The sequence below is a fragment of the Urocampus carinirostris genome, chromosome 13 (genome assembly GCF_059441175.1).
Source record: "Urocampus carinirostris isolate Australia breed hairy pipefish chromosome 13, RoL_Ucar_1.0, whole genome shotgun sequence".
Taxonomy (NCBI): domain Eukaryota; kingdom Metazoa; phylum Chordata; class Actinopteri; order Syngnathiformes; family Syngnathidae; genus Urocampus; species Urocampus carinirostris.
In genome coordinates, this window is record NC_142361.1 from 26,560,393 (window position 1) to 26,632,481 (window position 72,089).

At 38.8% G+C, this 72,089-nt stretch overlaps 1 protein-coding gene across 1 annotated transcript; it reads right to left on the reverse strand.

Moving 5' to 3' along the window:
- Window positions 1-13,596: 13,596 nt before the first annotated feature.
- mlip (muscular LMNA-interacting protein) lies at window positions 13,597-52,952 on the reverse strand. The gene is made up of 12 exons (XM_088352011.1): window positions 52,931-52,952; window positions 50,774-51,003; window positions 31,574-31,678; window positions 30,039-31,409; window positions 26,387-26,458; window positions 26,114-26,185; window positions 25,942-26,025; window positions 23,420-23,455; window positions 19,665-19,703; window positions 19,531-19,593; window positions 19,329-19,460; window positions 13,597-14,709 (listed from the first exon to the last, which is right to left on the reverse strand). The coding sequence occupies exons 1-12, from the start codon at window positions 52,950-52,952 to the stop codon at window positions 14,584-14,586; spliced, it is 2,352 nt and encodes a 783-aa protein (XP_088208137.1). The 3' UTR covers window positions 13,597-14,583.
- Window positions 52,953-72,089: the final 19,137 nt, after the last annotated feature.

A 72,089-nucleotide genomic window follows, 5' to 3' on the forward strand; every position in this document is an offset into this window, starting at 1 on the left:
AAAATCTTAGAAATGGAAAGATTTGAAAACGCTTTGTATGGACATCAAACTGAGCAAAGTAGCGACAGTAGTTCAAAAATAAATAATCTCATTTCTAATGTTGTCGGGTCCTGTTGATTGAGTCTCCATGCAAAAAAAATGCCTGCAAGTGATAAGATTGAACATCGAGTTAATGAAGTGCAAACCATCGTAATTTAAGAAGTCTAGTGCTAAAGGGAACTTTTTTAAATGAAATTTGTCATTTCAAAGTGATGCAAAATCAATACATTTAATGCCGTTTATCTCTTGGGTTTAATGGAGACACATCGATAACAACAAAGTCATCGAGAATGTTTGGATAGGAAGGGACATGAATATTCAACTTGAAAATCAGAGCATTAACGCTTTTGACACTTTCTCTTAAGTACTGTGGGCAACGTTTGCCACGCTCCTCTAATGGATCCTAATCCCTTGATCTTAGAACTATACTGGTTTTGTATACACTCAGCATGTTCAATTAAGAAGCAAAAACATTCAGTAGTGTAAATATATTTCCGAGCTAGCTGGAAGCCATAGGAAAGCCTTTTGAACTGGAATAATAGCTCCCCATCTTTTTGTCCCGGTCAGACGCGACCCCAAAGAACTCTGAATGAACTTGAAGACACCGGTGCAGATTCATGAGAGCCGTTATCTACAAATTGCAAAAGTATGAAAAGGTGGTGAACCTGCCTACGAGTGGACAGCCGGAGGAAATGAATAACTCCTCGGAGCACAGTAATAACTCATCCAGGAGGTGAAAACTCAACCCGGGTCATGGGCTCAACAACTTCTGACCTCCCTTGGCTAGGTAAAAACTTGGGAAGAGTATTGCCTGAATTTAAAAGATATGTTTTCTGAATAGAACTATCTTTATTCTCATTGTTAACAACATAGCATAGATTGTTCATAACACGATTTAACGTAGCGCTCCACAATAAACATTTGATAAAAGACCCAAAAGAAAAGCTAAGATAAGCAATATTTGCAAGGTAGTGCTTGTAGGTCCACCTAAGTTGTTAGTACACCAAAAAGATACTGCAATGAAAAATTGGCTTTGTTTGAATTGTTCGTGTCTCAGGCTGTTTTCCCCCAAAGATGGTCTGATCCCTCGAGTGTTGTTCAGTGATTTTTTTTCCCGACTGCCCAGTCCTCATATCAAAATAATTTTATCGAGTATTGCAATCATGCTTTGCGCTTTGTATTTCAATGCAACGCAGGTTGAAAAATATTTCATTAAAATTGTAAAAGAAAAGAAAAAAAAATTAAAACTTTGCTGTCTGTATACTGGACGAAGGATCCCGGTTCGGCCGCTGAAGAGTGGCATTGGGCCGCCTAAAATGAACTGCACTGTGCGGCCGCGATTCAATATCCCTTGTCAACTGTTGCTACGGTTTAGGACCGAGAGAGCAAATTTGCAGCTGCTCTTTGTATGTCATCGTTTGATGTAACTGTAAGTAATTAATTTGGGTTCTTTCCGCCTAAAATGAACTGCACCCCGGTTGCCTGTTGCTGAGAGCCTAGTGGCTCTTTTTTTTAACCCAATCCATTACAAATGAACTGCACTCATGAGGTGTGATCCATACTCTCCAATCCTATATTGCTGCAAGCAGGACTGGTAATAGGAGTTTTTGTCAAGAGGTGTGCCATTACAGCCTGGCTAAAATGAAATGCAAAGGTTGTGACCGCAAACCATTATCCCTGAAAATGGGGGCTGAGAAATCACATTTCGGTAATGTGTGCCGTCTCTTCTATCCGAACATGTTGCCTAAAATGAATAGCACCCATTCGACCCTGGCATCCGTTATCTCTGGTCGACTATTGCAAAGAGCAGGTGAAGAGAAAGCAAATTTGTGTCACCTGTGGCGTTTTTTTTTTTCTCGTCTTTTCTGCTTTAAATGAACAGCACCAATGGGGATGTGATCCATTTTCCCAGGTCGCTATAAAATGGGGATTACAGTACAGGCTTTAGACACTCCAGATTGAAGTCATCGTATGAAGCTCCGTTGCTGTGGAGAACATGCTGTATTTGTGTATTCGTGTATGTGTGCTTGCTTTATTTCTCGCTGTACTGAAGCATTACTGCAAAAACAACATAGCATGAGTCAAACATGGAAAGCAGTGGATGTATGATGGCCTGGGGTTGCTTTGTTATTCAAGATCTGGACTCGCTTTGATTGAAACAAGCAAGAAATCCACTGTTTACCAGACAATTCAGAGAAAGATTATATGTCTATCATCGTCCAGCTGAAGCCCTTTTTCGATTCCCATCATGACAACGATTGAAAACACGTCAGAGAGTCTTCCCGTAAACGAATAGTTGATCAAATTCCAGGCTGGAATCTTAATTGAAAAACCTGTCTATATTAAATTGCCACTGCTGTAAAAGCCATCAGTCCCGCTGAAATTAAGCAGTTCCACATTAAAGAGTCAAATATTGTCACAAAGTTCCGGAAAACTCATTGCCATTAATCAGAAATGATTAATAAAGAAGCAATCACTTTTCACAAATGATCTAGTTGGGGAATTTTGAGAACTCTTAAAAATTAATTACAGTTACATCAAACGATGACATATAAACAGCAACGACAAATGACAGTGTTGAAGCTCTTGAAACTGTCATTAATGAGAAAGCTGCTTTTGAAAGAAAGAAAACAACAACAACCAACCAACCCCTTGCTGGAATTATGGGTTTATTGCTGTGGTGATTGATGTGCACACAACTCGCTTAGTCTAATAACATGGTTGCTAACAGTCTGGTGAAGCCATGGCGCTTTGGAAATGGCGTTAAAATCCCATCACAAATTGAAAAAAACAACTCCAAAGAATGAAGGGATGACATGTTGAAGCCGAAGGCTTAGAGGATACCAGACGCTTCTTCCATCATTCATTAAAACTCATTAGCATGTGTTACATTATTAAAACAATTATTTGTTTGTCAATTGAAATCATAATATACATGTTAAACTTATGGCCCGTCTACCCAAATGTCTAATAAACAGGTCAAAAGAATGATTTGACCAAAAACAACATTTCCCATGATCCCTGTTCATTATGATATCCTTTAAGTGATGGCTCATGGCCACCATACACTAGTATTTCATATTGCAGTGTGAAAATTAGACATAAATGATTTGTATATAAATTATAATTAGATAAGATTTTGTTATTTTGTCTTTCAGTGATACCTCTACATACAAGAATGATTTGTTCCCAGATCATGCTCATTTCTATATTTGTTCATACCACAAGCAAATTTTCACAATACCAGATAACTGAAAACCGATTAATTCATACCCAGCCTCCAAAATGTGTCCTAATTGGACTGAAATAGCCACTTAACACATCTTCCTGATGACTAAAAACAGATTAAAATATTAATTGAATGTAAAAATACACTAATATGATGAATAAAATGATAATAAAATGACTGCAGGGATAATGTCTGGAAATTCCCGTAACTTGCATTTTCTGTCTTATGTCTTGCAAGATTTTTGCTCAAAAGACAGCTCGTATCTCGAGTTTCTCGTAGCGTGTGTAGCTCGTATGTAGAGGTGTCACTGTATTTCATTTATATCCTACTGTATATGTGCAGTGACGTTTTTTCCAAAATGTAATGTTCGTGACTTAAATAATGAACACATTCAGTGTTACATTACATAAAGGAGTAAATAAATTTATTTTACGTACCACTTACATTGAGTTGCATTCATAAGTTACATCAGGCCGTTTGAGGACAGCCATTACGCTGATGTGGCCCTCAGTAAAAAGGAGTTTGACACCCCAGTGTTTAAGGTTCTTTTTTTCCCATTTCTCCTCCTTACTCTCTAGCAACAATACAGCCCATGAAACGTGGGACCAAAGAGCATTTTCTCATGTAAAATGTACCAAATGGGGATAGTAATACAACCAAACGAGCAAGCCACAAGAGACTGATGAGACTCAGTCAAAGCCTGCATCCAGACCTTCCATTTTCCTTTTTATTTCTTCCCCTCATCCTTATCTTCTTACTCTTTATCAACAATACGGTCCATAAAATGTGGGACAGATGAGTTTTTTTACATGTTAATTTCTGAATAGCAGGCTACAAGAACTCGATGATACCCAGTGAGAGCCCACCCCTAGGCCTTCTACGTTTCCTTTCTCTTTCTTCACTTCATCCTTTTTCTCTTTACTCTCGAGCTACAAAATAGTCTACAAAACCTGGTTCAAATACGCTTTTTCACATGTAGATTTATAAAATGCGATCATGATACAACCGAATGAGTAAGCCACAAGAGCCTGATGAGTTCCAGCTAGAGTCTGTTCCCAGTCCCCCACCTCCATCTTGCACTTTCCTATAGCTCAGCTGGCAATGACTTCGGCTGTTCTTCCTGTCCATAATTGGATTTCCTTGAAAAGTGTTACATTTTTCAAGAATTTTACTTATGTTCAAACACATTTTTCAATTTCTAATATGTTTTCTTCCAGTGTGACTCACCTGCTCAGTATTCGACAACAACTTGTTGGGTACAAAACCGCGATAGACGAATTCATCTATTCACAATCTTCTCGGCTGGGGAAAATGAATATTCGAATTGTATCGTCATCATCATTTTCTCGTAAATGATGACGGAACTCTTCAACATTTACTTCGATTCCTTCGAGTTTGAGGTCGTCGTTCGAGGTGCTTGACTCTACAGATAGGGAAATGATACTCTTGACTTGTGTGGAAGTGAAGGAGCTTGAAGAAGCTGACAGAGGTATGAGCAACGTGGATGAAGGGGGAGCACAGTCTTCTCGTGTGTGAAGAAATGAAACGTTTTACTGACTGGAATATTTTCAGAGGAGTTTACGCTCAAAACAAGTGCACATAAACTAAAAAATATATATATGATAAAATATATATATTATATTATCTAGGTTTTTTGTTGCTGCCAAATGTTTTGTTGCTACTTTTTATTACACTATGTTTACAATGCACTATTTATCATTGCACTATTATTGAAACATAGGCCAGTTTCTAAGCACTACGTTGTAAATATTTTCTCGATTATTTATTTCGTGTTTATTCAATTCCATTAAAAGTATTACTTGTATTCATTCACACAAACATCGATCAGGTAGTGACTGTCTAGGTGGCAGTATAAAACAGATTACACTATATTGGCGTCATGGCGACTGGGTGGTTAGCGTGGAAGTCCTGGGCTCGATTCCAGCTACCGCAGCCCCCCCGTGCGGAGTTTGCATGTTCTCTCATGAGTTTGCTCCTATATTTTCTCCCAAACTCCAAAAGACAACCAGTTTGTTTGTCCAGTCCAATTTGTGCCTAGTGTGCCCTGCGACTGGCTGGCAAACAGTTCAGAGTGTCCCGTGCCGCTGCCCCTGCCCGCTGCCCGGAGTCAACTTGGATGAGCTCCAGCATCCCCACAACACTAGTGAAGATAAGCCGCGCAGAAAATGGATAAATAACTCCATGCACTCCACTTTATTACATAGAGATGTAATGTAATCACATTAAAATTGTCAATATCCAGATGGTGTCAGCAGGCAGCTGGATTGGCCCAAACACCTGCTTTTCATTACCCATAGCTGACTGTAATCAAGAAACTGGTATTTAAGTACTGTGTCAACAGCAGAGGCTCTCTGGTCATTGACTGTTATGTTTAGTTTAATTTCCATATTGGTTTCCACGTCCATCGCAGGTTTGGCCCTGTTTTCGTCTTCTGGTTCATCTCATCTCATCAGCTGCACCGCTTATCCTCAGTAGGGTCGCGGGGATGCTGGAGCCCATCCCAGCAATCATCGGGCAGTGGGCAGGGAACACCCTGGACTGGTTGCCAGCCAATCGCAGGGCACACGGGGACAGACCACTCACTCGCTCAGTCACACCTAGGGACAATTTGGACAATTCACCTTTTTGGAATGTGGGAGGAAACCGGAGTGCCCGGAGGAAACCCACGCAAGCACGGGGAGAACATACAAACTCCGCACAGTAAGACCGGGAGCTGGATTTGAACCCACTCAGGAGGTTCCCACGACCTCAGAACTGTGCCGCACACGCGCTAACCACTGCGTCGCCGTGCTGCCCTGTCTTCTGGTTCATATGGTTTGGAAATTGTTCTTTGACAACTTGTTTTTTCGTTACTTTTTTTTTTTCTCAATTGAATACTTTTCTGTTTTTGAGCACCCAAGCCTTTGTTTCTGTTTCCCTGCGTTTGGATCAATTCGTCAAAACGTGACAGGAATGTTAAGATGGTATCAAATACTTTTAAAAAGACTCACAATAATGTATATGTGCGAATCTGGTACACCATTTACTCTCTAGAGGGCGTCAACCTGGGGGAGAGTGGCTGTGGTGCGCTTACCTGTGCTCAATTAATCCCCCACACCCCCGCACTTCATTATCCAGCTCCTTATATTGAATCGGTCTGACAGCAGATGTTGTCAGATTGTTTTTCGCCCTTGTGTTTGGAGCTGTCCCCTTGGATTTCCAGCCTTACCTTGGACTGTTGGACCGTGAGAGTTTTAGAGAGATATTGACTTTGCTATAAGTTTTCCGACTGCTTTTTTTTTTTTTGTGGTTTTCCCTCTCGTTCCGGGAGCACCATTTGTATTTTTTGTTGCTTTATAGACCCCTGTGCTTAGAGGACCATATCAGAAAATTTGAATTTTGTGATAAAGCTCTTTTCTGTAACACAATTTAAAAAGTCACATGTTCTGGATTCATCATAAATCAACAGAAATGTGGCATGTCTATTATTATGTTAATTAGTGTCATGCAGTTGGGGTTAGGCACGGGAGGCTGTGCCTCACCTGTCACCATGACAATATGAAATTAAAACACATTAATTATTATTATTTATACAATTCATAGGCTAACGTATCATTGTGTTTAGGAGATTCATAGTGAGGCACACACCTCTTTTGCCTCTTGATGGCGATAGACAAGGGATTCCGACTTGGCGCACACCTTAGCCCAAAACAATAGAATTAGGCATAGTATTAGCAAGCGAACAGCAAGGCAAGCCATCCTGTAATGTTTTTATTGTTGAATAGTCTTTTTTCATAATGGAGGTTCACCTATTTATTGATGTTTTCATTAGAAATGAGCAGTGCATAGACTGCATTTATAAGTTGAGGTAAGACAATAAAACCCTGCTTAAAACTTTTCTAAAACTTCTTTTACTATGTCTTAGTCTATATACTGTATTTTTTGCTTGTTCTGCCAATCAAATGATGAATACAATTTAGGATCATTTATTTGTTATTATTACAGTGCCTTATCAGACTTGGACCTCACCACACTATTGCCGATAACCTGCGAAGAAGAAACATTTATTCATATGAGTAACACATAGTTTATACAACTGTAACAAAATAACTAGCTACAGATAAAAACACAGAATTGCAAATGAATGAATACTTTTTATTGTAATAGTACAAAAGTACAACAAAATTGGAGGGATTCTACTTTCAGTGTAAAAAAGTGATTTAGAGAGCGGCCGGCTACTAGCATCGGGGAACTTCGGGTTGGGCCGAGTCTCTGTGGTGATATACACACGTCACGAATGTAGTGGTTGCCCACAAGTTGTAGTTCCAGGTCATCCGTTTTATGGGCAATCGATCTGGCGTCGGTTTGGAACAGGCTCAGCAGGGGTAACTTGTGAGCGTTTTTATGTAGCCTAGCCGCAGTAGGCCGGACCTGCAGCACCGCTATTGCTTGGTCTACTCGTAATCCCAGGGGCCAAGAAGAAATCCGCAGGTTCTGGAGCGTTCTGCATCCGGACCCGGTTCTGTGGAAGGCTCTTCCCCCTGAGATTTGATCTGCAACCTCATTGGAACTGTTTAAATGTCCGCTTAAAACACACTTCTATTCTCTAATTTATGAATAACCTATATTTCCTGTTGACAATATCTGTGTGTTATTTGTTATTGCAACACCCATTGTAGCCTGGTTATCCTGGAAGGGGGATTACCTCATGTGCGGTCCGTTCTCAAGGTTTCTTCATTTTCCTCATGTTGAGGTTTTTGAGTTTTTCCTTGCCCTCATGTAGGTTTGAGATCAGGGGATAGTGTCATATTAGTCTGTGGTTTGCAATAATCTGTGGTCCGTGCAGCCCTTTGAGACTCCTTGTGAATAAGGGCTATACAAATAAACATGATTTGATTTGATTATAGCAAACTCAAATATCCCCTCTCAAAATATTAGAATATCGTTAAAAAGTACACTGGTAGGCTGTAAGTGAAAATACTGTCAATAACTTTTTAAAGAAATATTTCCACATTCAGATCTCAAACATTTCCCCAAATTGATAAAAGTCCAAATCTGAAATGATGACATGACAAAAACAAATTGACAATTCAAAGAAGACAGACCACGAATCAGATTTGAGTCTTTCCTCGAGCTAGATTTTCTTAGAAACTAACAAATTTGGTGAACAAAGGCCAGAAGTAATTTCGAAAGCCAGACGCTGTAGGACGGAAAATAATTTGTGTTACGACATGAGCAATGTTCCTTTTTGTCTCTATCTCAGAAAAAAGGACATTTCCTTTTCCCATTGAAATAAATAAGACGGATGTCGAATTGGCCACGAGGTTTATCGTCATGACCGGGGCGTGGGGAACTGCATTCTTTGATTGCAAACACCAACAGCTTTTTCTTAGCTTTTGCTTTATAGAGGTTTTCTTTCTGGTGAAGTAAAGCCTCTTTCAATTTTCACTTATATAAGAGCTGAGGAAAAGTATAAATATGGTTTCTTTTGTGTGCTTGCCAGTGCCAGAAATACAACGAGGTCGGATCTTACACATTTGCGATTGGGTTGCCTCACCCTTTAACAATAGTAAATACAATTTGATTTGATAAAAATAGTTTTCTTGGTATGCTGCACAGGTTTGTATGTCGCAATGTGTTGGTCTGAGATATATCAGATAAAACACACATACTAGGGAAACCTGAAGTGATTTTCAAAATATAAATGGACTGTTCAATGGTTCATGAATCATTTTCATTACAGATTTTTACAACATCCCGAAGTCAGTTGGGTCAAATGTAACCCAGTGTAGAGTGATCCATTACTTGGGTTATGGAATAAGAAATCCTCTCACGACAGACCACCACCCACCCTTTCCCCCATTTTTTTAATTTTAACTGACTAGTTATGATCATTGGTGGGGACAAAACGACGCTCACTCGATATTACCCCTTTCGGCACATTTTTGCTGAAAAAAACATTTTTCAGTGTGATTGGACTCAATGTCTGTAAGTGACAGCTTAGTTTGGCTTCGTGCAGTCTGCTGCCAACATTCTTAACATAGCAGACATACCGGTCTTTGCTCTTATCCCTCCGTGGTCGCAGTGAAGTGTTAAGTACGCTTCGTCAAACTTCCTCATCTTAGTTTTTGAGACTTTTGTGTGGCTCCGTACCCTGTCTCTCTTCGCCTGTCTCCGCATCCGTGTTCATTTTTTTTTGTTCAAGCGGTCACTTGAGAGCCTGCTACCCTTGATGTCTAACCTTCATATTCAATACTCTGTGCTCAATGCACTACGCGGGGACTAAATGTAAACTACACACTTAGCCACTGAGCTTGCTAGGCGCAATTGCACTTTATTCTGGAAAATTTAGGAATAAATTCAAGTTCCCTAAAGTCAAACGCGGCAGTACCCCCTTGACAGACTACTGCAATCAGTAAACTAATTTGCCTCTAGGTGTTGCTTGTGCTCCAACAAAAAAAAATATTTTTTTGAAGGATGCTAAAAATTCCAAAACTGATTAAAAAAAAAATTACGTTATTACTTTGAGTTCTGATATGAATTACTAATCCCAAGAAAATGAATTCAATGAACCAGACCGATTGAAATAGAACACAATTCATTACCACAGAGAACTAATGATAGAAAAAAAGGGGGAAGCGCCGGAAATTATGGAAGTTTTCGACCACTGAAAGTCTGGAAGTTACCAGCACAAAAAGGAAGTTTTCCCGCTACAACGCTAGTCGATTTGGGAAGAGTTAAATCTAAAGCAGTCATCTTACTTGCCTTGTAAAGAGATTTGGTCTTGTGCTTCGGATGGTCGCAACGTATGGCCCACGCGCTGAACTCAAGGCCGCTGTGCAGGCCTGCACAGCCGCGCCGCGCGACCGACGTGCGATGAATCAGGCAGGTAAGGAAAAATAGAGCGAGCTATCGATCAGCTCCTCTTTTTAAATGGACCACGGATGCTTGACCAGATCATGCCTCTTTGGGCGTGGTCTCACATATCTGAGACCACCAGGATCGCATGATGGTGTTTGAAGTTGTTAAATGTTTTAGAAAGGCAAAGGAGTGAGAAATTTGCATAATGTTCTGTTCTTGAGAATATCCCTCCAATCAACATAATTACGTACAGTCAGAACATTATTTCATCAATGCATTGCCTTGGATGTTTTGATTTTATTCAAAACTTCATGTTATCAGATTTCATAATGGTACATAGTGATACATTGTACATTGGTACGTCTGGAACCTGTCCAAAAGGGACGCAGTCGATCCATCCATTCCAAAGTGAGTTATTTGAAACAAAGAATGTGGAAGTCATTTTTGTGCTGGGTTTATTTGCTCTATAACAGTAATATCATTAGTTACATTAAAAACACTGCCACAAGTTACTAGTGAGAATTCATACTTTATTGTCTGCCATATTGTGGTTTCTCAGTTTTCATGACAGAATAATGCCACAGTATTTCTTTATGCACAATAAATATCTCATAATTTATTGTAAAAAAAAAATCTGAATTTAAAAGTATCCTCTGAGAAAAAAAACAAAAAATAGATAAAAATAGGTACAAAAATAGAATGGTAATTACCTTTCCAAGTAAAATCTTGTTCAATGAGAAAATATATTTTTCATATTGGAAAATGTTGCTTATTTTATTTTTAAATTGAATAGCTTTTTTTGCTGATTGAATTACTTTTCTTTTCCCCAAAACATAATTACATACAGTAAAAAACGGCTAAAACTGCGACTTTGGAAATAAATTTGATTTTAATCAATTTTATTTATTAATCATTTATTTAGTTATTTTATGCTTATTTATATATTAACCATTTTTTACAGTGCCACTGTCAATTCTTGGAACTTTTTTTAACCTAAAACTTATATCACACAATTAATTCTTTTTTTTTTCTTTAATTCTTTTGAGCTTCTTTTTCTTTTAGTTTACTTTATTCATTTACTTATTTATTCATGTTTTGCTCATTTAAATATCTATTCTTTTTTGCAGTCCACACTCTCAATTCTTGAACTTTTTCTAACCTCAATTGTTATGATTCAAAGAATTTATTCATTCTTTTTTATTGTGCTTTGTTATATATATATATATATATATATATATATATATATATATATATATATATATATATATATATATATATATATATATATATATATATATATATATATATATATATATATATATATATATATATGTTATATATATGATTATTGTCGTGCAGTGCCGCTGTAAGTTCCTCCATTTCTTTTTAGCTTCTTTTGTCTAAGGTTTACTGCATTCATGTTTTCATTTGTGTTACTTTACTCATTTGTTTATTGCATGCAGTGAAACTATCAATTTTGTAACATTTTTTAGCTCCTGTTGTCTTTTTTTTGTTTACGTCATTCATTCATTCATTTACTCGCTCGCTCACTCAATTACTCGCTTACTCAGTCACTCGCTTGCTCGTTCATCCAGGCCCTCACTCTCTTATCCATTCATTCCCACGTTTGTGCGTCCACTCAAACGTTCAATTAATTTAATTCAAACACTGCAGTCTATTTTTTTTTGCAGTGCCACTGTTAATGCTTAAGCCTTTTAAACCTATTTTTCTCTTTATGTCACATTACTGTGGTTTGTTTCCTTTTCTTTTGTATTAATTGTTCAGTTCTATTTTTTACTATTATTATCGTACTCTTTTATTCTGTGCACAGTTACCTTGGGTGACCTGAAAAGCGCTTCCAAATAAAATGATTATTATTATCATCATTATGACATGTTCATCATAATATTAGTCATTTATTAATTAACTAATTGAGACATTTATTTATTTTAACCTTTGTGTTGTTGGACTGCAGTGTCACTGTCGACTTTGAACTTTTTTGAGCTTCTGGTGTCTTTATAGCTTACTTCACAATACAAACTATACTGTATATTTTTGTTTTAATTGGTACAAACATCATTAAAATAATCAAGGATATGAAACTTGTTTTAGCCTGGTGGCCACATGGCAGAAATATTCTTATGGGGGCCGGACTAGTAAATGAATGGAATAAAAAGTGTGCCTCAGATGGAGGGCTGGGTGCCTTTTGGAGGGTCACAATTATAGCATGATTCAAGGATGAAAGATTTGATTATTGAGGGTTTTTCTCTTCAATATTTTGTTTACCTTCTCGAAGATTGAATCTCTTGTAGTGTTTATTAACTGCATTTATTTGTTTAAAAAACATTCATTTCCACTATTATGAAAATGTTTACCCGAATATAGGAACTTCACTATTAGATTTTAAATTGTTTAGTGAGAGCAGTGAAAGCTTCTTCAAACTCGTGAAGACACCCAAGTGATATATTTTTTTTTTGTTTCACTTTGTATTTTTTGTATAGCTTCAAACAGCGTGTCTGCAGGGTTGGGTGGGGTTACTTTAACTGGATTACTTTCAATTACTTTTGGATTACTCCAATACCAAATATGCTAATAAAAGACAAAAAAAACTAGATATGAATAAAATTACAAAATTTTGTGCAGGCTTGGGGAGTAATGGAATACATGCAACTGCAAAAATGATGTTGGCAAGCTGTTTGGATTTATTTTCATTTTGTTTCTGTCGCATTTTATGTTTGTTTTGCCGGAGATCAAATAGATCAAAGCCAGGAGAGAAAGCTTACCACGTGTTGTGAGTCATAATTATATTCATATTGAGTTTCTTTTGTATTTTATTAGCATATTTGGTATTGGAGTAATCCAAAAGTAATTGAAAGTAATCCAGTTGAAGTAACCCTCCCCAACCATGCGTGTCTGTGACTTTTATTTTAGGTAAAATAACACTGGGTTGGGTTTGAAAGGTTGACCTCAGCCTCAGCCCGTTTCTTTTATCGTAAACTCTCACTGTACTAGAAATAACAACCAGGAGACTGCATATTCTCTTGTCACTATTTACTGGATGCCAGGAAGATGGAATACACAGACGAAGAGCCTTTTTCAGCATGAAGCAGAAGAATTCTGTCTTATCTAAGATTGTGCCTTATCCTATACTATCTTGGCCGCCCACCCATGCAAGGAGGTGTGACACGGACTCTTGTGACTATGTGAAACTCAATGGTCTTAAATGGTTCAAACTGGATAACGTGTGCAAGAGTGCTTTTAGATAGGTAGAGTCTGAAAGCACGGAAGGTTACAGCCACCTAACGGGTCAGCTGAAGGATGCTATCTGATATCCGAATGGCCAAATCTAACAGGTTTCATCAATGTTCTTTGTTCGATTAGTGCGAGTGTCGCCTGGCTTTGTCGACATCCATTGGACATATCGAAAACTGAAGGACGTTGTTGCTCATTTTTCTCTTGTGCTTGCGTGGCGGGCCACATTTCCCCTGTGGGCCATGAGTTTGACATATATGCTGTAAAGCAGGGGTGTCAAACTCATTTTGACTCGGGGGCCACACGATAGAACAAACATTTTGTCGGGGGCCGGACTAGTAGATTAAAGAGAAAGAAAAAGAGAGATAAGAAATAAGAGAAAGAGGGAGGGAAAAGGAGAGAGGGCGGGACAAAGAATAAAAGAGAGGGGGAGAGCGTGAGAAACAAAAGAGATAAAAAGAGAAGTTGTGAAAGAGAGCGGAAGAAAGAAATCCAAAGAGAGATAGAAAGACAGAAGGAGAGAAAAGAGAAAAGAAAGCGTGAAGGGTAGCGAGAGAGAAAGAGAAAAGAGAGAAAAGGAAGAAAGGAAGTTAGAGCAAAAGAAGTTAAAAAGACACAGAGTCAGAAAGATACAAAGAGCAACAAAGCAAGAGAAAAAGAGAGACACAGAGAGTGAAAGAGACAGAGAGTGGGAGAAAAGGGGTGGGAGGGAGGTAGAGGGAGAGAGGAAGAGAGAGAGAGAGAGTACAAGTACAGTGTCTTTGTGCGAGGCACCTGGCTTTGGCAACATCAAGTTGACATATTTCAACCTGCAGCTTGTCTTTCTCTTGCGCTTCTCTGAGTGTTGTCTCGCAGGCCGGATTCAATCCCTTAGCGGGTCTGATCTGGCCCGCGGGCCGCCTGTTTGACACCTGTGCTGTAAAGCATCGAAAAATGGGTACGGTTGCTTTAGCATGAATCCATTTGAGACTCATTTCTTGTGTTGCCCTTTCCCACTGCAAAGAAATGTGCAGAAAACTCTTTTATGTATCATTCTTATAAAGAGCAGACTACAAGGACATACCTCTAATTAGAGTCAGGGCCCATCTTTTATAAATCTATTCAAATTCATGTCATGAATCTTTCATTGTTGAAACCTAAATGTGAGTTTCACACGCTTGGACACAGAGCGGGGAGTCTTTGTCCAGAAGAGTGATCGTTTCTTAGGGCTCGTTGATGTGCAATTCATACGAGGCGATCGGACGTCTTCTTTCAGATGTCCTTTCTCCTTTCGGCGTTTGACTTTTTCCCTCCATGAAACGATTTCCCAACATGTCTTCAAGGGTCGCCTGAAAATGGGGAAAAGGACACAAACGCTGTGCAATTAGGGGCTGGGGGCTAAATTGACTGCAGGGAGGCTGAACCTCTTATCAGATTCCGCTTCCTGGATTCTTTAAATGAAGTCGGTTTTCATTTGGACTTGACATTTAAAGTGCTCTCTTCTGCTGTTAAATGGATTGAAATGACTTCCTTCACCAAAACATTGCTGATTATTGTCTTTCGGGAGAAAAATCGATTCTAGGTCATTATTTTGCAGGATAAGCCAAAAATGACCACACCAAAGTAACATTTATGCACTTTTTTTAAAGACCTTGGAATTATTTTTTGGGGTCTTTATAATGCGGTCTGTTCTCCAGTGTCTGCTTTCACAGACTTCTGAGCTCATCACAGAGCAGGTTCATTGAAACTGAGACTGTCATTTAGGTCAACATTGAATCATTCAGAAGTCACCAGGGAACTTCTGTAGTCAGTTGGCTCAGCTGAGAGAACATGGTCAGTATTTTGCAACATCTGCTTTTCTTTTTTCGGGTTGAAAATATAATATAAAATCTTGGAATTATTTGGTTTTACTTCACAGCATGGTTGGTATTTGTCCTTACCATTATTGGTGTATTATTGTGTTGAAATTGGAATTTACTGTACAGTGGTACCTCTACTTAGAAATGTCTCTACATACAAAGGTTTCAGGTTACAAAGTACCTGAACAGGAGAATGGTTACAAAGCCAAAAATACAGTACTGTATGCATTGTTATTTGCTGCTCCCAGGGTTCTTCCTGGTGCGTATACGTAAACACTGTATGGTAGCGCTACAAAGAGCTATCATTCACAATGGAACCCACGAAAGACCTGCAGGACAAGGAGAAAAGAAAAGGAAGAGACTTTTTCTGCTCATCGAAACAAAGCAGAGGATAATAAAAAAAATACGAGAACACACACTGCCTTGCAAGAGTCGTTCAGAGATGACAAGGAGGAGGATGCAGCCATCATTCCATCAGCCTAAAAGACATTTTGGCAAATTTCTATGAAGTCTCAGAAATTGTGGAAAGGAAACACCCAGAAAAAATGTTAAAAGGTTGGGACATCACATCAACGTCTGCCTCCTGCTTTTCCAACAGATTGTCAAAAGCTAGCTAAATCAAACGTCATTGGAACAGTTTTTCAAAAAAACGCAAGGCAAAAGGGTAAATGAATATTTGTATTATTTAAAATCTGATTTTAATGTTTGTTTGTTTCATGTTCTGATGCTCTTTTATTAAAAACAGAAATCCTACTTTTGCAGGGCTTGGAACAGATTAGCGCATTTACATTCAAAAGGTGTCTCTACCTACAAATGTTTCACATTTAAAGCTACTCCCAGAACAAATTAAATTCTTACAGGTACCACTGTATTTGTTTTGGAAACACACCTTTGTGAAGAATGGTGCTGTCTAATAGTTTGAATTTAAATATGAATAGAGATGAACATTGAAAAGCTTCAGCTTCAGTCTATACTGTTTGGGCACATGTATTATATTATTGTATTGTACATCTGTTTTTTATGATAATATTTCAATGTTTCTAATTGGGAATTCATGGATGTAGTTTGTGTGTGTGGGATGCCTAAATGAAGCAACAAACAGTTAAATCAATTTTTAACATAGATGAAACAATTTGTCTCCTAGAAGTCAAGCTTTTTGAAGATTTTAATTTTTCCATTTGACTGCTAGGAAGCAATTCATTTTGCATTGATTATTTTTCGTAGAATTTTTAAGATCCGCCATCCGGGGGTCCAATTTGCTACTAGACGTCATGCTGGCAATGAATGCCTTGTCCTTTTGAAATGTGAAAAAAGGCACTAATGCCCAAATAAATAAGAAACGCTCTCCTTGACTTTGAGGCGTGCTGGAAAAAAGAGGCAATAGAAAATAACATTGATGGGTCCTTCTTTAGAAAAGATCTGGTTGAACGTTAATACGTGTCTGTCAAAAAATTCAGCAGAACCGAGGATACAACACTAATCCGCTCTGAGGTGGGGATCGCAAAGTGAGAGTGTTGTATAGCAGGGGCAAGAAACCAATGGTTATTAGCTAATGCATTCCCAACCCCTGATATCCCAGATAAAAGCATTAAGATAACAAAATAGTATGTAATAAGTACTACTAATGTGTAATATGCGTGCATATGATTAAATAACATTATTATGTTCTGAAGTCAAAATGAAATAGTTTTAATGTTTGTTGTGACATGACTTGAGCTGGTACATTGGAGAAGCGGGTGGATGCAATGGGGGAGGGGTTGGGGGGTAAAATTAAAACTGATTTTAAAACTTCCACTTGCAAAGATTGTCATGCCCTGATTTTTTTGCTTAAACAGGCTCCAAGTTGTTAATAATAGTTTAATTCATTGATTGGTTACGGCCATGCAACTTAGCTTAGGTAGCGATTAGTGTGCCTTCTTTGTATTTCTTTATAATTGCAAGCTTTTTACTAATAGTTAGCATGTTTTTGCTTTTCTCTTTAGCCTCTCTGCAAGCCTTGGGATCCATAGCTAATTAATATAGTTCAAATTATACAGTTTTGTGTTGGCGAGTCGCAAAGTCTTTACAAAACACAAGGCATTTTAAACAGAATGAGGAGAAAGGCATGGTGGGAAGTCATTCAGCTAACTGCATATTTGTATTTTTATGATTCAACAGATAGCAGACAGACATTTCGGAGATGGAACTTTTCATACGCTGCAAAGTTTAAATCCTGGATATTTTTGGGCATGCTAAATAATGGGTAGTTGATATTAGGTTAGTGGGGTTGAAAATTATCTTATTCCACGCCGTAAATTAAAACACATGTGGGGAGGATATATCCCGGGGGTCTACTGTATTGCTATTCTAGAGATGTAAAGATCAATTAGACAGCAAAAATCCATTACAATCACATTAATTACCAATGGGAGCATAATACATTTGTAGATGGCCTTCACACACATGTGTGTGCTATCTTATTAAAATCTCTTCTGGGATTTGGACTCCGTAATCATTATCTGACACCAAATGATAAAAAACTCGTTTTATTGGAGCGCTCAATACTCAGTAGGACGAACGTTTTGCCATGGAAACAAAAATCATATCGGAAGTCTTCGTGTGTCACTCGACTGCAAGTAGGTCAGTTGATTAAATTCCGAACAGCAAAATTTTCTGTCCTAAAATTGAAACGGTGGCAGTTGTAATTAGTTTTCATGGACTGGCGATAAGCGTATATAATGTTCCTTTTGCTCAAAGGCGGCTTCTACGACCTTGAACGGAGCAAAAAGCTATCATTAAAAATGGAAGATGATTCAGGCTACAGCAGGGGTTTGGAACCTTTTTGACCCAAAGAGACATAAAAGCAAAAATCTTTTGATTTCTTTTGAAGGGGGAGAGCCACACCATATATAAAAAGTTCAACAAAATTGCCAAACCCACTCTCCAGGCAAACGTTATTCTTTAGTACATCTTATTTTACGGTGTAACGTTAGATGATTTGATCAAATCTATGAAATTTTAATAATGCCAGAGCCAGTGTCCCATATCAAGATAAATATATCCCTTAAAATGTGTCTTCCTGCTGCAGTTACTTGAGAGTTTTGAGGCTCATTTTTGTCCCTAAACAATGCTTTAAAAAAAGGTGCAAGCAAAGTTCTTTTGTAAAAATGTCACCAAATACTGCAAACAAAGATACTGACGTATTTACTTTCAGTGCAGACGGTGCTGGACAAAGGAGAAAGGGGCACATTCTCAGTTATGTAATGAAACATTAAGTTACAGTTCAGCCTGGTGTTGTTTCTGTCAAAATTTAAATGTTAGTTATTTAAATTGCAATTGACAGGTCAGTTCTTGGTGTTGGATTTTATTAAATAAATATCCCCCCAAATGTGACTTATACTCCAGAGCGAACTATATGTTTTTTCTTCTTATCATTGATAATTAAATATTTTAGTGTTTTAGCGGATTCATTTTTATTCTGCTTGCTTACAAAAGAAAATGTTTTTTTCTTTTTTACTACAGTACACCTGCAAAATGGGATTGCTTCAGGGACCAGGGTTATTTTTACTTTTCTGTTCATTATTTTGGCTGCTGTGCACTGATAATATTATTGGCGCTATTGGCCAATTATGTGTCCGTTCTTTGATAACCACACCCTTTAGAGCTGATTGCATTTTTGAAACCTTAGAAATTTAATGTAACGCAAGGGTTTAAGAGAGGACCCTGAGAACAGGTTGTATATTTGCAGCTTGACAATCTGCTCCTGTTCTTTTTGCATGCTCAAACTTTTGTTGATGTCTTCTCTCCTTATTTTGGGTGTCTACTAAAATATAAACGTACCTATTGTGTATTTTGTAGCTGGTGCGACTCCGGAGCGACATATAGTCCAGAAAATACAGAAATATTTTATATAACTGTAAAATAAATATGTAATAATAGTCAATATAATTAAAATCAAAGCAAGCTTTTTTTCTATGGAGCCTTTAGAATACATTTGGAAGTTTCCGTACTAGATAAATCACCTGCTTGGATAACTATCAGGCGTCGGCTAAAGTATGGATGAATGGATTATACACATGTCGCTTTTGTCAATAGAAGAAACAAATAAAAGTCAATGTCAGTGGTTCAACCTTGCATGAACTGGAGTTGCCTCTTAAACAGCTTGGTGCAAACGTTCCTCCGGTGTGATAATGGCGGTAGTCTTCTTCTTTTTCCCACAATCTTGAATTGGTCATCATCGGGCGGATGACCCCGGACTTATACTGCACAATTGAGCACAGGAAAATTATTCATAATGTTATTTCAAAAGACCGTGCAATCGATACCTATTACCTTTTCTGTGTCCTTCAGCCTTCTTTCGACGCTTGCAGATGGATAAAGGCTGCTGACAAACGCCTGGAGACATATTTTGAGCGATTTATACGCAGATATACTAGAGATAAGGATATGAATTGATTTTTACTCACATATTTAGTTTCACGCCCCAAGGATTTTGTTGATTTTTTCTGGAAATATAACCAAGACAGGAAAAAAATGGAATGGAAATGAAAGAATTGACTAAGCATTGACTATGTTTATCTGCAGGCAAGAGTTTGACTGGGATCAGATGTCAGATTTATGGAGAAATCTGTATAAACGGTTAACATGGCTGGAGACATACATGGCGTTTGTGTTGTAGTTGTATCCCGATTTCAAGAGCGAAGCGGGAGCGATGTCATTAGACGAACAGATTTAGTTTATTCATTTAACTCTTCACATTAAATTAAGGATGATTTCTTCATGTCACTCACCAGATCAGCATTGATCAATTGATATAGATGGACATTTTCTGTTTTTCTTCCTGTTCATTCAGATTTAAGGTTACAATAGGTTTAAAAACAACAGCTTTACGGTACAACTGAGAAAGCAGGGGATTAAAAAGGGCTTATCTTCACCAGAGCTTATCTTGGTTCCATCCGCTTGACTGTCTAGACATTTCTCAATAATATATTGAGGAAACTGAATGATGATAACATAGTGTTAAATCAATAAAATAATCAAATCATATCACCATTGTTAGAGAAATTACTCGTATCCGATTCACCCTACACGCACACTAGACATATTTATGAGGAAAGATAAGGGACGTGTTGCTTAAGATGAAATCAGATATTTTTTCATAGATTTCCTTTTCATCACACCATCTGATTCAACATAATTACACAACTGTGCTTTTTAGCTATTGCTTTCAAAATGGGTTCCATTGCTGCATCCTTTGTGTTTTCAAAGGGGTGCTCGTATGTGAATTGCCAAAAGCAAAGACTAACGCTATATACGGATGGATAAGACTCTGGAAACTACACCTGTGGTATTTGCAACGTGGGGGCAGAAACATGCCCCGGGGAAATAAATTAATACACAATTGGCTCCGCCCGCGTGGTGCCAGTCGCGGCTCATTAACAGATTGGCTTTCTGTCTTTTTAAACTCAGTGCGCTCTCTCTTACTTTGTCAGCCCGTCAACAAACCTCTGCCCTGCAAAACGTGGGTTCTGACTCGGTCCCTTTCCTGTTGATATTTCCAGTCCGGTATTGTTCCCGGGGTTTTTTTTGTCCTGTTTAATATCGGTTTCCAGTTTCGTTCCCGTCTATTTTTTGCCCTGTTTACTATTCTCTCCAGTTTTCGTTCCCGTCTTGTTGGTCCTGTCTATTTTCGATATCCTGTTTCATTATCTATCCTGTCTGTCTGTCCCGTCATGTCCGGTATCGACCCCATCTGTCAGATATCAACTCGGGATATTGGAATCGATCTCGTCGGTCTCTGGCTTCCTGTCTTTCTACACCAGACCACTGTCTAACATGCATGACTCCCTGTTTCCCGTAAAATATAAGGCTTGTGTGAGAACGTCACATGTTTGGGTCCGTATCCTGTTCTGGTTCCTGACACCTACACTGACTATGAATTAGAAATGCGCTAATAATAAATCATTTGCAAACAGAACAACAAAACTCTTTTTAGCGAGTTAGCGTTTATTATTCGTCTGTGTATTAAATGTCTCACAGTGCTTTGCGGTAAAAATATCCCAGATGAGAGAAACTGTATGAGCGCACAGGCAATCGGATTACAGTACGGAAATGCGTATATATACAAAAGTAATGAGTGGACTAACGCAACCATTGCAATCAGGATATTAAAAGTTTGACTTGGACCTTGGTCTGATTATGGTGAGGGTTATTTCAAAAGGCAGTTTTGCAAAAGACCAAGGACGAAAACGAAATCCAGAATTTTCTTGCAAATAGTATGCGACAAGTTTCACGGGATAGGCGTTTATTTGATCCTGGAATGGTGATGGATGCATGCATTGAGTTTAAGCGCGCGGGCATAAAGCATAGACTACAAAAAGCTTTCTCAACCTTTTGATCCATAATGAACAGATGGCTTCAATCAAACTCCGAGTGATTACACAGTCGGTATTCCCTTTGATCGCATTATTGCGTTAGGAAACGTTCCTTCAGACCGACCGCCTTTCCAATTTTTCAAAGTATTTGATCAGTTTATATGTTTTTGCTCAGAATATTCAAATTTGCTACGTGCGTAAACATTTAAAGAGAAAAAGTCTTTTTTGTTGTTGTGGTTAGTGACACGAAAAAGGGGGAAAAGGCTTCCTCAGCCTGATCCTGATTTCCGAAGGTTTTTAGCTGTCGAGGAACGGACGATGGCGGCGCGGCGGATGAGTGGTTAGCGCGTCCGCGGCAAAGTTCTGAGGTCATGGTATCGAATCCTCCTGTGCCTAGTTTGCATGTTCTCCCCGTGCTTGTGTGGGTTTCCTCCAGGCACTACAGTTTCCTCCCACATTCCAAAAAACAGGTTAATTGGCCGGTCCAAATTATCCATAGGTGTGAATGAACGAGTGAGTTGTCTGTCTCTGTGTGCCCTGCGATTGGCTGGCAACCGGTTTATGGGCTCCAGCCCCCCCAGGACCCTACTGAGGATAAGCGGTGCAGATAATGGATGGATGGATGAAACGGCCGATTCAATGTAAAGCAGTAAAATAATTTAAACAGATCTATTTTTCTCCATTTCTCTGCTTGATAAATACATTCTGTTTTTAATATTTGACACTCTTAAAGGAGACTGCATAGGATGCCAGTTCATTATTTAGACTATTATACATCATTGTGGTTTATTTTTTTGATGATTATGCACTCTTTACATCGTTGTTACAATCGGTCAATAATGTTGGTGTTCTTTGATATCCACACACTTTAGGGTTGATCTGCTTTTTGTTATCTGGGAGATTGAATGAATAAAAAGGGTTCAAGGGAGAGCCTTTCAAACCGATTTAGAATCTGGCATTCTGAGGGTTTCTTTACAGTCTTCTCTTGTTCTCCTAAAATTATAAACAAAATAAACGTATCACTACTACTATTATATTCTTCTGCTGAAATTAAATGGCAAAAATTTAAATTCTATTTAAAAAAGAACAGTAATCCGTCCCTTTAACACTGATCCTTCTTCATGGATTATCTTGTGTTCTGTACTCCGATTGGCTTAAAAGTTTCTGAGAGAGTAGGAATCTTTAAAAAATAAAATAAAATAAAAGTTTAACAAATAAAAGTACTGCATAGTATTCCTGTTAGCAAATAGGCCATTTTTTGGTTTTCATTGTATATTAGAGTATTTAATTTTAAAGTAATTGTAGAAATGAAATAAAATAAAGATGTGTACTTCACGGAGTCAACCTATAACAAGATCGTTTTTGGGCGTAACCCCTCAAATAAACTCGCATACAACATACTTATTATGCTAATGAAAAAACATTTTATTAAGGATATGATGATTAGTATTTAAACTAGATTAGAACTTTACATTGCTTGTTGTTAAAAACATGGGCAAAAATCAAGATCTTCAGGACAGACTTTTCTAAAGATCGGTAATCGACAAGAAAATCGTGATGAATACACTCCTAAAAATGGAGAGAAAATTCAAAGAACAAATAATGTGTGCTTGCTCATGAAAATTTCAGGCTGTGAATTTTGACCTGAACTCAACTATCCAAATGTAATTCGTCATCTTGTCCCCTTGTAATGATGCTGATCGTTTTGACTCGTGTTCTGACGAGTAATGAGATCAGTGTGAGGATTTTTAGGTCAAATAAATTTTTGTGAAGTGAACAAAACTGGGTCAATGACATCGAGCGATGATTCAAAGTGTAAAATGTTTAAGTAGGAAAAAATAACTCACTGTACCCGACGTGGATAACTTGGTCGCTGGTTTGCTCTAAAACAAAAACAAAAAAATGAACAATTAACCATGTCACACCACGATACTGATAACAGTAGACCAGAGCCGCCCCAAGGCATAAGAGAACTAGGCCGCTGCTTAGGGCCCAGGGACCACTAGGGGGCCCCAAAGAGCGGCTAACTTTTTTGGTGCCAACTTTGTCCCCGTTGTCACGTTCGTGTGTTTCGAACAACAAAAAAACTTCAACAGAAATACTACAGAAGCACTGCAAAACTAAAAATCACATATAGTGCTTAAAAACAGGGACCTTATACAGTTTTTTGCTTTCGTTCAGAAAAAAAAAATAGTACAGAAATGCTACAAAATTATTACGATGCAAATACTACAGAAATATTAGCCCTAAGTTACTACGAAAACACAACTACAGTAATAATACAAAAATAATAAGGAAATATGACAAAAACAATACTACGAGGATACTACAAAAAATACTAAGATACTGCTTTGGAAGTACATCAAAAAAACATCTACGGAAATATTACAAAAATTCAGCTTCATAATACTATACTACAAAACACTACCAGAAAAACATTATAACAGATATGCTGAAAAACCTAGCTATACTACAATTGTTTACTGGAAATGTGAAAATAATACTACTGTATTTTTACTACAGAAATACTACAGATATATATAACATTTTCTACTAAGGAAATACTACAAAATACAACATAAATAGTACAAAAACACAAAAATGATGGAGTATTACTACAAAAACACCAAAATCATAAAAGTACTGTAATACTACAAAAAAATTACGGACATAAAATTAAAAATCTACTATCGTAAAACAACAAAAATACTACAGAAATACTAAGAATTTACAAATATGGAAAAACTACACAAAAAACTACCACAGAAATAGTACAAAAACTAAACTGGAGTAATATTACCAAAAAAAAAAACGGCTAAACTCAAACAAAAATCCGACTACAGAAATACTAAAAAAACTAGAAAAGTACAACTACTGCAACGCTTGAAAACTAAATATCAAATGAAGTGCTTAAAATAGGGACCTTATATATTATTTGGCTTTAATTGTGGTCGTTTTAAAACCAATTTGATGAGACTACTCTAGTTCAAAAGAACTATACCATGCAAATGTGTGCATGTATACTTTTTCCCAGATGAAAAAAAATGGATCTTTTTCCAAGATTGGCACCTTGACCAAACCTTTTAAACCCGATGCGACCCCCAACTCTGAATTATTGCCTACCCCTGGAGTAGAACATGGAATGAGTTCTCGTAGGTATGCAAATGATCAAGTAATAAGGGCCCTTCAATTTAATTTTGCTTGGGGCCCAATGAAGGCTCGGGCCGGCCCTGCAGTAGACCCCTAGGATACCCCTATTTTGACTGCAATTTTCCCACTATAACACAGGAACCAGACATTTTTTGCATGCTCAAAAACTCTGAGGTGTTTGTGCATATGACGAGTTATGTCTCTAGAAGGCCTGTCTGCTATTGGTTGACATCATATGCGTAAAATGCTGGTCTGCTATTGGTTTAAGTCAGAGCACCATGAAAATGCTTGAAATGCATCATTGGTCTTTCTGTGAATTTCTAATTTTTTTTTGTATTGTCATCCATGATGCAAAATGTTGGGAATCTAAGCTTGCAAGTATTCTAAAAATAATTTGGTCTGAATAAGTTGTTTTTTCAGCAACTCTTTACTGCATTTTCACCACTATATATCAACAACAGATTACTTTGCACACTCAAAATCCTGTAAAAGTCAAATTTTAAGGTGTTAGTGCTTACTTAGAGTTCCATCTCCAAGACATAAGTCTGCAAACCTTGGAGTGCTATTTCTTTGCATCGTCACATCATTAAAATGCCAGTATGGTCTTGGCTGAACTACCTCCCACAATGCCTTCCTTTTCATTCATTTCAGAGTTTCTTGTTCTTTGTAAGAAGTCGGCGATACAAATCTTTATTTTTGTACTCTTTATTCACTATGAGTCTCCCGGCTTGCAGTGATGCTAAAGGTAAAGACTCGAAATAAAGAGTAAAAACACTTTAACTATGAAAATAAAGCTTGCAATTATCAAGAAATACAAAGAGGGCACACAAATCCCTAATTCAGCTAAATTGCATGCCCTTAAACACTCAACAATCTGGACCATGAGACAGCAATTGAAGTGAGGAAAACTTCTAAGGGCATGACAATTCTTGCAAGTGGAAGTTTTCATCTGCCTTAATTCCCCCATTTTTGCATCCACCCACTAACGCCACTGGACCAGCTCAAATAACGATTATCTAATCATATGCACGGATGTTACATATAGGAAGTACTTCCTGTATTCTATGTCTTTTTTCCTCTGGAGTAAGCAGGGGTTTGAAGCAAATTATCAAAGGTTTTTCTCCTTTCTTATACATAAATTTCACTTTGCAATCCACACCTCAGACCAGATCATTATTATATCCTGGTGTTCTACTGTACATGATTGGACTAAACCCACCGGTGGTCGGGAATCGGCCAGAATCTCATCGATGGTCTTATAGAGTTCCTCGGACTGCTGCCGGAGTTCAGCAGGCGATCGCATCTGATACGTAAAAAGTATGTGAAAAGACGCTAAAACGATAATTGAGCTAGCGTCACATCGGCCTCACAAACGGTCACTGATTGGATACCTCGGCGTGGGTGTCCTCATCACCCTTCTCACTTTTGAAGTCGTTCTCCCTTTCCACCTGCTCGTCTATTACCTGTGAATAGAAAAGGAGACCGTCATCAAGGATAATCAAGTGAGTGATTATATGTGAAACTCCCACATCACTCCTGCAGAATTTGCATGCCGTTATCTCCCCGGGGGAGCTCGTAAGTACACTGCTGAGGCATCATGCGGCACATTAGTCAACTGCATAATGAGCTGCTTTGACACGAGTACAGTGCCGGGAAAAAAGTACCTGTTGATCCAGGAGGACGGTGTTTGTAGGAATTGCGGCAAGTGATTTGTAGCTTGACTTAATCTTGTGAGTCTTCAAAAGAGATTGAGAACACGTGTGAATCCATTCAAATGTGAAAATCATCAGATAAAACATGCAATCAGCTGCGCCTGGGGTAGCAATAAATTCAATGAGAATGCAGGTTGTTTGGTCAGATGCCAAAAGTGATCGGCGTTGGATAAATATTCTATGGGCTGCCGGCGGCTGATTATGCTGCTGGAAATGACAGGTTGAGATCTGAATGATAATTGGTTTCTAATGGACACTCAACATAGAATGGATAGAAAAAGGTCTTCACAGGTCTGTTAAAATTGATATTATATCGTTCTATCTATTCTTTCGTCTATTGTTATGTTTATCTTCTATCGATCTATCGTTCTACCTATCTATCCATCTTTCTGTAGTTCTATCTGTTGTTCTATCTTTCTATGTATTGTTTATCTATCTTTTTACGTATTGTTTTATCTATCATTCTATCTATTGTTATAACTATTCTTGTATCTATCTTCTATCTATTGTTATACTCTTGGTCTATCTTTTTATCTACCGTTCTATTATAATACCTATGGGTCTATCGTTCCAACCTTTTGCCTATCGTTCTATGTATTTTTCTGTCTATTGTCCTATCTATTGTCTATCTATCAATCTATCTAGCGTTTTATCTACCTTTCAATGTATTGCTATATCTATCCTCTATCTTTCTATATTTCTATCGCTCTACCTATCATTCTAACTTCCTTTCTGTTCATTGTCCGATCAATTGTTCTATCTATCGTTATATCTACCTTTCTACGTATCTATCGTTCTATCTATTTTTCTACCTATAATTCTATCTATCTTTATATCTATCATTGTATCTATCGCTATAGTTGTTGTTTTAGCTATTGTATCTATGTATTGTTCTATCTATTGTTCCATCTAGAGCACTATATAAATGCAGATCATCATCATCATCTATAGTTATATCTTTCGTTCTAGCTACCGTTCGATTTGTCATTCTATCTATTGTATCTATTGTTGCATCTATTGTTTCATCTATTGCCGTAACTATTAGTCTGTCATTGTATCTATCGTTATATCATTGTATCCATCGTATCGATCTTCCTGTCTGTCTGTCCGCCTATCTGTCACTGATTTCTGTCTATGGATACCAGATATCTATCTCTCTATACCTGTTTTCTATTGCTATATCCCTTCTTTATAACCTTGTCAAAAAATGCTTGAAATTTCCCTTTTACAAGTGGGAAAATATGTCAATACATGAATATTCAGGCCACGATTCAAAGGAAAAGTATGTTTGGCATAAAGACAACTCCGATAGATCAAGACATTTTTTATTGGCACGCCTGTAAAGGAGGAAGCTGGCCTGTGTTGATTTTCTAGCTCAGTGGTTCCCTGAATTTTTTTTATTGGAGTGTTTATCTGGTAAAGTATTTTTTCAAGTAGAGCACTTTTTGGTTAGAAGTATTTAAAAAAACTTAAATTTAGTAACTACACTGGGCTAGACTGGCTTGTTTTGTACATAATTACCCAACTTGTTGGTTTATTCCAAACAAAATGACCCATTCTTTGACAATATAATAAAACTACACAATTTCGGCATGTTTAAACAAGCAAGAAAAAAATTGAGGGGATCGTTTTATACAAAATGACCCAGTTTTTTTGGTGCAATACCAATTTTAGGTGCCTTGAACAAAAAACAAATTTATTGGGTTTTTACAAATGGACTGTTTTTAAATTGTGTTTATTTAAAACAACGTGCTTTTTTTGCAGGACTATTTTTGTTCAAAACAACAATATTGACCTCGTATTTTCTGGGTCCACTCTTGTCATTGTTTTTTTACCTAAATGTTATTAGAATGTAGCCTTTCAAATTGATTCCTTTAACCCAAAATCGGCCTGATATATTAGCATAATTTAAAAATTCTTTGTGACCAATAGTGCACTGAATAATCGCCCCATATATTCCAAGCGTTGGGTAATTTATTTCACTGATATTATCTAATCTCAGTGGACCCTGTTATCATTGGCTGAATTGAATTATCAAATATTAATTTTTACCAAAGCAAACTACTTCATTTGCTGTTGAAATAACTCTTGGAGTGCTTCGCATATATACGGTAATTCGATCTCAAATGATAAGAAAATATTGGAAAAGTGAAGATTGGGGAATGGTGATCAGCCAGAAAATTGTGATAAGTGTAACAATACTTGAAAACGATTTGCACTTGGATTGATTCGACCAAACATTGTGTGTTGTTTTGCAGAAACTCCCCCTACAAAAATAATGTATTTTTGTGTGTTTGTGTGGGATTACCTCATGTGCGGTCCCTTCTCAAGGTTTCTTTATTTTCCTCATGTTGAGGTTTTTGAGTTTTTTCTTCCCCTCATGTAGGTTTCAGATCAGGGGATTGTGTCATAATAGTCTGTGGTTTGCAATTATCTGTGGTCTGTGCTGCCCATTGAGACTCTTTGTGATTAATGGCTATACAAATAAACATGACTTGACTTGACTATCTTTAGAACAGCAACCTGGTAGTAACATAGCAACAACATAATAATAACATGATAAGTTATTTTAGTAATTTCAATTAAAACAATCCAGTTCATGGGCTTCATGGACAAAAAAAACATTCAAGTATTGATAATTATTTTTGCTCAATTAAGAGAGGAGAATGAGAATTTGTTAGTGTATCAAACACATTTATTTATTCATCTTTTTATTGATTTATTGTACAGGAAATTCAACAAACTAAATTCCAATTTATGGGCAAAAAATGTGCATTTTTTAGCTAGCTATCTTTTTGGCTTTGTAACTAGTTATCTTCCTACCGTTTAAGCTATTTGGCAAGCTATCTATCTAGCTCTTTACATTTTGTTTGCATGCTAGCTAGCTAACACTATAGCTTTTGTTCTAGTTATCAAGCTAAATTTTGGCCTTCTCTCTAGCTAATTATCTAGCTTTGTTTTTAGTTTTCTATCTGGCTGTTTGGATGGCGTTTTACTCTTTTATAAAACTATATATCTTCCTTTTAGTTTTCACCCGTTTACCTTCCTAGTTAACTATAAAGCTGCCTATTTAGCCATTTAGCAAGCCATCTAGCTAAGTTGCTATTTCAGAAATATATATCAAACTGGGTGCCCTTTGCGCTAATCAGTAACAAAATTTAGCTATAAGTTTGAAAAAGGTTGGAGACCCCTGGTATAGAAAAACCCAAACAATTAGGTCGTTCTGTGTGAAATGAACCAAAAGAGTCCCATTTATGAAATTAAATGAAATGAAATGATCTGCATTTATAAAGCGCTTTTCAAGTCAATGACCTCCCAAAGCGCTTAACAATGTGCTCCACATTTCCCAATAGCGGCCTTGTATTGCAGCCATGTAAGACGCTAGCCTGCTTATTGGGGGTATTTGGGGTTCAGTGTCTTACCCAAGGACACTTCGACATGTAACACGGACAAGCCAGGATTCGAACTGGGATCCCTTGATCCCAAGACGAGCGCTCTACCTCCTGAGCTACTGCCGCCCCAATGTTTTGACTGGTGCGTGCATGACTGCCTATAAAGTGAGTCAAAGAGTAGCGCGTGTCCTCGAGCGTGTTAACGTATCTACCTTTCTTTTTTTACCCTCCCTGTCACTGCAGTCCGATATTACACTCCCCGGCCTTGGGGAGGGCGTGGAGCGCATGGAGTAGGCAGGGGACGGCGTTAGATCTCGAAACAGAGCCGCCGGAGAAGGAGTTGGCGTGGAAGATCCGATGGGTGAGGCCCACCCTGAAGAAGCCAACGGAGTGTAGCGAGACGTTGTAGAATCTGGTGTTGCGGGGAGGAAGCTTTGTGGTGATTTTAACCTCTCGGTGGAGAGAGGAGGGAGAGGTGAACCTAAAGAGGGATGGCAAGGGGACGGGGATCGCAGACGCTCAGAAAGCCATCGAAGTTTCCACAAGGAAGAATTAGGCGTTTGACTTTTGTCTGTTTGGAGAGTGTCCGCTTTGCTGCTGCGTTCCTCATATGCCACACCGGGCTTCAGCTCTCGAGGCTTGAACACATAATCGTGCCGTAGCGGCACACGTTTGAAGTTGGAGCATAACCTCGGCAGGGGGTCTCTCTCGTTCTGCAACGGCGTGGGCAAGATCCCACGTTCCCACTTTGGCACGCTTCCTGTGCTTATCTCCCCGGAGCACCTTTTTACTGAAGCGGGAGTTCTGCTGTGCTCATTAGGTAGCTCCGGCCGGGGTGCCGTAATATGCCTAATAGGCTCCCCGGGAACAAAGGTTTGACTATCTAAAGATGTCGAGGATGAGAACGGAGAGGAAAACTCCAAGGGGATGGAGGCCACGCTGGTAGCAGCCGAGCACGCGTTGCAGAAAGTGAGGGTCACCGGGTTAACGGGCCAACAGGGGGTGTAAGGCCTTCGGATTGAAGGAGACAGGACGGGAAGGCGACCTTTCCTCAGAATGGCTGTAAGGAGCGAGAGTCTGGTGAGGGGTGGCCTGTGCCGACGAGGTGGAGACTGCGGACAGGACGCCAGGCTGTCGGAGGACGAGAAACAGGATTGAGGGATGTGAACTAGACTGGAGCCTGGTGCAAGGAAGTGCTTCTTGATTCGGACCAGAGTCGGAGAAAAGACGCTGGACTGGACTGAGGAACTGGGAGAAACGGTACGGCTTGGAGAAGTTGGGGAAGCGAAGGATGGGAGTGCGGGCCAGGGGGAAACGGTACGGCTTAGAGAAGTTGGGGAAGCGAAGGATGGGAGTCCGGGCCAAGGCTCTGAGAGGACGGATTCCCTGGAGGAAGCCGGTGTCGGGAACATGGGCGCGAAACCTGAGCCGATCTGGATGCGTCCAGAGGAATCATGACCCCGCTGCTGCAAAAGGGCCTGCCGTTTATCAGCGGTTGTCTCAGCGCTGCTTCGTCTAGGTGTATTTTCGGCTCGGCCACCCAGCGACGTGGAGTCTTGGGAGCAGCTCTCCTTGACTGGTGGCTAACAAGAAAGTTAAGGACATTTTCCTATTTAAATTTGGTTTTCAAACTCAAATATTCTTTTTCTAAAAAACAGGATGACATTTACAGACTTTACATACACACATTGTGCTTGATGAAATAGCAAACTAAAAGCTTCAACCATTTGTGCAAATTTACCCATACCTCAATTGTCTTTGTTCCAGCCTCCGAAGAACCCTTGATGAAGACAATGTCCCGCCCATCCGACATGGTCTCGCCGTTTGTCTTCTTCAAGGAGCAGGGGTGGTTCTGACAGGAGAAAAGCAAACAGATACTGCGAGGGTGAAATGTGAGAGAAGCCTGAAGTGAACTTTAGCTAGCTAGGGGGGAGTGCGTTCAGTGGGAGCCGACCACATGTCCCACATGTATAACTCATACGTACGTATAACTCACATGCACTTGCACATGTCGTGCTGACACGGGGGCTAGGGCGGCCTGAATTATACACTAGTCCAGCCCACCCATTGAGTCAGTCTGACAGCCACACACTTCAAATTTGAGTCTGAATATCTCCCTATTTTATATTTATATTATGCAAAGCACTTACTGCTTACCGTTGCTCCTACAGGGTGCCCATGTCAGACTAATTTAATACCAAATATATGCCACCAGGAACGCTAAGTCTTTAACTATCTTAATCACAGGTTAGAAGCTTTATGTTAAGAGCACATTCCAAACTCAGGTGCTTTACACAAGGAAAGACGCAACGTTTTTAACTGTCAACAAACAGTCATTGGTCCAAGGATGTTCCGCTTGCAAGAATTAATGAAAGAACACATATTTGTAAAGTTAAAGCACATTAAAAGGAAGTGGCAGCAGTAAATAAATAAGAGAAGGCGTAATTCTCTACAATATTTAAAAAAATAGGTAGTGTGAAAATGTTTTGAAAAATTCAATAGTTAAGTGTATAGGCTGGTTTAGTTTATAGTTCAGTTAATAGTTTAGTAAGAATTACTTTTTAGTATAGAGCTTACGGATTTAGTTTACAGATTTACTTTAGAGTTATGTTTGGAGTTAAGTGGCTAAACTCTAAACTCCAGAGTTAAGAGTTCAGTTTTAAGATTAAAATTTCTAGAATAAGTTTAGAGTTGGGTTGAGAGTTTGAGTTTGAACTCTAAAGTCAAGAGTTAAAAGCTCTGTTTTCAGTTTAGAGTTTATAGGTTCAGTTTATAGATATAGTTCAGAGTATAGTTAGGGGTTAAGAGTTTCAACTCTCAACTCGAGATTTAAGAGTTTGGAGTTAAGTTTAGAGTTTTTAAATTTATGTAAAATATTTTGCTCAGAGTTTAGAGCTAAGAGATTAAACTCTGTTTAGTTTCTAGTTTAGAGTTTGGTTTAGTTTATACAGTTAGTTTAGAGTTCATATATTTAGTTTTTGGTTTAGTGCATTTATAGTTTACTTTATAATTCAGTTTTTAGTTGATTTTAAAATGTTGTGCTTCGTGTAGTTTAGTTTTGCCTTGTAACCTGGTCTACTATCAATTTTAGACCTGGTCTTGAATTTTATGAAATAAAGACTTTTGTAAAACCTTAAAATCACTCCTTTTCAATTAACCAAAATAACCATATTCTAAGCTTATGTTTTTTTTTTTAACAAAACTGTAATGTGTCCTATTCAGTTATTTGATCTTGTTCAAAATTTCCACGGGAATACACAGATCTCCTAAGAAAATAAAATTGAAAAAGAGGATTGACACAAATCTGTGTCACTTGTATTTAAAACAGAACATGGTGAAGAAGACTCTCTACTATTACTGACCTTGAGAATAAATTCAATTTTATTTGTATGACCTGCGTAGTAGGAATTGGCAGTGTAAGTGTAAAATAATATATCTTTGTTTAAATGTGGTCTCTGCCCTGAAACGAGTAGTCCTACTCCCTAAATATGAAGAATTCTCATCATTTTCAGCTGGTCAAACCGGTGTATTGCACATTTATCAATGTCAGCAAAACAAAGTTCAAACGTGTCTGGATAAACACTGCGCGTAGTAAAAGGGGGCACACCAAAGGGGACCTCGACATCAAAGCCGTCTGCATCGTATGAGTGTTGGAAGTCAATCTTCCAGTTCCCGAGTTCGAATTGCAAACCTGTTTACCAAAGTCGTCAAGTAAACACTTGTTTGCAGACAGCCAACGGCTTATTATTGATACGCGAGAGCTTTTTATAACCCTCCGTGAAAGGTTAAAGTTCAATATATTGTATACCTGCGCTGGGGGAGGTTGCAAATGTGTTCCGTGTTTGAAATCCCGGTTTACAGAATAGAGACATCGTTCATGAAGTCATTGAATCCCAAAAATGAATTCAAATAAAATTGAATGTATGCAGGGTTGGGTTACTTTAACTTGCTTACTTTCAATTACTTTTGGATTACTCCAATACAAAAGAAACTAAATATGAATAAAAATATGACTCACAACACGTGGTAAGCTTTCTCTCCTGTCTTTGATCTCTTTGATCTCCGGCAAAACTAACATAAAATGCGACAGAAACAAAATGAAAATAAATCCAAACAGCTTACCAACATCATTTTTGCCGTTCCATGTATTCCGTTACTCCCCAAGCCTGCACAAAATTTAGTCATTTTATTCATATTTAGTTTATTTTGTCTTTTATTAGCATATTTGGTATTGGAGTAATCCAAAAGTAATTGAAAGTAATCAAGTTAACTGGAGCTGTACTTGTTTCCCTCTCTTTAATTGTCTTGCTCTGTTTTTTTCTGTATTTCTCTTTTTCCTGTTTCTGTCTGTCTTTGTCTCTTATTGTCTTTTTTCCTCTCTTTTTTGGTGCCTACCTACCTCTTTTTTTCTCTTTATCTTTCTGTCTCTCCTCTTTCTTGTTTGTCTCTCTTTTTTCTATCTTTCATTATATATTTCTCTTTCTTTGTCTTTCTCTTTCTTTCTACCCCTCTGTTTTTCTCTTTTTTCTATCCATCTGTCTCATGTTTTCTCTCTTTCTTTGTCCTTCCCTTCCTTCGTTCATCTCATTTCTTTTTTTTTTATCTCGCTTGTCATCTCTCTCTCTCTTGCTCTCTGTCTTTCTTTCTCCCTTTTCACTCTTTCTTAGGTGACAACATCTAGCTCTTTCTTTACCTCCTTATTTATACTCTTTTCCTCTCCATTTCTCTCTCTTTCTCACTCTGTTTCTCTCTTTTTCTCACTCTTCCTTTTTGTTTTACTCTCTCTCTCTCTCTCTCTCTCTCTACTATCGCTCTTTATTCCTGTATTTTTCCCCTACTCTCTCTTTTTTTCTTTCTCTCTCACACCTCTCCTACGTTCTCTCTCTTCTTTTTATCACTCCCTCTCTCTTTTTCTCCTCCTTTCGCTTTCTGTGTTTCTCTTTAATGTACTAGTCCTATGAGAGTCGTTTTTCCCAGCATGGGGCCCCTGAGCTAAAAAATGGGTTCGACACCCATGTGTTATGTAAAAACGTGTGCTTGCAAGAAGAAAAAGTACATCTTTTTAATCCTGCATTCATGATTACCACAGTAAACATGTAATATGAATAAATATGTAAATTTGTCCCTAAGATGATTTCGGTGGATTAAAGAACAACAAAAAGAAAAATAAAGTCATGTATTTATGTTGATGCTCGAGGGAATAAACCAGTTTTTTCCTTCTTGGCTTCTGCGAGTTGCTGTTATGCCATTTATCATTTTTTTGACAAGGACTCCTTTGCCAACATTAATGCTGAACGGGCTCCTATACATTTATATTTATTAACAACCTGACCTGATACCCAAACGATACAACCCACCATTTATCAAATCATAGAAATGGAGCTTACGAAGCTGGCAATTTTTTGGCCTCAGAAAATAATCCATACGTGATATTTATAGCTCGTGCGAAAAAGGTGAAAAGTGAAGGAGAAAGTGCCTCTGTGAGTATAATTGAGAGTGACTTTATGGAAGAAAATGCATTTTGAATCCTTCTCTGTATTTCTTTCCAATTGTACAGGGTTTCACTGTCTTTAGATTCATTCTTAGCACCGTTCAATCTTCTAAACCTTCACCCGATTGATCTAGATTTGCAAGAGTGAGTAGTTTGGACCTCATGCAGGTTACATTTGGATAAATATAGTGAAAATCTGCAAGTTGCAGGTAGTCTCAGCAAGGGGTGCAGAGCAGGAAGCGATGGGAAGCCCCCTGCTGTGAACATCTTTGAAGTTATATACGGAGCCAGAGAGCCGGTGTTAGAGATCAGAGGTAATCACCTTACCCGCGGCTCCGTTCGCTGTAATATTTAGTGTTAGGGTGCTTGCAAACTTGTCGAGACAGCTGGGGGTTAGTAGCAGTCGTGAGATTTGTTTGGTCGTTTCCTAAGTTGTTGATTGTTCTTCAGTTGTGCAAAGTCTTTGCTGTGGATTACGTGGATGGAGTTACAATAAGGCAGACGGCAGCGATGCGACGATAACCCCTTCTGAGCTGGGGATCGTAAAGTTAAATTACTACTGTACTACTGTAATTAACTAATGTTTTCTAAAAGCCTAGTTCCCAATATAAAAACATTAAAATAATAAAAAAGGTGTTGAATGATTACTATTTTTATGTTATATACAAACGTATGATTGAAAAAACATCATAAATATATATACACATAACCGAACACTGAAATTTGCTTTAATTTGTATATGATGTGACTATAACTGGTACAGTTGAGTTAGGTGGTGGATGCTGAAGGAGAATTAGACGGCAGATTAAAATGTAAAAAATTCCACTTGCGAGTAATGTCATGTCTTTAGAATACTTTATTGCTTTAATCGCTTCCTCAATTTTAACACTGGAGTACTCAAGAACCCTTTTCTTTGCAAAATTTTAACCTGTAGGTTCTCCAGCATTAGTAATAAGACTGATCGTTGATTAAAGCCATACACCTTAGCGTGGGTAACAATTCGTGAGCTTCCTTCTTATTCTTGTTAATTGTTTATTTTTTTGAAAGTTGATTCTTTTTTTAACATTGAACATCTGCGAATGAGACTGCATTGGATGCCAGTTTGTTATTTTGACTTTTATTATGCATTGCTGTTCACTCTTTTGACCATTATAAACTGTTTACGTCATTGTCACAATTGACCAATCGTGTTGCTGTTCTTTAAGGCACATCTGCTATTGTAACCTCAAAGATTTAATGATGATTTCATGATTACTGATGTGACTCTGCTTTGCCCACTCCTTTGGCGCCCGGGTCTTGATTGGCTCCCAGTCAGTATATGAACCCAGTCCTGTCTGTCCCCTTTTGTCAGTCCGTCTGCAAACCTCAGTAAACTCTAGGCAAGCCTCTTTTGACCCTGACTCCCACCTGTCCCGTTTTCTACTCCTGTCTGTCCCCGGTTTTGACCCGTATTTTATCCTGACCATGTCTGCTCTCCTGTCCCGGCTTTCGACCTCTTTTTGTCCCTGACTACGTCTTCTCTCCTATTCTGGCTTACGACTCGCTTCCGACCCCGACCACGTTTTTGCTCTCCTGTCCCGGCTACTGACTTGTTTTCTGCTCCCGACACCGCCATTGCTTGCCACGAAGATCCACTTCCGTGTTCGGAGCACAATCCGAGTATCAGAGCGACCTGCTTCCCGCGTCCAGCAATCACCGGATCGTGGGCGCAACCCTTTCTTTTTCTTCCAATAAAACTTGTGAGAAACGCAATGTAAGTGGGTCCTGTCTCCGTCCTGGTCTCTGACAGATAGATAGATAGATAGATAGATAGATAGATAGATAGATAGATAGATAGATAGATAGATAGATAGATAGATAGATAGATAGATAGATAGATAGATAGATAGATAGATAGATAGATAGATAGATAGATAGATAGATAGATAGATAGATAGATAGATAGATAGATAGATAGATAGATAGATAGATAGATAGATAGATAGATAGATAGATAGATAGATAGATAGATAGATAGATGGATGGATGGATACTGTACTTGAATGTTTGTGTATTTGTATCTTTATCCATCTCTATCCTACCATATCATTTTCCATTATCAAAGGTTTTGAAAAAAGCACCAGGGAGCCACTAGGGAGGGGCCAAAGAGTCATATGTGGCCCCAGAGCTGCTTGTTACCGACCCCCGATGTACATCATCAACAGGTGGGCAGCTTAGAGACATAATGGTCACATGACCCAAACCGTCACACGCAAGAACTCTTTTAAGTTTGAATTTTGTAAGCTTTTAAGCAAAATAATTGTTGTTGATGTTGTATGGTGGGGAAAATGCCGTTGCAAGGGGCCAAAAAAATTTTTTTATTCCACATCGAAACATGAAAAACATCCTAAAGTAGGGACGTAGTAACCTTGGGTCTACTGTAAATAATATAATTATTACTTAATAGGAACTTGCACTCCATGATTACACGTTGAGGGAAGTGGTTTCGAAATCACATCACAAGTACTGTGTTATTTGGTTGTTTTTTGGGGAAACTGTCTAAAAAATATGCATAATCTTCAAACAGGAAAGAGTTGTTTAATTCCATCTCAGTCCTGGGGTGTGTAGAGATTTACATTGTTGAACTACTGCTTGCACCGGTAATGCAGGATGGTCTGCTACAGGGATTATAAAGGATAACCGCCTTTTAAAATGCAGTTATCATCATTCAGTACTTGGCCTATCTTGAACGAAATAGCATTTCCCTGCGTGTCGATATGAATACCCGTTACTTATTAGTGTATGCGGAGAGGAAACTGCATACAGGGAAATGCATTATGTACAGGAATTATAATAAGGGTGGCATTTATAATTTATGGCTACATTTTAGGTAGAGGTGGGTAATATAGGGGGGGGGGGAATCCCTATTCAGTATGATATTTGATTTTTAATAAAATTACCCTTTTTCCAATTATCTTAGTCTGCATAATACCCATAATACTGTGTTATTCTTCTGAGCCAGGGGACACTTTTTTCTATCGAAAAACAATCTCAAAGAACACCCTCCCTCAAATTTGTTTAAAACTTTGTCCCTGGTACTGGTTTCGTGTGTTTTTTAATGGTTTTCTTTTTAATGCTTAAAATATCATGTTTCTTATATTGAGTAAGTGTTAAGTTTTTCTTACAGTTTGTGCCACCACCTGATGTCATCTTCTCCTGGTTAAAAAAAAACCACAGTCACTTTTTGAGTCACTGGGAAAAGTAGCACTAATTTGTGTATGTTATAACATAGACAAGACTGGGTCACCAGTGACTTCCAGGAAAAGCAGGATGACAACCAAGGAAGATTGGTAACGCTGGAAAGACAGATTACATCTAGGAAAGTCCATACCAGTCGCAAGTGGGCACCAACCATTGCTACAGAACAGAACAATAAGCAATACCCCTCAGGGGGATGAGAGACTCAGGAGGACGGATTCAATGGCAATGGCTATGGCACGAATACCAGGGACGAGATGGCGTACCCGGACCACACTAGCGGGGGACTGTGCCACCATGGGAAAATCTACAAAAACGCAAGGGCCTCAAGATATATCGACCCAGGACCATCTGTGGGAAAGGTGAAAACAGATGCAGCGCAAGGTGGAAACACTCAGTGAGACGTAGGAGAACGCCAGTCAGGAAACACCCCACAGTACCAGAGACCTCTACGCATCTGCCGCACCCCTCGACAACAGAGTCCCCTGTCACACAACCCTGGTGGGGGAAGCCGGCTCTGGATTAGGAGGGAGAAGTTTAGCTGGGGACCAGGAGAAGATGAACAGTGACTCCCGGCCCGCCAACTTGAGGGCGTTGTGGTTCAGGGTCGAAGCACCCAGTGACAGTTGAACACCACCTGATGACGTCTTCTCCTGGTTGAAGGCTACAGTCACTTTTTGAGTGACTGGGAAAAGTAGCACTCATTTTTGGATGTTATAACTTAGAAGTTAATATACAAATAGAAGGTATCATCTACTGCAAGAAAAGAAGTCCCTGAGCTGTGCACATTTTTAAAAGTGGAAACGACTCGTCCTCAAAAACGATGTCCTCATTTTTAACTTGTCTTACATGCAGAGTTTAGGTACTTTTCATTAAGAGGTATCGAAAAGACTCCAGATTTAGTGAAAAAATATTTTTGGGCTATTTTATCTTAGTTTTAAACTGTTTCTTTAAGTTTTACTATGTTTTTGCCTTGTTTTTGTAGAAAAATGACAAAAATAATACTCAAAATTTTGGCAAAAAGCTTTTTAAAAAATTTAAATCAACAAAATTGTGTATGAGATGTTCACGTCATTTAATTTATTTATTTTTGCAGTGAAATCTTAAATAGCGTCATCAAGCAAAATGAGTTATTCAATATCCAACCGCAACTCCACTTGACTCAAGTCACATCACACCTTGGATAAATTACAGTTATATTTCTTTCTTTAGGTGGGTGGCAGTAGCTCAGGAGGTAGAGCGCTCGTCTCGGGATCAAGGGATCCCAGTTCGAATCCCGGCTCCTCCGTGTTACATGTCGAAGTGTCCTTGGGTAAGACACTGAACCCCTAATACCCCCAAAAAGCACGTTAGCGCCTTACATGGCTGCAAGGCCGCTATTGGGAAATGTGGAGCACATTGTAAAGCGCTTTGGGAAGTCATTGACTTGAAATAAATTAAAATATATATATATATATATATATATATATATATATATATATATATATAATTCCCTGTACTGACTCATTAGCAGATCATTGACGTAAAGAGGAAAAAAATGTAATCCACCTACTGATAAGGATGAATGTAACAGTGACTTGGCCGGTCACTGGAAGAAAGATGCTGTTAGAATTGTGAGCTTTCTTGCAAAAGATAAAATTGGGCAATCTTCTGCGGCAGGAGAGACAAGGTCACATGGCACACTGCTGTGCCAATTCTCTCTTAAGAAGTGCCAACCTGGGGAGAGTGGCTGCAGAGCACCTACCAGCACCTAAACAATCTCCACTCATGCACCTTATTATTCGACCTCCATTTATTGACTGGCTGCCACTGTCTCATCACTCAGGTCTAGTTTGTTTATTGTATAGTCAATCCGTTTGTTTTTTCTAAGACCACTTGTTTTTTTTAAGTTGTACCTGAGTTTTGCTATTAAACATCATCTATTTTTGAGCATGCATACCTCAGTTCCTGCTTCCCCAGAAATGGGTCCACCATATGGAACGTGAAAATGATGCAATGTATTACTAAGTACAAGTATTCTCAACTGGAAATGCAATAAAGGGGACCTTTATTCATTATGGTTTTAACATTTGATATTCAAGCATATTGTTAACAAAATTACTGTGTCGTTAAAAAGTATTTCAAATTGCTGTTTTTTTGCATATTTATCACTCACAAAAGTTTCAGATCATCAAACCAATTTTGATATCACACAGAGACAACCCAAGAAAATACAAAATGTAGTTTTAAGTGTTTTATTCCATGTATTAAGGCTCAAAAAAATAAAACCTATCCAGGCCCTACGTAAAAAAAATAATTGCCCTCTCTTTTTTTCAAAATTCTTTCAAATCTGTGATAATGGCAGGTTTCTACTGGACTTCCCTGTTTAAGGTCAGTTTTTGTGTATAAAATTTATCTAGAAGAATAAAAGAGTTGGTAGTTGGATACAATTACAACAGATCACATTTCAAATACCGTTGTAGATAGCAACACAACTCAAAATGTGACATTTAACTTACATTTGGCATGAAATCTAAAATGATTTGAAGGAGTGGTCTGCATAAAAAGTGTTAGAATATTAAAATAGGTCACTGAGTATAATGTCACCATAACACGAGTTTTCATTTAGTTGTTGTAGATGCGCGTCATGTTTATCCACATACTTCAGTGAAGAGTTTAATAGCTGTATCCTTTCTTATCAGTACTTTTCCAGTAACGGTCTTTCATCTTTATCTTATCACACAACTTTTGAAGTCTCAGGAATGTGCACTACTAAATATTGTAGAAGGAGTTCTCCTTTCTTTTGCCTTGTAATGTGAGATCACAGAGGTGCCTGTTAGAATTTCATGTTCCATTTTGCAAATCCACACCCCTTTCCTATCTAAACTGTGGTCGCCCATTTGTCTCGAGGCCTTTCTTGGGACACGCGTCCCCATCGTTTTGGTTCCGGAGTGCACTCTGATTAAAAAAACCGTCATCGATTGCATTGCTCTCCTCCAGCTCTATTTTTTTAAAAGTCCAAATACTCTGTCTCGTCCCGGAAAAGAACCCATGGCGTGCCATCGGAAATGTTTTTTCGCCTTCAATGAACATTTGGTGGTGCTTAAGTTCCTGTCTCTCTTCCCTCTCATAAAAAAATTGCATTTAATGATTGACTTGTTACACATTTTTGCTCTAAATATAACATATCGTATGACAAAAGCTGGGTAATACTTGCAACATTTAGCGTAAAAGTCCAAACATGAAAGTTTCTCCACATTGCCCTTTTTTCCCCGGTGTGTAGTTTTGATGTGCAAACAAAATAATACAGGACGTGTTTCAATTCTCTTTCAAGGCCTCTCCGGGGAACTTACGCTCCTCCATCAAAGTCTATAACGAAAAAATAAAAAGATGGTAAAAAGCATCACAGCACCTTCAGTTCCAGCTGTTCTATAACCACACAGAGAAATAAATGATGTCGGAGAAGATGCTTTTATAATTTATGCGACGTGTGAAAGAAAGACAAATCTTAATAACGGTTGTTGTTGCAGCCATTATATTTATTTTATCTCACAATTATTTTTAGTAAAAAATATTTTATTATTGCTACACAGATGATGAAAAATATTATTGACGCTAAAAGCTTTTGTAAAATAGTACAGACGCTCCCCTACTTACGAACATTCGAGATACGAAAAACGGTATTTCGGGATGTCGACAAATATCCGGACATTGCTGTAAGTTAGATTTTGTATTGAGTGGACCTTTTTCCAAGTACAGGACATTACTGTAGTGCTTCTTTTTGCCGCGTGGCGCTGTGAAAACTCACCCAGCATCCACTCCGAAGAAGAAATCTGGCTTCCTCTACCTGGTTCGTGTGTAATCATAACAACGTTTAATATCTCATGCATCCATTCAATATGGTTGGTGTAAAGTGTAAAGAAGAGGCGAGCTGTTTCCTTTTAAATGAAAGTGGAATAAGAAGGCTTGATGCGGTTGAGAAAATGGTTGGATTGTTTCTTTTTTTGTGCCACTTTCTACCACGGAGGAGGAAGTCACCTAACTGTTGAAGACCATCTTCCAAAAGTAAGTTAAACTTAACTGTATTCATCTCTATAGGGCATATTATTTTATGAAATGTTTATTTTTTGTACAAAACTATAAAGGTTACTCATACAAGCCTTAAACATACTTACATAAACCTTAAACATACAAAATATCACAGTGAAGCAACTTACGAACAAATTCAGCTTACTAACGATCGTCCGGAACAATCTTGTTCGTAATTAGGGCAGCGTCTGTACTTGAAAAGAATATGAAGAATGAATAATAATAGTCGTAAATATCAAGGGTCACCAATGTGCTTCTTGGTAGGCAGCCCCTCAAACACATCAAAGTAGCCTGCGTACCGGTATTGAAGGTATGATCAGCAGTTAAGGGTTATTGCGATTTCCTAGGAAATTCGATTTTTAACAAATATTAGAAATCATTTTAATACATGATCAATTCTCCCCAACATCTTAAAATGAGTCTATAATGTATAAAATATAAAACACTCAGTGTACTTATATAAGGCATGTGCTTTAATGGTTTAAACCTACAACCCCTAGAAAGAAGTATGGAAACACCAGTCTTGGGCAAGCCCTCACTCCAAAATGTTATTCTGTCGAAAAAACGCAGATAACCAACATTAAACAATCGTAAGGCCATTCCAAAGTGCAACATATTGGCATTCGGAAACACTAGAAGAAATTAAGTAAAAACCTTGCAACGGGCAGTAAATGTTACTTTTATAGAGCAAGTGCAGGGAAATAATTATGGTATCACTCAATTCTGATGAAAAAAAATTGGAATCAGTGTCACGAGGCGAGGTGGAGGGAAGGGGTGACCGGACCAGAACGGAGGCAGGAGGCAGGAAGGGAGAACTCATATGCGTTGACGATCATAAGTTTTATTTAACAAAATAAAAGTCGCCCAATACTCCGGGACCAAAACAGAACAATACAGAGTTCCTCCGGCACGAACTCAACAGGACACGGCATAACAGACGGAAAATGTTTAAACCTAAAACAGGACAAGGCATAACAGACCTGGGATTGTGTAATGAGCCAGCGCCCGCCAAACCCAAAATCCAGCCTTAAATAGCAGACCAGCAATCAGCTGATCTGCTGCAGCTGAGTTCGGGGGCGCGGCAGACTGGTAGCCATGGCGACCGTGACAATCAGTGCATTTTGCGTAGAAACAAGGACACAAACAGTCAATTTCCTTTCCTTCATTAGGCACCTGGCTTAGATTAAGTCTGCTTGTTAGTCAGCAGTTATAACAGTGCAGTTAACACATCTTGGAGGGCTCCTGGACTAAGTTGATTGGCAAGAACGATGGCTCCAATAAGAGAGATAACTATTGAGACCAAAGACACAATGGTTAAACTTCTTGAAGAAGGTAACTTTAGTCGTATGGTTATCAAAGATATGGGCTGTTCACAGTCAGCTGTATCAAAGATTTGGACCAAGTACAAACAGCACGGGAAGGTTGCTAAAGTAAAGTGTACTGGTAGGCCAAGGAAGACATGTAGGCGTCAACTACAGCTTACATGTCTTGAAAACCGAAAATGCACAACAAGACAAATGAAGAGGAAATGGGAGCAAGTTAAAGTCAATAAATGTGACATAACTGTGCAAAATCAGCAAAAGTAAATTGAATTTTCATATAGAAAAGCTAAAATAAAACTATTGTTGAGGCTTAAACACAGAAGAACTAGACTGCAACGGGCTAAGAGGAGGCATTTACGGACTGTGGATGACTGGTTGGAGGTTATCTTCAGTGATGAGTCACGAATTTGCATTAGACAAGGTAATGATGCTGGAACTTTTGTTTGGTGACCTTCCGGTGAGATTTACAAAGAGGAAAACATCCCAATTCAAGCAGTCCTTAATGATATGTGACGGGGAGATGGCTGTGGTCAAATCTGCAATAAATGCACACGTTGACGTTGACATTTTGGACAGCTCTTTGATTCCTTTAGTTGAAAAAATATTTGGGGATGATGAACTCATTTTCCAAGATGACAATGCATCATGCCACAGAGCAAAAACTGTGAAAGCATTCCTTGGAGAAAGACGCATCCAGTCAATATCATGGCCTGCGAATAGCCCAGATCTCAACCCAATTAAAACCTGTGATGGAAATTGAAGTTAGTGCTTTGCGCTAATTAGTAACAAAAAAGAGTAGCTCTCAGCTTCAATAAGGTTCGGGACCCCTGATTTATGTGAGATAATAAGAAAATGCTTTTCTTTTTCAGAGAATGATAAATATTTTAATTACATGGTACTACTTGTGAATTTTGCTTTAACTAATTGGCATGTCAGCTCCCTTTTCCCAAAATTCATAATCAAATGATTTGCTCTAGCAAGAGTACTATTTCACTTTTCACGTTATTGCAACTTCACCGCACATTATTTTCTGAATCCTAACTGGCTACAGAGTGACTGCTCCTTTTCCAACTGTACCTGAATAATGTTACAGTTTATTTTCTACATCTACGTTAACACCTAGCCAAACTTACATCACTTTCGTGCAAAATCCTATGCAAGTTTCTCTACTACCCACAATGTTGAATGTTAGACGAGGGTGAACTGTTATTTGATTGAAGTTAGTCTTCAAGGATTTGCTGTTTGTCCTAATTTGACAACATTACCAGAGAAATAATGAAATAGTAGCAGCTGCAGAATGTCTATTTTCAGGAAAGACAAAAATATATATTTGTATCGGTTGCTAAAATCAAATCTAAATCCATCTATCAAAACTATGTTATGAATCCTGATGTGTGTGTATTTGTATGTAACGATTGGGTTTCAAAACAGCGTCAGCAGTTTTCATTCAAATGTACACAGTTGTACTATAGGCCTCCGCGCGTGTCTTTAGCTAGATTTTGTGTCAATGCCCAACCATTAAACACCAATAAAATCGATAAACATCTGGTTTCGCGTGGTCTGCTTTTGTGGGGTCTCGAACGACCTATGTTGGCCAAATTGGGTACTGCAGCTACCGACCGCCGACCACTCCAAGCAGCGGAATACAATCTTCTATCACCCAGGCGACGCCGGGCCATTCAGCTTGTGAGTTATAAGGCAAAAGCCATCAATCACTCCGCCAAGTGAAGCCATTACCCAGTTGACATCCCACGGATACAACTAGAAATAGACACGTTTGTGTTTTCGAGCCTGAAATTATTTTTAATGACAACTAAAAGTGAAAAAATATTAAAGGTGGCGTTAACCAAGGCGTTTTCAAACTTCACAAATTACAACTGAATCGGTATTGGACTATCATATTTAAAACGACCTCAGCAGTCATAGAGAAAGTTGATACTTTGCAAGGTCGAAGTATTTGCAACTTGTCCAGAATGTTCAGTGCCGAGTGTGGCATAGGTCACGTCCTACAGATAGATCAAATGCCGTCTGCAAAGTGGACGCCAGAAGCCTCTCAATTATTTCTTGTCACAAGGCTAAATAAATACACAATGCTTTCATCATTTGCTTAAGCTAACCTCCATAGACACTGGTAAATAGTTCCCTAAATAGCTTAGAAAAACAGGGTATTAATATTGCAAGGTCAAGTACTTAACTTGAATGGTTTTGAGATTTGACGGACACAAATGAAAAAGAAGTGGAGAAATGAAATTCGAGTTGATTAGAGCTCTGGGTGGCTTAGGCTAAGTTGAGCAGCTAGCAAAATAAGCTACATAACAATTGGATAAATAAAACATTTGTCCAGCAGCGTGAGCAGCTTTGAAAGACAAAATACGCTGCAAGGTATATTAACCTAGTGTCGCTAACAAAATCAACAGTGGCTAGCTTCGAGCTACAAGCCACAGTCAAGTGACTATCTTCAGCGGCTAGCAGGAGAAGCTACGACTCAAAGGAGCTAACTAAAAGCTTGCGAGAGCAAACTAGACACTTTCAAGCGGCAAGAACCTGAACAATAGGGCTAATCGAGGATTACTTGCATGACCAATGAAGAGGAACAGCTTTTTGTTCCTCCACCTGTTTGTTTTTGTGAGACGGTCTAAATATATGCCAGAAGGAACATTTTTTTGGGAAGGTTCATTACAGAATATCCTGGGCACATATGAACTACAAGAAAGGGCTGTAGGATTCAAGAGGGTACAGTGGAAATGGCTGACAATTACTTTTATGCTAAGAGGGCGGTCCTAAAGACCGGAGACTAAGGAACACTAAGGACCCAAAACAATTCACAAGCCTCATAACTAAATGCATGAAGACATTACAAAAGACTGCAAAATAATGACTGATAAATCAGACAATTCTGAGTATATATTTAGTACGTGTTTCAATATGACAACACTAGCTTTAAGAGATGTAATACTCCGCCAGATTTATTAACCAGGAGCAGCTAAAAATATCAACAACTGCTAGCTGTCAGCTACAGCCCACAGTCAAGTGGCTAACATGAGTAGTTAGCTAGAGGAACGAGTGAAAAAGGGTTAGTAAAAGCTTGAGAGATCAAAGTTAAAGATTACTTTCGGCGGATACCTGAATTAGAAGACTCAGCAACAATCACATGGAGGACCCGGCTGTGGAACAAAAGTAACGATTAAAGGACTACCGTGACTAGCCAACTTTGCTAAATTGTCCTTCCAGCATCTATAATAGGAAAACGGCACAAAAACTTGAAACTTTTGAGGAAGTGTTGAAAACCATGTATATAATGGATTTTTTGATGCTAATATAGCAATGACTTCTATTATTTCCTCTTTCATAACCTCGTTTTTATTAGGTTACAACTTTTCCATTTATTAAGTCAGATTTTATTCAGGTGCAATGAAATGGTTTCTCCATTGTTTTAGTTGTGTTTTATGTGTGTATGTATTCAGTTTGTCGTATCAGTTCCTCTTAAAACCGGTTTGAAAAAAAGATGACATTTCAAAGTGAACATTTTCACTCTCTTAGTTTCGTTTTAACTCAGGGACCGCTCTTCTAGTATAAAAGTAGTGGTCAGCCAATTTGGCTGTGCTGTCTTAAATCCTACCAGCTGTTGTCATGTAGCCTATTTATGCCCAGAATATTCTGTTATAATAAAACTTCAAAGAAGATGCTCATTAAAGCTCCAGCGCTTGTTTTACCCATCACACAACTTGTATAGGAAGGAACACGCAGGGGAAGAAAAAGAGCCTCATTTTTTTAATTTTTACTATGTTTTTTTTAACGCATGTTTTTGTAAAATACAAGTCTTTTTGCTTGCCATTCATCGTATACAATCAAAATGGTTTTTTTTATGATTAACTTATTTTTACACAACTACAGTAATATGATACACACTACGACTTCGAGAATATGAAGAAAATATGGCAATTATCGATATGATTTTATTAATTCAGTCCGTTTATATTTTGGAGTTATGTTTCCAGAGTTTCTCCCTGGAGCATACTGTTTTCTGTAAATCCGCAAATGGTCACGTTAACTCCATTTGTGATTTGTGTTGGGTGTACAATAGCATCAACTGTTGGGTGTATCTCACTAAAGACATTAATAACAGGCCGAAACAAGGCCTCCCCCTGCACTAGAGATTGGACGTGCAAATATAGCACAACACCAGCTGCTGCGATAACAGTACTGCTAATACTCTACCCGCACATGCTGCAACAACAGGGTGTTTTATGTACTTCAGTGGTTACTTAATAAATTGCATCTGGGCCGGGGAAATCCATTTTTAACCACTTATTTAAACTATTTAATTCATACTGTATGTGTTAGATGTCCCTACAAAGAGAAAGTTATGTATCTTTAACATGAGATTGTTAAAGATCGTCACATGACCAAATCCAGTAAAGAGGCCATGATTGATCACTACTAGATCTTCGGCCTGGGCCCGGACCCGACCAAAACCCGGCCCAAAATCTGGGCTTAAAATGCCAATTATTTGGTCTTCTCTCTCTCTCTCACTCTCTCTCTCTCTCTCTCTCTCTCTCTCTCTCTCTCTCTCTCTCTCTCTCTCTCTCTCTCTCTCTCTCTCTCTCTCTCTCTCTCTCTCTCTCTCCCTCTCTCTCCCTCTCTTTCGCCATTTTTTTTTGTTTTTGTTTTTTTCTCTTTGTGGACCATCTGCACGGCATTCATTTACTTTTATCCATCCATGCATCCATTATCTGCACCGCTTATCCTCAGTAGGGTCGCGGGGGTGCTGGAGCCCATCCAGCTGTCTTCAGGCAGTGGGCAGGGGACACCCTGAAATGGTTTCCAGCCAGTCGCGGGGCACACAGAGACAGACAACTCACTCGCTCATTCCCACCTTGGGACAATTTTGACCGGCCAATTAACCTGACATGCATGTTTTTGGAATGTGGAAGGAAACCGGAGTGCCCGGAGGAAAACCTCGCAAGCACGGGGAGAACATGCAAACTCCAAGCTGGAGGTTTGATCAGAACTGTGCCGCACATAAGCTAACCACTGCGCCGCCGTGCTGCCTCATTTACTTTTACTCATGTAATTATTTAGATGATGCCAAAGTTCTATTATTCAGATAAATTTATCATAAAGAGCATGTTTACCAAACTATCAGTTTATCTCGAAATCACGAAATCCCCTAAAAATTGTCATCCTCTTTGTTGGGGTACAAGATGCGCCACTTCCTCTTTCCACCTCTACAGATGTCATTTTCGCTTCTCACTAATAGCTTATAAGCTTTACAGACTTTCTTTCTGCTTTTTGGCCAAATGTTTCGCTATTTGCAGCTTGTAATCTGCAGAATACGATTTTTACTTTCAGCAGCATTTCTTTTGGTTTCATCTCGCTGCATTTCGCTAAATTGCGCACTTTGGCGCTGCACTCCTAGTCCACACTTTGATTTGAGGGACTCTGCCCCAGGTAAACCCAAAGCTGCGTACCTCAGTCGAAATGCACACTCAAGTAAAGCTTTGGGTTATTTTGGTTTGTTGTACAGTTTGAGTGTACTATTTACGAATTGTGATGTGCAGTCCCTTCTGAAAGTTTCTTCATTTTCCTCATGTTGAGGTTTTTGAGTTTTTCCTTGCCCTCATGTAGGTTTGAGATCAGGGGATAGTGTCATAATAGTCTGTGGTTTGAAATAATCTGTGGTCTGTGCAGCCCTTTGAGACTCTTTGTGATTAATGGCGTCACAAATAAACATGACTTTGAGCCCTCATTCGACATGAAGTGGCAATATTTTAATTAGTAGATAATATAAATACTTTTCAATTCTATTTTCGTCTGTTGAAATATTTTCCTCATCATTATTTTCCTCAATTGGTTTCTCTTTTTTATTGTTAACCGAACGTCTGCGGTGTGTTTGCTGTTCCACATTACTAAAGTGCTCGAAATAAATCAGAATCAAAAATTTAAAATGAGCAGAATATGTTCCTGTTTCAATTTATGTCGCACTTGCAGCTCTACATTAAAGAGACTCCAGTTCAAAATACTCAATATATGGTAAAACAATAAAATAGTACTTCAAGGGCCACAAATGTCTTGTTGATAATTGTGAACAACATTCCACCAATTTTAAGATGTTGTATAAAAACAATCCACAATCAAAAACATTTACTATCAATTTTTATGAATAAAAACTTTAGTGATGGACCGCATGTATCACAGTATATAAAGTGAAACCATTCTCCATACTACAAATCGCTCTGGAATATAAGTCGCAGTAGGTCAAAAATGCATAAATACAGGTACCAAAACAATAATTGAATAGGACTAAGTTACCATTCGACGCAGAAGACAACCACTAGTTTTCAGTGTAAAAGACAATGAAATTGAAGTTATTTTGGGGCCCATTTTAATCCTACTTCTAATTAAAACTTGATAATAACATCACAATAACATAGTAATAACAAGTTTTTTAGTCATGAATATCACGCTGATAACACATTGCTCTAATCAGTAACAAAAAAAGTACCTCACAAAGGTTGGTACAATTTTATATAGGGTATGTTATTTAAGATGTTTGATTTCTCTTGGCATGAAAACACAAACTTAAGTGTACACAAAGCACATGTGTAACATGCATCAATATTTAATTCAGCATAGTGCAACAACGGGCAATTTGTAAGATAAGGAGTTATTTTTATCAAAAGGGTTCCAGGTTGTGCAGTATATGTATTCAACGATTGTTGTTTTTCTCCATGGGAAAAACTTTGAAGGCACGCACGGAATCTTGATGAATATGTGCCAGGTTCCTGTCATCCTGTGAATGCTTTGAAGTCCAAGCAAAGCCTCCTACCTTAGTAGAACTCCTCATTCCAGCTCCTGTTGCCTCCTTAAACCAAAGCGTCTGCTTGATGTCAGGCCTCACCCGGCCGCAGAGATGCCCTCTTGCATGTTGGATGAAAGCAGCGTGACCACTTCTCGGCACCGCTGCACGCAGGTTGATGTGGGCCGGACCGCGTGTCGCCTTCCTTTTTATAGATGTTTGTAGACGCAAATAGCAGGCAGACAGCAGGCAAGGCTGTTCTGCCAACGATGTTGACAACAAGAGGGAGTAGCTTGGAATAGTACAGTCTCTCGTAACGTTTAGCAACTTCTTGAGAAGTTTCAGCTAATAGAATACTGCATGGCAGACCCCAGGATATGGCGACCACACATTACAATGTTTTCACTTTACGGTGCGGGATGAAATGGTTGTTTTTGCCCTTTTTTACATCATTTTCCCCACTATATGACATATAAAATAAATTATTTCTCAGTGTTCAGGCATATCATGATTTACATCTGTTTATGGTTTTTCGTCATTTCAAAAACCAGTCTGCGATTGGTTTGCGTCATGCCATGCTGACAATCCTGATATGCTATTGGCTGAACTACCTCCCACAATGCCTTTCTCTTTCTGATTCAGTACAGAATCTTGATTATACAGTAAAGATTATACAAATCAGTGATACATTATTAGATTAGTGCGCTATGGGTCCCAAGGAGTTACGGGAATTCCGTCTCTTTTTAGAGATCTGTCTCTTTTGGCTTGGCTCATTGAAAAGAGCCAGCTCTTCAGATGTGTTGTTGTTGCTTTAGTTTAATCATTATATTACCAATTATTATAAAACATTATGCACTGAATGACTTAATAAATGATGGATGGTCTGCATTTATATAGCGCAATTCAAGTCAGTGAAGACCTCCCAAAGCGCTTTACCAATTTACACACACACACACACACACACACACACACACACACACACACACACACACACACACACACACACACAGACAGCCAAACGGATAGGGAGTCAGCAATGCATGCTTATCAGGAGCATTAGGCGTTCAGTGTCTTGCCCAAGGACACTTCAACATTTTAACTTGAACCTGCGACCTCGTGCTCCCAAAAAGAGCATTTTACCTTCTGAGCCTCTGCCTCCCCAAGAATTGGATCATACAGTACTATAAAATTATAATAGCATTTCTTTTTCAACTCAATGTTGAACACCTAACTCATTTAAACTTTTCACTTTTTGTAATAAGTAACTTTAAAGTCAGGCAACAAGGAAGCCCTGAAAACAAAATGTGATTTAAGTATTTACTTTTCAGTGCAACAGCAAATAAACTGTGAAATGAAAGAATAAACTTGAAATTTGCTATGTAGGAAAACATAGCCATTCCTAAACAAAGGAAATTTAAATTAAAACATTTACATCCATCCATCCATAAATCCATTATCTTCCGCTTATCCGGTGTCGGGTCGCGGGGGCAGCAGCCTTAAAAGGGAAGCCGGGACGTCCCTATCCCCAGCCACCTCCTCCAGCTCATCCGACGCCCCGGGGCCTCCTGCCGGTGGGACATGCCCGGAACACCTCCCGAGGGAGGCGTCCAGGAGGCATCCTTATCAGATGCCCGAGCCACCTCAACTAGCTCCTCTCAATGCGGAGCAGCAGTGGCTCCACACTGAGTCCCTCCCGGACGACTGAGCTTCTCACCTTATCTCTAAGGGAGAACCCAGACACCCTGCAGAGGAAACTAATTTCGGCCACTTGTATCCGGGATCGTGTTCTTTTGGTCATGACCCAAAGTTCATGACCATAAGTAAGGGTAGGAACGTAGATCGACCGGTAGATCGAGAGCTTTGCCTTTCAGCTCAGCTCCTTCTTCACCACGACGGACCGGTACAGGGTCCGAATGACGGCAGACGCTGCACCGACCCGTCTGTCAATCTCCCGTTCCATCCTGTGCGCCTTCAAAAGAAAAAAATAATGTCTCAAAGGAGACCTCATTGATGAGTTGGGAGCTGGATCCCGTTCATCATTTCAAAGAGCCGGCTAATAGAGCCATTATGTTCACGAACGACACATCAATAGTCTCCGATGCTAAATGGGAAAGCAAAAACATGACGACCATTGAAAGAAACACTTTCAATTATGAAGAAATACATAGAAGACACACGCACTGTTACCCTCACTAAGTTGCATGGCCATAACTGACAATTGGGAAAACTATAAGGAATAGAGAGGCGATTAGGGCAATGAAATCTTCTGAAACACGGCGTTCCTTAGCTCTGCATTACCACAGGTTACTCTCCCTCACTGTATAGGCAGTTTTACTTCTTGATTCCACCTCAGAAAAATTCATGTTGTATCCCAGGGGTGTAAAATACAGTATTAGGAAATTAGACACAAAAAATACAGGGCAGCACGGCGGCGCGGTCGTTCTGAGGTCATGGATTCAAATCCAGCTAACAAACTTCCTGTGCGGAGTTTGCATGTTCTCCCCGTGCTTGTGTGGGTTTCCTCCGGGCACTCCGGTTTCCCCCCCAATTCCAAAAACATGCATGTCAGGTTAATTGGCCGGTCAAAATTGTCCCTAGGTGTGAGCGAGCGAATTGTCAGTCCCTGTGTGCCCTGTGACTGGCTGGCAACCAGTTCAGGGTGTCCCCTGCCCACTGCCCGGGGATGGCTGGGATGGGCTCCAGCCCCCCTGCGACCCTACTCAGGATAAGCAATGCAGATAATGGATGGATGGATGGATGGATGGATGGATGGACACCAAAATAAGGAGATATTTAGCGTTCATACTGCCACAAAAAAAGCCTTGAATGAGAGTTTTTTTCTTATCAGGAGAAAGACAACTTAAAATTGATATTATGCCTGATGTTTTTTCATGTTTTCTTTTATTTTCAGGTAAGTTGCAACAAACATCAGCTCACAAATCTTACAAATCACTCCATAAGAAAAGGGTGGATGCAAGTTGAAGTCAAAGGTATTATTTGTTATAGCAACATCATTTGCATCCTGGTCATCCTGGATGGGGGATTACCTCATGTGCGGTCCCTTCTCAAGGTTTCTTCATTTGCCTCATGTTGAGGTTTGAGTTTTTCCTTGCCCTCATGTAGGTTTTAGATCAGGGGATGGTGTCATGATAGTCTGTAGTTTGCGATGATCTGTGAGACTCCTTGTGATTAGAGGGCTTTACTAATAAACATGACTTAACTAGGAGATCGGTCCCCGAAATAACTTTCTTCTATTAAGCATTTAAACTCATTACCAGTGTCTGAAATAACGTCTGCCCGTACGTCCGGGGCATGCATCGTTTACGTCGGGCGTACAACTTACAAAACGTCTCTGCCCGGGTGGCCGACAACTTTTTCAAGAAAATTTTTTTTTCTTTTTTTTTTTTTTCTTTTTTTTTTTTACGAATAAAAAGTTTTATTCCGATTTCCAAATCTTAGTTTGTTTTGGAAATTTCAGAATTTCGGTTCGTTTGGCAATTTACATATGGTCATAGGCTGAACCACAATGTCCTGCTTAACTTCTCACGCATGAGGAAACTGCACACTCTGACATATCCTTACCAGGAATCGAGCCAAAACCTCAGCCCCAGAAGATAGATTCAAAAGAAGCCAACAAAATTTATGACGCTACAAAATGTAAACGTACATTTAATGCATCGTGGAAAGAGGAGTTCACGTGGCTTGTAGCGGACGACGCAACGCAGACATTGCATGAATGTAGAAGAGTATATACAGGTACATACTGATGGCAGATGGGAAAACCGCTATGTCATATATATAAAATGACTGTTATAAGTAGATTTATACTAAACTGTCATGATTACCCATGTGGAGCCACCTGGGGTAATCATGTGGCGCGCTGGAATGTGCTTCCTGATTGGTTAATGCTCCCTTTTTAAACGCGTTACGCGGAGAACTCTTTGTCGGAGGATTACCTTTTACCCCGTTTGACTCGCCTGATTTTCCTGTGTCTTTTTTTACTTGTTTACCTGATTCTGCATGCCTCCGATCCGACCTGTTTCCGTTCCACGCTACGATCTTCTCTTCAGTCCCGGTAAACTCGACCTGCTTCCGTCCCACGCTACGATTGGCTACGTGTCCCGAAGCTGTCTTCACGGCGTTGCTGCTGACGTTCGACGGTCATCGCGTCTCCCGCTAACCCTGTACGCTTCCCCAAATAAAAGACTTGTAACGAACGCTCTGGGGTCTCCTGCTCTGTTCTGGTCCTCCTGACAGAATCCTCCGACCAGAATGGACCCCGCGTTCGTGCATTTGCCCCCTGACCACTATGAAAGCCTGAATCAGCAGCGCAATTCCCCTTCAGAATGTGCAGTTCGGCAAGTCCTTTCCGACGTGGCAAAATTGGCTAAGGCACCTCCGGCCGTATGACTGCGCAATGACTCCCATGCCTGCCTGTTCGACTCCCATGCCTGCCTGTTCGACTCCCATGCCTGCCTGTTCGACTTCGACTCCGCTGCCTGCCGCCCTGAGTCCGACTCTTCTGAATCCGACCCCCCTGAGTCCGACTCTTCTGAATCTGCCCGCCCTGAGTCCGACTCTTCTGAACCTGCCCGCCCTGAGTCCGACTCTTCTGAACCTGCCCGCCCTGAGTCCGACTCTTCTGAACCTGCCCGCCCTGAGTACGAGTCTTCTGAACATGTCCGCCCTGAGTCCGAGTCTTCTGAACATGCCCGCCCTGAGTCCGACTCTTCTGAGTTCACTCTCCTGATTTTCCTGTGTTACCCTGTGACCTGCCGTGGGTTTATTTTTTTTTTCTGGGGAACTTCTGGAGCCGTTCCTTGAGGGGGGGGTTCTGTCATGATTACCCAAGTGGAGCCACCTGGGGTAATCATGTGGCGCGCTGGAATGTGCTTCCTGATTGGTTAATGCTCCCTTTTTAAACGCGTTACGCGGAGAACTCTTTGTCGGAGGATTACCTTTTACCCCGTTTGACTCGCCTGATTTTCCTGTGTCTTTTTTTACTTGTTTACCTGATTCTGCATGCCTCCGATCCGACCTGTTTCCGTTCCACGCTACGATCTTCTCTTCAGTCCCGGTAAACTCGACCTGCTTCCGTCCCACGCTACGATTGGCTCCGTGTCCCGAAGCTGTCTTCACGGCGTTGCTGCTGACGTTCGACGGTCATCGCGTCTCCCGCTAACCCTGTACGCTTCCCCAAATAAAAGACTTGTAACGAACGCTCTGGGGTCTCCTGCTCTGTTCTGGTCCTCCTGACACTAAACCTAACTTTAAAGTGTTGTTCTGTTATATATTCCGATCATCAATCCTTAATACTTTGCAACAATTGTTTTTTTTTGTTTGGGTTTTTTTTTTTTGCGATTAGTCATCTTATTGTGTTTCAAGTTGTGAAAAATCAGGCAGGCAACTTTATGGCTGGGCAGGCAACTTTTCAGAGTTGTGTGCCCTGGTGTCTGGTAACTTTTTGTCATGAGTTTCAGACACTGTCATTACCATGTTTAACATTGTAATAATCATCATTTTTTTAGTCAATTCATAAGTGATCACATAGTTAACATACATTGTTATACATTTTGCAGTTTCTAAACAGTTTCACCACCTATCTTCTATTTTACTCTCTGGCAACAACACAGTCTATAAAGCCTTGGACAAATCGGAATTTTCACATGTAAATGAATAAAATGGGATCGGGAATAACACAACCGAATGAAGAAGCTACGATGCCTGCAAAATGTCAGGAATGAAATTATTAACAAACCCCCAAAGAATGTGTTTTATGCCTCCCATTAAAGCTCTAGATAATCAATATGAGCATTCAAAGCAATCAGTTCCAACAAAGTGCTGACAGGCAAAAGCCATTTAATTCATTCAGGAAATATTTCTTTATGATTAATTATTCATTTTAATTCATTTTTAATTCAGTTTTGTATAAGAAAAGGAGGATTTGTACTTATTTGGCAGATAAGAATCATAATTAAAACAATGCCTGTACATTCACAGAAATGTCAACTGCAAATGTTTTTACCATAGAAAAATGTTCAAAGAAACTCAACCCACTAAGAGTTCCATTTATAGAATCTGAGTTAATGAGCAAAATGCAACTGTCATTTGTTTTCTTCTTCCACACACTGTCGACTTAAAGTTATATTGCAGTTGCTCAGGGCAAGTTAACGGCCGATCGCAATTTGCTTGTGTAGCTTCTGTGATTTGTCATTGACATTCGAAAAGACCATTTCCATCAATTCCATCAGTTCCCACTTATAGAAACGAGTAAAATGGCAATCCTTCCAGTGTGGAATAACCGTGGTCCTCCGGTTATTGCCGATAATGTGGACATGCGTGATATGCAGGTATTTGCGAAGTAGCGGCAATAGTTTACCGGGGATAAAGGATTGTGGTCTCATGGGTTCTGTTTATTTTAGGCAGAAACAACAGAAAAACGGAGCCACCATGCATGACACAAATAAGCTTGCTTGGTGGGTGCTCGGAGCAACAGTCGCCTGGGGTAAAGGATCACGGCCATAACAGTGCAATTCATTTTAGGCAGGCCCTTAATGGCATGCTTCAAAAAATGATGGTCTGCCAGCACGTGTTTTCAGCAGTATCTAACCAGGGATAATGCATCACAGCCGCAACCGAGCATTTGGGCCAGAATGGCAGTATGACCAAAGCGCCCTCTGCTCAAAAATATGGGTTGATCACAGCAACACGAGTGCAGTTCTTCGGTGGACGGAAAGGCAAAAAAGAGATATCGGGCCCAACAAAAATGCGGTCTGCCAGCCCTTGCTCACTGCAAGATGCAATCAGGGATAATGGATCGCGGCCGTACAATTGCGGTTGAATTTTTGGTGCAAATACAATAAGCGAAAAAAAGAGCTGCCATCCCCGTTAAAGTGTGTATTGCTGGTCCCTCCTTGCAGTAATATGTGATCAGGGATAATGGAGTGCAGCCACACAAAATGCACTCTGCCAGGCCTCCTGGTAACAATAGTCGACCGAAAATAATAGATCACAGCCACACAAGTGTAGTTCAATGTTAAGCGTAAATAACGCGTTAAATATGCTTCACCTCTCGCTATAATTTTCGAGTAATCACACAGAGTTGAAGCTTTAACTCCAGAGTTAACTCTGACTCTAACTTTTGCACTTAACACTGACTTAAAGCTTCAAAACCGCTTGAATTCTTTATTCTTAACTCAGAGATCAAGCGTTAAATATGCTTTACGTCTTGCTATAATTCTGAGGTCAATTCTTGTGTCAAACTCATAGTTGAAGCTTTAAGTCTTGAGTTAACGATGGCCTTAACAGTGCTTCACATTGACTTAAAGCTTCAAAACCACTTGAATTCGTAATTTTAACTCAGAGATGAAGCATTCAATATGCTTTACCTCTTGATATAGTTCTTAGGTCAAATCTTGCGTTAAACTCAGAGTTAAAGCTTCAACTCTTCAGTTCACTCTGACTCTGATTTAACACTGAGATAAAGCTTTAAAGCTTTAACTTTGACAGGCCAACTGAGTTCTCGTTCATTTCTCTCTCACTTCTGTTAACAATTAAACTATCTTGAAAGTGTATGGCATTCAAACTGGTAGGTTCTGCGATTGTGTCTAAAAAGATTTATTTTCGTTTGTAGACAAGACAAACTCAAATTATCATCACGTCATTCCCCCTTTGAGATTTCTTTTTTTTTGTGATTAGAGAAGCTTATGTTGTTAGTTCTGCTTGAGCGCTGAATAAAAGCGCCTCAGTGAGAGGCCTGACGGCTACAAAATATGCCCATTACAAATACGAGATAAAATGTGTTATATTTTATCTAAGGCAGCTGTCTTGGGTGTGTTGTTTTGTTGTTTTCATGTTGTTCACAAGCGATTTCCTATTATCACTTTTAGAATTCCTAATCAGTGAAGGACATCAGTGGGTACTCTAGATGCAGGGAATGATCCGATTGTAAACAGAATATTGCCATTTAGACACCCACATTCCAGGAATCCCTCGTTATAACACTGTTTACTTTTCACGGTTTCGCAACTTCCAGGCTTTGCATTGTGCCTTGTGTTCTGAATTCTGATTGGCCGAACAGTCTCGTCAATTTTTATTATTCAACAGCTCAGCTGTTACTCATAATTTTTTTAAATAAAAAACGATTACACAGCAGTGTTCATTTTACCTGTGAAAAGTGATGGGTCCCGGGGACTCGCACGCTCAAAAATCTATGGGTCCCAACAGAGATCTAAGGGTCACCAAAATTTAGTGTTATCGAGGTTGAAATTGTAAATCGGCGACAAATATATAATATAAATCTATATATTCATTCAGTTTTCATCGTCACAGTTTAAAGTTTTACAAAATAATGTTGCTAAAATAATTTTATTAATCTATATTCTCATTCAGTTTTAATCTTTACAGTTCATTGGTAATACAAAGCAGTTATCACTTCAGATTTTTCAGTTCACAATATTGTTCATTATACAAAAAAATATTGCTGAAATATTAATCTATATTTTCATTCAATTTTAATCATCACCGTTAATTGGTAATACAAAGCAGTTATCACTTCAGGTTCTTCAGTTCACAAAAATATTGTACATTATACAAAATAATATTGCTAAAATATTTGTCTATATATTCATGCAGTTTTAATCATCACAGTTAATTGGTAATACAAAGCAGTTATCTCTTCAGATTTTTCAGTTCATATATTCTTCGTGGTTTGCTGTCCCGCCACAGTTGTCATGCCTTCTCAAGGTCCAATCCATTATCATCCTCCTAATAGCGTCACCAGGAATATAATTTAGTCAATTTTAGCAGAAAAGTCCTTTTTTGCTATGAGTATTCTTTTGTTTCTTTTCTTTAGTCGAATCGTTCGCTTCAACGCACGTGTTTACCTCTCCTCCATAATCTTCCGAAGAATTTCTCCGCCGTTTTTTCGTGCCGCTTTTTCGTGCCGCAATTATTGCCGTTGTTATCACTTTCTGCATTACGTTTCGACTTATTACTGACACTGAAGAAATTACCAATTTTGTGTTGATTTTCACCTAATACTAACTGTTTTTTAGGAGGCATACTTAACCTTCACCTCCCCTCGACAACAACCACCACAACAATGACGTAATCTCGGAGCAACGAGATCTCGTTTGCCGAGATCGGCGTGCAGGCGTGCGAGACCAAAACAACAATGGGGTATCTGCCTGACGAAAGTTTGGAGTGCGGTAAATCTTTGTTTAAAAAAAAAAAGTAATTGGGTAATAATGACAATATTGTGTCAAAAAAGTTGCATCCCGGGGACGCACGTTGATTTGACACTATGCATCCCGGCAAAAATGATGCGTCTAGGACGCAGGGACGCGGGCAAACGAGAACACTGCACAGTAAGGGCAGAACGACAGCTCAGTGGTTAGCGCATGTGCAGCACAGTTCTGAGATCATGGGATCAAACCTTCCTGTGTGAGTTTGCATGTTCTCCCCGTGCCTGCATGGGTTTCCTCTGGGCACTCCGGTTTCCTCCCACATTCCAACAACATGTATGTCGGGTTAATTGGCCGGTCCAAATTGTCCCTAGGTGTGAATAAGCGAGTGAGTTTCTCTGTCCCTTTGTGGCCTGCGACTGGCTGGCAGCCAGTTCAGGGTGTCCCCTGCCCACAGCCTGAAGATAACTGGGATGGGCTCCAGCACACCCGCGACCCTACTGAGGATAAGTGGTACAGATAATGGATGGATGGATGGATGGATTATACAGTACTTTGATTTGTTAAATTGCGGCCCCCTGAATGATAGTTTGAGCCACACGCCTCAATATAAAAGTTAAAGGGACAGTGTGTATTATTTTCCCACTAGATGTCTCTGTATTCTGTCGTGCCACTGAAAGCGAGTGCTAAAAGCATAGTGGATGAAGACGGAATACAGAGGCTCAAAGTAACTATATTACATTTAAAAAAGAAGAAAAAGAAGAAAAGAAAAAGAAAAAAAGAGAGAGAAGAAAAAAAAATAAAAAAGAAACATTAAAAAAAGGAATAAGGCAAAAAGTAAGTAATTTATTTTATTTGTAAAACTCAAGAAAAAAGGGGGGAAAAAAAATCAAAGAAGAAAAAGTAGTGATTGATCTGTCCAGGTCATTTCATTTGATTTTCGGTTCCCCATGTGAAATCCCACAGGTGAATCCATTTATATAAAGTGAATGTTGTATCCATTGATATATAGTGTAAGTCTACGCTTTTGGATAGTCGTTTACAAGCACATCTTGTAAGCATAGGAGCTTAATTTTGAAGCACAGCCAAAAGAAGTGAGGTGCTTTGTTTAATTTGGTGAGTTTCATGAAATAATCTTTAACGTCAAAAGTTTATCACGAAAAACATTTTTTTATTTGTGTAACAACGTGGCTCCCGTTTTGCCCTAGTCATCGGAATACCCGCAAATGTAGTCAGGGTTGTTCAATTGTCTCTAGGCATGCAAACAAATTCATTCGGATTTGGATCAGCTCTGATTATTGCCTGCAACGTAAATGTCGCTAGTGAATCCAGCGTAAAAACTCATTTGTTTGCTTATTTACAAATTTGTCCCGTGTAGACCCTCGAGTGTGCAAATGTGGACCTCTGAAGTGGATGCTAAGCCTTTGAGTACACAACATTCTTCATTCCGTTCACAGCTGCCCGTGTCTATTTCCATCCTGCCGTTTCGAGTCTACCGTTTTTCAGCACACGATGCACGGTTAACCCCTCTGCACGTGTTATCTTAAAATGAATTTGTAGTTTAGCAGATTTTGAGCTGTCTTTGATTTCAGAATGAGGAAAAGCTTTTCAAGAGGCTTTTCAAAGTGAAAAGCTATCTTGCATTTCGTTACCTTTTTGTGCGTGACATCATCTCTGACTTCGAACTTTGTAATTCTTTTCTTAATGGTGTGCTGCTACGTTAGCTTAAACCTGAGCTTTCAAGGGGACTGACCACCTGGAAAATATGTGTTCATGTTTAGAAAAAAAAGAAAAAGAAAAGGAGGAGTAGCTTTAGGCCGGGTAACAATTTGCGGTATTGTTAAACCAGAGGTCTTAAACTTGTGGTGCGCAAGACAATACTTTGAAACCCCGCGTTAAATTGCCTCCTAATGTTAAAATTATGATCATGTGGCATTCCTTGAATGCATTTCAAATACCATTAAGCGTAAAATTCAAAATATTTTTTTTTGTTCTCTTCTGATGGACTAGGGCTTAATCCCAATATTGCCCCTTCGCCTCAGTTTTACTCCTGATACTAGAAATGTACCTGAAAGGGATGTCATGTAGTATTTAGTATTTATTATTCTTTATTTGTGTATTATGAGGAGGTGGCATTTATTTTAGCCAACATGAGCCTACAGGGAGCCTACAGGTAGCATCTTGTCCACCATCTCGCTGCAACAAAATAGTGCGGTTAGGTCACTTTGAGTCTTCGTAGTTTCTAATCTCCCTTGTGCTTATCATTAATATTTTTTTCAATGTACTTGTGAAATATTTTATCTACTGTATATCCTAACGAAGAGCCGGGGACAGAAGGAGATTGTCACTGCTGTTGAACTGAAGCTTAAAGGACAGTCAATGCACCTTGCACGTAACTCTCGGTAAATATTTGCATTTGAGACAAGTTTGTCTGTTTGATTATATTATTTATTTATTGCAGTCTTATTTATTATTTCAATTATATATATATATATATATATATATATATATATATATATATATATATATATATATATATATATATATATATATATATATATATATATATATATAAATATATATATACATACATAAAGAAGTCATGCTGAAATCCAATAAGAGATTTTTCATCTTTACACAGAGCGCTCCATGTGTGCACACTTCACAATTGAAAGAGTGTTACAAATGGGTGACGCTCATTGGATTTTTCTATCGATTTTTCTCACTTGAATGCAGTGAAAGGCGTAGGAGGTTGGCGGTTACATATAGATCTCGCCAACATGATGGCCACTGTCGGTTATCTGAAACAGATGTGCTTTTAAGTTTCCGATTATATTCCCATCTTTGTCTTTCTTTGTCACTCACTCCGTTTTCTGTCTACGATTCTCCTAGTTGCTTCTTTTAGTTCTACCCACAACCGTCTCCTCTCGTCGTGATGCAAATTGCTGCTATTTTGAACAAAGGAATTCCCAAATTCTAAAACATACAAAACAAGAGAAAATAGGACATGTTTTTTTGCATAATCCAACATATTAGACCTTGTGTTTTCTACTGACAGATATCTGATTAAAAACATTGATGTTGGGCCGAGTTTCTCTACCAGTGATCACGATTCTGTTACTTTCCAACTCAACCTGGCTCCTAAAAAAGACACCACTGCTCAAAATTACATACATTTTAAAGACTGTGATCTACACGGCATGAGATACTTTCTATCCAGTGTCAACTGGTATCTCTTATTTGATAATTGTGTGAATATTGAAAAAAATGTGTGTAATATTTAAATCTGTTGTTGACACCTTGATATCTGTATACGTACCCTCAGTTTCTGTTACACCTCACGTCAACCGTGATATAGCAATGCAATTCAGCATAGGCGAATGCAGTTTATTCACAAGCTTTATAAACGTGATCAGTTGGCATACTTGGAAAGTTATCAAGATGCTTCAAGGGAACTGCGGAGGGCCATAAGGCGGGAAAGGGTGGCTGAGGAAAATAAAGTTTTAGAGGCTAATAATACTCGTAAATTCTTTTCATACATCAACCGTAAACTAATTTCTAAGGCATCTATTCCCAACCTGAAGGCAGCTGACGGTATCGTTGCTACTGATAATGTTGATAATGTCCGTATATTAAATGATGAGCATGCCAGTGTTTTTGGTCGTGACAATGGTGTTTCACCCGACCTTCCCGGCAGAACTTCAGCTGTTCTAAATTCTGTGGAACTTTCAAAAGAGTTAATTCATAAATACTTGATAAAAAATTCCCAGCAAATTTTCAGCCGGCCCTGACAAAATTCCTAATTTCTTGCTTGAAAAGCTCGCTGACTTTTTATGTGAACCATTATTTTACCTGTTTTCTAGATCTTTTGAGGATTCACAGCTGCCTGAGGACTGGCTTAGTGCTTTTGTCATACCCATTTTTAAAGGGGGGAGCATAACAAGTGTAGCTAACTATAGACCAGTTAGCTTGACTAGCTGCGTCTGTAAAGTGTTTGAGAGAATTATTTCAGATGCCATATGGAAATTTATACAGGAGCACAATCTTAATTCCGTTTAAACAACATGGGTTGACGTCCGGATATTCTACCATGACTAACTTGATAGCTCATTTGAATAATATTACCAGTATGTTTTTCGTTCGCAATATGGCTGGTCATGTTGTTTACTTAGACTTTTGCAAGGCTTTTGATAAAGTGTCTTATGTCAAGCTTTAACAAAAACTGAAATGTTATGGTTGAATGGATAACTGCATACTTGTCAAATCGTAAACAATGCGTAAAAATTGACGATGTTCTTTCAGCGTGGTCGGAAGTTTGTAGTGGGGTACCGCAGGGCTCAGTACTAGGACCATTATTATTCCTGTTTTTTTTGTGAACGACCTACCCGAGGTCATTCAAAGTAGTGAAATCTCAATTGTTGCCGATGATGCTAAACTGTCGGCTTTCTTACCAAAAACCCAGGTTGCAGGAACAATTGATTCTCTTCAAAATGACATTAAATCAGTTTTTCTTTGGGCCAAACAGTGGCAACTGCAACTGTCATCTCATAAATGCTTGGCACAGTCGTTTTTTCATGGTTCTGTTCCGCTGTATAGCATTAATGATCATGATTTGCATGTTGGTACTGAACATAAGGATCTGGGTGTCACTCTTACTTCAAACCTAAAGTTTATCATACATATCGCCAAAATTACCAACAAAGCCAATAACGTAGCATAAAACATTTACAGAAATGTTTACAACAAGAACCCAGCATTCTTAATTCGAATGTTTTGCGTGTATGTTAGACCCGGGTTAGAATATAATAGCGTTGTGTGGAACCCTTACTTACTCAAAGACATCAACCTACTTGAAGGAGTTCAACGTCGATATACGAAGCGGATACCTGGGATGCACAATTTGTCATATCCGGAAAGACTACAAAGGCTGAACTTGGACTTTTTGGAGCTCCGCAGAATTCGATTTGATTGAATTTTTGTGTTCAAAGTACTACATGGAATGATCAATGTGCCCTTTGATCAATTTTTTGAATTCTGTCTTGTTGATGGTTTACGTGGCCACAGATATAAGTTACAGGTGCCTAGACCTACCAGCAACTTGCATGGAAACTTTATTTCTTTCAGGATACCAAAAATTTGGAATTTTTTGCCTGACCGGGTTGTTAGTCCAAATTCGGTGCAAACTTTTAAGCGAAGGTTGGCAGAGATTTTTCAAATTCTCTTAGGGGAGGGGGCCATGCTCACTCTCAGAATTGGTTTTGTGTCATGTTTTGATTAATGTATCTAACAATACTTTCAATAAACATTACAATACATTATAACATATTACATATGTCATTGGTATATGTTAGGACTGTATAATTATATTTATCCTACAGTTGACATTTAATATGTTATATGTGTTCTCAGCTATGTTTGAAGAGTTCTCAGCCTGCAAGGCCATGAGTTGTGTTTCGATGTACAGACTGTGTTTTGTTCTCACATACCAACGGATGTATGTTGACCTATGACCTCTTCATGCCATAACTCAAGATTGTTTTTAACCAAAAAGCGTGAGAAGAAGGAAAAGGAGGCTCTCCCAAAACAACAGGAAACCGTCCATCTTCAGCCAGATGACAAGCTTTCCAAAGAAGACTAATCAACTCTACGTAGCAAAGGCAAAAACTGAATATTAGAAGGGAGGTTTTTCGAGGAGATCCTCAGAGCCAGAGCCGAGCCGAGCCAGAGCGCAGCAAGCAGGGCAGAGCGAGCGAAAAGATGTCTAACAACGGAATGTCGGCGGCTTTCAATATGATGATTAATAAAGTAACTAATTATAAAGAACCGATTCTCTTTGTCCTATATTGCAGAGCGTTTTATTATAAATGTTGGAAACGTGAACCTAACATTTAATTGGTCCTTCGAAACCGGATTCCAAGATACCAGATGATTCCAGGACGCGAGAGGAAAATCCAGGAAAGACTGTGGCCACAGCATAAAGACCCTTTTTCCGGGACTGGACCTTCCCTCGCGGGCTGGGATCTGACGGTTGACGGAAAGCCAAGGACTTAGAGAATCGGGAGTAAAATTTATTCGTAACATTGTGTGCATGTAGATAACCGGTAAAAGAAATTGACTCGCGAGCGCGGGGGGTAGATTCTTAAGGTTTAAGAATCCTCCGTCGAAAAGATTAAGAATTCTCTGTAGAAAAGGAAAATCTTAACAGAGACAAAGTTTAAGAATCCTCCGTTAAAAAAAAAAAAAAAGAAATTACGGGGGGCAGATTCTTAACAGAAAAACCCTGACAATTCTAGACTCTATCAGGTAAATAGTTTTCAGACAGTTAAAATTCCGCGGGAGGTGTGGACTCCCCTAACCCAGCGCTTTAAAGTTAGTTAAATTTCACAAGGATGTGCGGAGTCCTCTGTCAACTGAAAATAAGTGGAAAAAGAACAAGCGATGTAAGAACGTGATCACGATAAAAAACAAGACGTCTGTGTGATTGAGAAAGAGCGAATGAAATATAAAGTTGCCCCTGGGCAATTGTATTTATATAAAAAATAATAATAAGAATAATAATAAATACTCGATGAATACATAGGTGAACAGTCATTTATAGGGAAGACCCGACCGCAATCGAGCCTCTGTGTTACTGGATAAAAGTGAGAAATTTGGGAAAAATATAAATGAGCTATTTAGATGCGTTAAATCAAAATAATGCCAGAATAATACCGAAAAAGATAAAATATTCCTGTTTTCAGTTCAAAAAATTGGTAAAAAAGGACTGGGAAGAATAGGAAAAATCTAATTGAGTGAATTGAAATACACTAATTTGAGATAAGGGCATTTTTATACCAAAAAATATTGAAAAAATTGTTTATAAATACTTTTTTTTCTCTTTCAATTAAAATGGAAAAAATGGATTGAGTGAAATTCAAATGAGTAAGATAACTCATAAATAAATAGATGCCATTTTCACATTAAATAGGTGAAGCTAAAATAGTAGATTTAATTAGTTTAAAGAAAAAAAAAAAAAAAAAAGAGAGAGAAACATAAAGGGGAAAGTTAATTAAATATTAAGAGAGATAATTTGGTGAAAATTAAGTGAGACTAACCTTAATACAATAGATTGGAAAAAAAAAAAAAAACTTACTTTTTCAACATTGAACTGTTTTAAATCTAGAGTAAGTAAATGGGTAGAGTGGAGCACATTATAGAGTGCTTTTGAAGATCTTCATTGACTTGAAATGCGTTGTTTAGATGCAAACCATTTGCGATTTATGGCATTACCTTTGTGGAAATACCGTAATGTATCCTAAAAAGGAGGATAACGAATATACAGGGCCATATAGTGAACCGCGTCGATTAAAGGGAGGAAGAGCAGGCACACAGTAATACGCCTCGCTCCACGCCGCCCCCACAATATGCCAAATCATTCACATGCGCTAACACCCCCCAGGCCATTTACCCACTTCCGAGGAGAAGCCGTGAAGAGGGTAGGGTTTTACCGCCCGATTCTCAATGGCTAAAAGGCCAAGTGGACCCCCTTATTGACAGAGTAAAACATAGATATAGATAACGAGAAACTGACTAATCCTGAGTAGGTCAGATCATGGGTCATAGCACGGCCTTGGCAGTGATTAATTAAAAAGGGAGTTATTTTTCTGGGTTGAATAATGGTTTTAAATCTAGAAGGGGGTTTCACACGTGACACCGAGCAAGCTGTGAATAATTAAAAAAAAAAAAAAAAAAGAGGTGAATATGAGGACGCAGGAATTAAGTGGACACTAAATTGAGGAGAAGAAAAGTTATAGTGAAACAATATTTACACAGAAATATTTGCATGTAAGATGTTACATACAGTTGAGATTTGTGTAATATGCATTTGGTGAAAAATAGTCAAAACATGTGACAGTAATTTTATAGATAAGCTATAAAAATAAAAGAAAATTATATAAAGGATGAAAATCTATTTGAAGGCAAATGAACATAGACATAACATATTGTTTTGCTTTAGAACAAGAAATGAGAGAATTGCAAAGTATTACAATAATAAATTCGACTACAAAAATACTGTAGTGATACAAAAACTACACTATTTTGTTGCCATAATGAGAAATATTATAGACTAAAAAAAAAAAATATATATATATATATTAGTGAACTATCGTGAAAACACTGCAAAGGAAGGAAACGTTTGATTTTACAGCAAAAGTGTTGCTCTAACGATGTTTTTGAGTTTCAGAATTTTGGTTCTTGTCTCATTTGGACTCAAAAATCCGCTGAGGAGAAAATGGAGGAACGGTGAGGAAAAAAAAAAAAGTAGCATTACTAACGATGATGAAGATATTTGAATGGGATGAACGATGGAATTTTTATGATATTAAAGGAATATGTCAACAATAAAGGCGTTACAGGTGAGAACCAGAAAAGTTTTGTGTTCATATTCGGCCGGTATGAACCATAACTATGATAAGTAGATCTCATCTTGTTGGAATCCATCACAGCGATCATCGAGCAGCGATTGGAGGACACCCTGAACTGGTTGCAAGCCAATTGCAGGGCACACAAAGATAGACAATTCACTAGCTCATTCACACATAGGGACAATTTGGACCAGTCAGTCCACTTGAAATGCATGTTTTTTGAAAGAGGAAAGTAAACCGTAACAATGAGAGCATGCAGGCTGGCTTGGAACACACACACCTGTTCCCAGGTCCTTAGTAATGCCGCACACGTGTTGGCCACTGCGCCACCGTGCTGCACACACATATATAATATATATCTCATCTCAGCAGCTGCACCGCTTATCCTCAGTAGGGTCGCGGGGGTGCTGGAGCCCATCCCAGCAATCATCAGGCAGTGGGCAAGAGACACCCTGATATATATGATTTTTTTTAAACTGAACTATCAATAATGATAATATGATAGGAATTTTGAATTCCGTGTACTAGCTTGCTAAAAGATTTATAGATCTTGGCAGAACCCCTGAAATTTAGTGATACAAAGATCGAACTTATAAATCGGTGACAAATATAGTAGATATCTGCGTATTCATTCAGTTTTGATCATCGAATTATTAATTTATGTTCTGCATTTGTTGATGGTAATTGCGAATAACAGGCTTGTCTTTTTCCATTTTTCTACTTACTGTACTTTTCTTTAACATCTTCGTACAACATAATTCGTGATATCAATCATCAAAACAAATGAGCCGTTTGAAAGCAAGCTCTCTTTGATGAATTGAACAAGGAAAAAAGCCGTTTGTCTAATAAAAAGACTGACCTTCGCTCGACAAGAATTACCAACAACAATGACGTAATCTCGAAGCGACGAGATCTCATTAGTAAAGATCGGCGTGCAGGAAAATAAAAACTCGTACAGCAAATTCAAAAATGCGTTAAATCTTTGTTAAAAAGTAAACAAAATGATAATGAAAATTTAAAGGAAAAAAAAAAAAGGTTGCGTACCCAGCATAAATGATGCGTTTAAGACAGGTAAATAAAAAAAAAAAAAAAAAAAAAAAATGAAAACACTGAGAGTATAATACAAGATAATTATACAGAATAGTATAAAAAGAAAGAATATTTGAGTGAACAACTAATCATTTTTCGTTGAAAATGCGAATAGCAAAGGGTAATAACTTTAAGACGTGTAGTTTTGCTCTTAATAAAGCAAGGGCGATTGAAGCAATGAAGATGACTAAAAACGGTCCATAATTTTAGTGTCAATCTTCTTGTTCGTAAATGGACAAATTCAAAAGAGGCGTAAGACGTAAAAAGATTATTTCCTTAGTTGTTCTCGTATTACAGAAAGGAAAATTCGAGATTAGAAATCATTAATAACGTAGCTGAAGCTATTTCAGTCAATGAATGAAATGTTTCCTTTAAACAAAGGAAAAAAGAAAGGTATTAATAGTCGGACCAGATCATGTTGATCTGTATAGCCTTGATCACAAGGGATCTCGAAGGGCTGCATAGAACATAGACTAATGCGTAGAAGCAAAGATTGTTGCGCAGAATAAAAGATAATGAATAAACAAAATAAATACACTCAACAAGATTGGTTCATGAGTGACGGGTATGTATTGCTGTATATTGAATCAATAACAAAAGATTGATTATGATTACAGAGAGAAGAAAATACAATTAGAAAAGTTGTGACATTAAGTTCGATTTGGCATTTTTAGAGATTTTTTAGATCTTTTGAGATTTTTGATGTTTAGATAGCGTGTGGGTTTGGAATTTTGACAAGTTTAGCCCAAAGGACAATTGGGAGGACAATTGATTACACACTGAATTTTTTTAGAATGAGTGTTACGATTGACAAGTGATAAACAAATGTGTAACAAATACTGACTTATGGTTTGGTTAAGTTAAAAGGAAACGGTTTCTATGGAAGAGCATTTTTAGAAGACAATGAGAAACTGATCAATCTTGAAGAGGGCCATAGGAAAAAACGGATTAGTTGATTTTGAGACATATCGGGCTAATTTAAGAATAATTGCATGGGAAATAAATGAATAGAAATTAATTAAACTAAGATAATGTCTACTAGTAGTTAAATTGAGAAAAATTTGAATAATCCGGTTAATTTACAAAAAATCCCACTACGTAAGCACAGTGGAATTAACGAGACTCTCAAGTGCCAGTGAATTCCGCAAAAAGACTCTTTCTAAGTCTCCAAAGGACATATAAATCTGTCAAAAAGAGGCCATGGACTAATTTGCTGAAAGAGCCAAAGACATCATTCATCCATTGTCTGCGCCGCTTATCAACAGCGAGGCCAAGGGAGTGATATGGAGCACATCCCAGCTACGCTCATAAACAACGAGCTCACGGGAGTGTGGGGGTAACACACACGGCGAGACGTAAAGTGTTGGGCCTGCGGTCGAAAGGTTACATGTCCTTTGAATGTGAAGAAGAAAGCTCTGCTGAGCATTACCAAACAGCGTGACTAGGCCAAGATAGTATTCAGACAAAGTCAAATAGATAGATAGATAGATAGATAGATACTTTGTTCATCCCCGAAGGGAAATTCACATTTCCAGCAGCATCCCTGAGCTGAGAACAAACAATCGAGAACAATCGAAAATAAGACGGGAGCTGCTGGAGTGGCTGCCATTCGTGACGGCGCCGGAAGAAACGATTCAATTTGAATCATGTACAAACAAACAAACAAAATATTATTGCATATGGTAGCAGTTCTTTTTTCGAGCAAAATATAGAGTGGTTTTCGAGTGCCCTCTTGGAAACAAATGAAAATCATGGAACTTCAATGGACGCTCAAATGCCAATTTTTGAACGCTCATTGCAAATCCTGTTGCGTTTTTGCTTTGGAAAATAATTGTTCATAAGTATGAAACTGATTGTGCTTACTTGAATAATGATTTGTGTTTATGGTAACTGTGTGTACAAAATAATGTTTGCCATAGCAGCAGTATTCTTACCTGATCCACTCAAGCCAGATGCTATGGCTGGGATACAACCAGTGATTGAAAATTTAATATAAGCAGGGGTGTTAGTGGAATGTGCCGACTCCCCAGTAAACACGCCACAACATGCACTCTTGGTTAATATCGTGGACCTATAACAACTCTGTGACAGTGACTGTGCCACCAAATGCCACCATTGTGATGTCCATACCGATAACCTCTTTAAAAGGGTTCCAGTGAGGCAGTCTAGGGAGACAGCCAACACATATTACTGGGCAAGGGTGGGAGGAGTACTGGTGGTACGTGTTTGGACACGGAGCGTTCCAAGGGTGGGAGTATTTGGTTATAACGGAAGCAGGGGAGTACTGGACCCCAGGGGACAGCTCTGAGGCCCAGTATTTCAAAAAATCGGGTTAAATTGCAGCATCAAGGAAGCAATTTACAACTGACTATAACCGTTACAAACCAGACAATTCGACCTCCGGGATCAGATTTTTTTTTTAACAGCACGTGCTGGGGTTTCACGTTATGGGCCTGGTCCTCGGGCATGGACCCCTTTTTTCCCGGTCGTAGTGTGTGTAAATGACAGTATGAAACCGACTGATCAGCCAAAATTAAGTAACTACTCTGTAACGACAAATATCACATCAGTAAGCATGTCAGTCGAAGACATTGATGTGTGGTTCAAAGTTACCACAGGAATTTCAAGGATAGATAACAACTGGTTGCTAATGGCTGAGCAGGCGGC

Excerpts from the sequence above, each read along its gene's own strand:
- mlip (XM_088352011.1), bottom strand. The coding sequence starts at position 52,952 with ATGGCCATGCAACTTAGTGAGG. Across the intron at positions 51,004-52,930 it reads GGCCATGCAACTTAGTGAGG|AACAGCCTTGCCTGCTGTCT; the intron begins GTAACAGTGCGT and ends CATCGTTGGCAG. Across the intron at positions 31,679-50,773 it reads GAATGAGGAGTTCTACTAAG|AACCACCCCTGCTCCTTGAA; the intron begins GTAGGAGGCTTT and ends TTCTCCTGTCAG.